Source organism: Zea mays, chromosome 7 (genome assembly GCF_902167145.1).
Source record: "Zea mays cultivar B73 chromosome 7, Zm-B73-REFERENCE-NAM-5.0, whole genome shotgun sequence".
Classification (NCBI taxonomy): domain Eukaryota; kingdom Viridiplantae; phylum Streptophyta; class Magnoliopsida; order Poales; family Poaceae; genus Zea; species Zea mays.
In genome coordinates this window covers 86622561-86694649 of record NC_050102.1, presented here as the reverse complement: position 1 = coordinate 86694649, position 72089 = coordinate 86622561, and the positions used below count along the sequence as shown (strand labels likewise).

The 72089-nt window shown below is 43.3% G+C and overlaps 2 protein-coding genes and 1 long non-coding RNA gene across 3 annotated transcripts; 2 read left to right on the top strand and 1 right to left on the bottom strand.

Moving 5' to 3' along the window:
• The first annotated feature begins 37613 nt into the window (after positions 1-37613).
• LOC100286258 (indole-3-glycerol phosphate synthase) lies at positions 37614-44044 on the top strand. Its single transcript, NM_001175398.1, has 7 exons — positions 37614-38242; positions 38340-38459; positions 38593-38757; positions 43097-43175; positions 43375-43454; positions 43572-43640; positions 43745-44044. The coding sequence occupies exons 1-7, from the start codon at positions 37670-37672 to the stop codon at positions 43826-43828; spliced, it is 1170 nt and encodes a 389-aa protein (NP_001168869.1). The 5' UTR covers positions 37614-37669; the 3' UTR covers positions 43829-44044.
• Positions 44045-44973: 929 nt separating this feature from the next.
• On the top strand, positions 44974-45753 carry LOC103632536 (uncharacterized). Its single transcript, XR_556004.4, has 2 exons — positions 44974-45108; positions 45226-45753. It is a non-coding gene; the product is annotated as an uncharacterized lncRNA (long non-coding RNA).
• Positions 45754-46317: 564 nt separating this feature from the next.
• LOC103632535 (pyrophosphate--fructose 6-phosphate 1-phosphotransferase subunit alpha) lies at positions 46318-51731 on the bottom strand. The gene is given in 19 exon segments (XM_008654305.3): positions 46318-46722; positions 46830-46995; positions 47109-47212; positions 47299-47415; positions 47490-47594; positions 47685-47741; positions 47825-47869; positions 47969-48079; positions 48189-48262; positions 48356-48449; positions 48549-48629; positions 48758-48811; positions 48909-48992; positions 49078-49145; positions 49319-49432; positions 49605-49679; positions 50237-50318; positions 50321-50527; positions 51359-51731. Coding segments are annotated over 19 exon segments (1872 nt in total). The 5' UTR covers positions 51455-51731; the 3' UTR covers positions 46318-46584.
• Between the last annotated feature and the right edge of the window lie 20358 nt (positions 51732-72089).

Sequence of the window (72089 nt, the reverse complement as noted above, 5' to 3'; positions counted from 1 at the left end):
ATCCCTTTGAATCATCGCTCGAACTTGGGTTGGAGGTGCCGGTTGCGCTTCTTCCTCCATTACTTGATCATCTTGTGCTCCCCCTTGATCACTTGCCTCCTTTTGATGAACCTGTTCATCATATTGAGTTGGGGGATGCACCATTGTTGAGGAAGAAGGTTGATCTTTCTCCTTTTGTTCCATTGGCCTCACATCTCCAATCGTCATGGTGCGCATTGCGGTCATTGGCACGTCTTCTTCATCGGTTAGTAGCTCATACGACGTCTTCTTGAGGAGATGATGAAGGTAGACCCGGTTGATGGCGTGGCAAGCCGTGTTCACGGCTTCCGACCAAAAGCACTCGGGGGTCTTGAACTCTCCAAGCATCGTCCTCGCCATGTCTATAAGCGTCCTGTTCTTCCTCTCTACCACACCATTTTGCTGTGGTGTGTAGGGAGCGGAGAACTCGTGCTTGATTCCTTCCTCCTCAAGATACTCCTCCACTTGAAGGTTCTTGAACTCGGACCCATTGTCGCTTCTTATCTTCTTCACCTTGAGTTCAAACTCGTTTTGAGCTCTCCTTAGGAAGCGCTTGAGGGTCCCTTGGGTTTCAGATTTATCCTGCAAAAAGAATACCCAAGTGAAGCGGGAAAAATCATCAACTATAACAAGACCATACTTACTTCCTCCTATGCTTAGATAGGCGACGGGTCCGAAGAGGTCCATATGAAGTAACTCCAGGGGTCTTGATGTTGTCATCACATTTTTGGCATGATGAGAGCTTCCCACCTGTTTCCCTGCTTGACAAGCTGCACAAGGTCTATCTTTTTCGAAAGTAACATTGGCTAGACCTATCACGTGTTCTCCCTTTAGAAGCTTGTGAAGGTTCTTCATCCCCACATGTGCTAAGCGGCGATGCCACAGCCAGCCCATGCTAGTCTTAGCAATTAAGCATGCATCTAGACCGGCCTCCTCTTTTGCAAAATCAACTAAATAGAGTTTGCCGTCTAATACACCCTTAAAAGCTAATGAACCATCACTTCTTCTAAAGACAGACACATCTACATTAGTGAACAGACAATTGTATCCCATATTGCATAATTGACTAACAGACAACAAGTTATATCCAAGCGACTCAACTAAAAACACATTAGAAATAGAGTGCTCGGAAGAAATAGCAATTTTTCCTAACCCTTTCACCTTGCCTTGGTTCCCATCACCGAATATGATTGAATCTTGGGGATACTTGTTCCTGACATAGGAAGAGAACATCCTCTTTTCCTCCGTCATGTGGTTTGTGCATCCGCTGTCGATAATCCAGCTTGAGCCTCCGGATGCATAAACCTGCAAGGCAAATTTAGGCTTGGGTCTTAGGTACCCAACTCATGTTGGGTCCTACAAGGTTAGTCACAATAGTCTTAGGGACCCAAATGCAAGTCTTATCACCCTTGCATTTTGCCCCTAGTTTCCTAGCAACTATCTTCCTATCTTTTCTACAAATTGCAAATGGAGTATTGTAGGCATGATAGATTGTAGAAGGTTCATTCATTACTTTCCTAGGAGCATGAACAATATTTCTTCTAGGCATAGCATTTTTCCTAGCAACATTTCTATCATACATGATAGAAGAGCTAGAAGCAACCATGGCATGAGAATCAAAATCATCATAACTTCTAAAGGTATTCCTAGAATGTCTCCTATGATAATACATGAAAGCATGGTTCTTTTTAGCACAACTAGCCATAGGGGCCTTCCCTTTCTCCTTGGCGAAGATGGGAGTCTTATGGCTTGTTAAGTTCTTGGCTTCCCTCTTGAAGCCAAGTCCATCCTTAATTGAGGGGTGTCTACCATTCGTGTAGGCATCCCTTGCAAATTTGAACTTATCAAATTCACTTTTGCTAGTCTTAAGTTGTGCATTAAGACTAGCCACTTCATCATTTAATTTAGAAATTGAAGCTAGGTGTTTGCTACAAGCATTAATATCAAAATCTTTACACCTATTGCAAGTTACAACATTTTCTACACAAGATGTTGATTTACTAGCTATTTCTAACTTAGCTTTCAAATCATCATTTATGCTCCTTAAGCTAGAAATTGTCTCATGGCAAGTAGATAGTTCACAAGCAAGCATTTCATTTCGTTTAACTTCTAAAGCATGAGATTTTTGTGCCTCTACAAATTTATCGTGTTCTTCATACAACAAATCCTCTTGCTTTTCTAATAACCTATTCTTATCATTCAAGGCATCAATTAATTCATTAATTTTATCAACCTTGGTTCTATCTAGTCCCTTGAATAAACATGAATAATCTATTTCATCATCACTAGACTCGTCATCACTTGAAGAAGCATAAGTGGTATCCCGAGTACATACCTTCTTCTCCTTCGCCATGAGGCATGTGTGATGCTCGTTTGGGAAGAGGGATGACTTGTTGAAGGCGGTGGCGGCGAGTCCTTCATTGTCGGAGTCGGAAGAGGAGCAATCTGAATCCCACTCCTTTCCAAGATGTGCCTCGCCCTTGGCCTTCTTGTAATTCTTCTTCTTTTCCCTCTTGTTCCCTTGTTCCTGGTCACTTAGCATTAGGCGAACGACGTCGTGGTCTGTCCATCGCGTGCTTCCGTAGCTCCTTATCTTGTTGATGAGGGTCTTGAGCCGGTTATATGTTTGGGTTGGCTCCTCTCCCCTTATCATTGCAAATCTCCCAAGCTCGCCCTCGACCAACTCCATCTTGGTGAGCATGGTGACGTTGTTCCCCTCATGTGAGATCCTGAGGGTGTCCCAGATCTGCTTGGCATTGTCCAAGCCGCTCACCTTATTGTACTCTTCCCTGCACAAAGATGCTAAAAGGACAGTAGTAGCTTGTGCATTTTTATGGATTTGTTCATTTATAAACATGGGACTATCTGAGCTATCAAATTTCATTCCACTCTCTATAATCTCCCATATGCTTGGATGGAGAGAGAACAAGTGACTACGCATTTTGTGACTCCAAAATCCGTAGTCCTCCCCATCAAAGTGTGGAGGTTTGCCAAGAGGAATGGAAAGCAAATGTGCATTTGAGCTATGCGGAATACGAGAATAATTGAAAGAAAAGTTTGAATTAACCGTCTTTCTTTTGTCGTAGTCATTATCGTCGTTGTCCTTTTGGGAAGAAGAGGACTCATCGCTGTCGTCGTAGTAGACGATCTCCTTGATGCGCCTCTTTTTCTTCTTCTTCCCATCTCTTCGTTTGTGGCCCGAGCCTGACTCGGTAGGCTTGTCATCTTTTGGCTCGTTGACGAAGGACTCCTTCTCCTTATCATTGATCACGATCCCCTTGCCCTTAGGATCCATCTCTTCGGGCGGTTAGTCCCTTTCTAGAAGAGAACGGCTCTGATACCAATTGAGAGCACCTAGAGGGGGGGGTGAATAGGTGATCCTGTGAAACTTGAAACTTAATCCACAAAAACTTGATTAGACGTTAGCACAATAATGCCAAGTGGCTAGAGAGGAGTCTCAACAAAACACAATAACCACGAGAGATCAATCACAGTGATGGCACAGTGGTTTATCCCGTGGTTCGGCCAAGACCAATGCTTGCCTACTCCACGTTGTGGCGTCCCAACGGACGAGGGTTGCAATCAACCCCTCTCAAGCGGTCCAAAGACCCACTTGAATACCATGGTGTTTTGCTTGCTTTACTATATCCCGTTTGCGAGGAATCTCCACACTTTGGAGCCTCTCGCCCTTACACTTGAAATTCACAAAGAAGCACAGAGTAAGGGAGGGATGAGCAACACACTCAAGACAATAAATCACAGCAACACCGCGCACACAAGTCGCAACAAGAGCTCACAACACGACTCAATGAGTTCACAACTCAACTACAGCTCTAATTGCTATCGCAAGGAATCAAAAGCGCGGAATCGATGTCTTAGTGCTTAGGAATGCTTTGAGAATGCTTGGTTGTACTCCTCTGTGACACCCCAGGTGTCAGTTTTGTGTTATGACGCGAGATTTATCCTAATCTCGAATGCTCAGTGAAAATTTCTATTTCTCGCTCGCGTATGTCTCTGACTATCCCGGATATTCATTCTCATTTCACAAATTCGGAGTTATTCAGTCTCAGAGGGCCGAATTTGGAGCCTGTTAAAATTTTTTATTCTCGGCACGAATGCAAACTCAAAATCATTCCCGAATTATAAATCTCATCTGAAGCTCATTAAATCAAACTCTCGGCGGCTGTTATTTGATCTGAGCCCGAGTCTAATTTCTCGAACCTTGATCTATGTTCGACTATTTACTCGAGTCCGTACTCTCAGACGGAATGCTCAATATGTCATCCTCTAATAAATTTTATCCGACTCGGCTAAATATCCCATGTTCGAACCGAACTCAAAACCCTGTATCGATAGCAATTTTAAAATGTCACGATCCGATTCTCCGACTAAAATCCAAGGCCAATCAAATCTCAGGGCGATTTATTTTCACATCACGCATAGAGAAATTATTTTCGAGCGAAATCAAATTAGACTCTCGGCCGAGTTAATCGCTCAAGCGTCCGTTCGCCGAAACTCTATTTCGCTCTGTTCTGTGTACAGACAAATTCCGCGGGAACATTTATTCCGGAAAATATTTAGCGCAGCCCGATTTCGCATTTTGGGTCAGCCCAAACCCAGCCCATTAGGCCCACTAAGGAAACCCTAACCCTAGCCATCTTCTATAAATAGGGGTGCTCACTTGGGAATTTTCCATTCCCACCCCTCTATTTTCCCTAGCAGCCACTTCCTTCTCCCCCTGTCTTCTTCCACCTCGCGCAGGAATCCTCCCACGGCAGCAGCAGCCAGCGCAGGGAGCTTCCTCCACCCATGGCGCCCAGATTTTTCCAGCCTCTCTCCCCTTGGCGCAGGTTCCAAACGCAGCGCCCCTGCTCCTCTTCCTCCTGCACGCACGCTAGGGCAGGGAGCCCTGCTTCCCACGGCAGCAGCAGGGAGCCACCAGCAGCCATGGCGCCCTTGCCCTCTGCTTTTCCATGGCACCCGGCAGGAGCTCCTCCCATGGCCGCCGACGCCCTACTCTCCTCCATGGCCGGCGCTCGAGCTCCACTCCTCACCATGGCGCCCTCCTCCCTGGCGCTCGCTCCCTGCAGAGAACAGGCCGGCTCCTCATCCCCTCCCCCTTTCTTCTTCCTCTGCCCAGCGCTCCCTCTTCTCCCTGGCATTCAGAGCAGGGAGCTCGACGCCCCTGTGCAGCCCCACACCTTCTTCCTCCCATGACCGAGCCCCCCCTCTATTGCAGACCGAACTCCATCTCCGACCAGCGGTCACGGCGCCCTGCACAGTGTTCCCTCGCCCCTGTTTTCCCCCTTGGTCGCACATGAGCTCCTTGGGCCGACCTCGGCGAGGTCCATGTCCATGGCGCCGAGCAGCAGCCCCCTCCCTGTCCATGGCCGCCAGCCCCTGCTCCTCTTCACCGAGCCGAGCTCATCGTCCCTGCCACTACCTCGCTCCCTCGTCGCGCAGCGAGCTCCATCGCCGACCTGCGCAGCAAGCTGCGCGCTGCAGCAGCAGCCATGAGATCCCGTCCGTGTCGCCAGCGTCGACCCGATCTGCGCAGCGGTGCCGGTCCACCGCAGCAGCCCCATGCTGCGTCGTTGATCTGCGCGGTTCAGCTGTCTCCGCGTCTCGCTTCGCCGAATCTGCGCAGCGCCGACGTGCCATCGTGGGAACCCGTGGTGAGACCCCGCTGTCCTGCGCTTTTTGTGTTCGATTAAAAGGCCGCACCAAATAAATCACATAATAAATTGTGTAATGATTGTGTATGTCGTTTAATCGCAGCCCTTGTCGACGTCACGCCTTGCGCATCGCTCGTCGGCAAAGAGCCCAAACTAATGGCATGTATGCGCGGCACGAATCGGCCAGGTTGTTCGCCTTGTATGGTTGCGATTTATTTTTACTTACGTATTCGGTCGATAATGTGCCTGCGTGTTTATATGCATGTGAAAATAAATTGTACGAATGAACACGTATATAGAAGAAAATGAAGTAGAACAAGAACTCGGATGTTTTTATATTTCGATAGGAATTTATGCGATACGTTGTTTGATGTGTGCGATTTGTAGTTTGTCTAATTACGTTTTGGTCGATATGGTGTATAGTGGTGTTTGATTAGATGTGGGTATAAAATGTTTGGATTATATGTCGTGGCAAGGTCGCATTCACGTTTTGGTGAACACGTGTGTTGTGCTTTGTTTTATGTGATGAGTAAGTTTGGAAATATATGTGATGTGAGGATTGAATTAGTACACGTATACGTGTGAGTGCCACGATGTATTGTAGTGGCGGTGGCGTAAGATATTTGTTGAGGTGTGCGGGTATATGCCGTGATATGGTTATACTCGCAACGAGAAAAGATGTACACATTGGGTAACACGACGCTTAGGTTGCTGTTGTATAATCGAATAAAGGATGTATTATTAAGTTTGAATAAAAAATGTGGGGTACTAGTGGTACGCTAGACGGGTGGTGTCCAAATAAATTAACTGGTCGATATAGTAGTTGTCGTACGTGATTTATTGTTAATGAGTAGTTGAATTACGAGTTATGCGAGAATCATGTTAGAAACTAATGTGCGGCGTGTAACTGTGCTCGGGTGGTAAACCATAGGTCGGTAGGTATTGTTGATGCCAGTAGCAAATGTAGTCTTATGGAGTTTTACGCCATGTGTAATTGCCTCTATGTTAGATCCCAAAAATGTGCCATTTTAAGTGACCTGGGTAGTAACAACTTTAAGTTGAGCAACAGTTAAGAAACACTGATTAATCGACTCCAACCCATATTTTGAGTTACGATGTCTAAAATGGTTCGCTAAGTCTTCTACTGTGATTAGCCAACTCATGTTGAATAGGAGTCGATTTCGTTAAGTGTTTGTTATATATGTGTGTCTCGGATGGCGATAATAAGAGGCAAGCCGACGTGTAGGATGTATAGCAGTCTATGTTATTGCGCTAGTTAGCCAAATTAATAGATGTGTTTGAGTAAGATCGCAGTCACGGTAAATTGCTTGTTGTAGTCTAAATACGTGTGGTTATGGTCGCGGATGAAGAGTAGTAGTGCTCATGTGAGGTCTAATTGAAAACGCGAGTCGTTGGGTGATTATCGTGAAGAATACGTTGTTAATTGGTTGTTGTAATTTTAGTGCACTAAATGATTTGGATAAAATTTGTAAGGCTACTTGCTAGCCCTCAGGTAATTAATTTAACTCTAAGAGGTGGTAAAGTGCTAGAATGATTCAAGTCTGTGGAATGCTGCAATTCTTGAATTATATAGAAACTGGGATTTATTGATTGCTGTTTTGGGCTGCACGCGCTGTTTTAGTTGTGCTGTATGTTTGATGAACTAAATTGTATTTTCTGTGGATATGTGCTATAGAAAAGTGGTAGATAACTTTATTATCTTGCTGGTGTTAAAATTTGACAGGCATAAGTCTGATCGTTTAGGAGTTATGATTTTTACAAATTCAGTGACTGAATCTGTCCAAATTCTGTACAGATTTCAGAAACTGCATTGTTTGTTCAATTTAATGTTGCAATCTGTTCATGGTCGTTATAAGAAAGTTGTAGATGCTTTTCTGATCTTTCTTGTGTTAAAAATTCATAACCACAGGCCTGATAGTTTAAGAGTTATGAGTTTTATAAACTGCTTGCTGTGTTCTGTCCACCGTCAGAACAGATTTCGAAAACTGTGTTGTTTGATTTAGATAAACATTGAATCACCTCTTGGTGATTACAAAAGTTATATAGTACTTTTTCTAAGCTTTCCAAAAAGTCTTAGATCACTCTTTTTGGTGATATGAAGCTTAAGTTATGAATGTTTCAAATATGAAGACTGAATCTGTCCAGTTCTGGACAGCAAAGTCTTTTAGTGATGTTTACCCTTAGTTAAATATTGAATCACCTTAAGATGTTTATAAATGATATGTAGACAATTTAATTACCTTTCCAGAAAGTCTAGGATCAATTTGTTTGGATGACTGAATCTTTAGTTATGGATTTTTAAAGTCACAGGTCTGAATCTGTCCAAATCTGGACAGCGCTGTTGTATTAGCACGTTTTGACCTTGCTAAGTGTTTAATCATGTTGTAATGACAATACCAAAGTTGTAGAGCACTTTCTAAACTTTCCAGAAAGTCTTAATTTGCTATTTTTGGGTTAATATTTGAAAAGTTATGATTAAAACAAGTAGCTGTTGTGCTGCTGTCCTAATTTTGTTGTGTTTTGTGGATTGCTCTACTCTGTGGCATATGTCTTGAGTTGACCATTTCCTCGTTTTGATTTTGGTTGAACACGCAGTAACGATAATATAACTAATATAAGTGAGCATAAGTATGTAGGTAACTAGTACACACCTCGCTAAATTAGGGAACTAAATTGGTTAAGGTCTAATACGTGTTCGCCTAATAAATAATTGTAAAGCCCAATTAAGTGTCTAGTTTCTTTTCAACTAAGTCTGTCTACATATCAGTCGTAGGAAACTTAAGTACTTAACTAACCTAATGTTAAGTAACCAATGAATGATTAAAGTGAATGTGATAAATGCTTGCACGTGTGATGTCGTATTGCGCTGGTTAAGTCTAGAAAGTATCGGTCGTCTTTCTAATGGTAGTAACTACGTATGCCCGACGACGTGTAGATAACTAAAACTAACATGTGGTTGTTTGCGGCGTCTTACAATTAAATATTTAGTTCGCTACCGTGTATTTGTATATCTTGTGATATTTTTCATTATATTCATACATGTGCATCTTGCATCTCATTTAGGACCGAGAGATGATGATCGAGCCAGTGATGTGGTGCCACCCACAAGATGCAGTCGGTGGACAACCCAAGGAAGGATGAACATAACCAGTGGGTGCTCGCCAAGCGAGTATCCCCCAGCAAACACTGTCTAAGTGTTAAATTAAAGGCAAGCCCCAGTTTTATGCATAACCTGTTATTTATGCTATTTTACTACACTTATTGATTGTAGGATTGAATGTGCACTTAAGTGTAGGAGTTGTGTGAAACCCTAGTTGCATGATCTCAGGAATCCTGTTGAGATGAATACTAGTATGCTAGGTCGAGTAGCTGCTTTACTAATTAGGGATCTCGGTAGAAGTCGAGTGATTTTTCTAGCACTCGTGCGAGGTCAGGACATTGATTGCACCCACTTTCATATCGTACTGATGTTGGGTGTGGGCAACAATCCATGGGGATTGGTTGTCCACGGGATAAAAATTTGAATAAGGATTAAGGTGTGGTACCGTGAGTCAAGCATTTGAACGTACTAAGCACATGCCGAGAAATATGGTAAATCGGTAAGCCTAGTACCTGATTGAACCTGGCAGTGGACTTTACCCCTCACGCGACCTGAGACGAGGTCTCCCATTCCGGTTATGGTGGGTACAAGTGCGGTCACTGCACGACGGCCAGTCGGGGTCAGTGAGGCATTGTACGCCAAGGCGGTGAGCCCTGATCTGCTGACGGGGAATCGATGGGGACGGTTGATGTGTGTGGGGACGGAGTGCCCCTGCATGTCGTGTGTTTAGGTTTACCTTGCAAGGATAAAAAAACTCGATTCGAATCGTCTGCTTCTCGCAGCTAATGAGACTGCTTGATCCATGATGCTACATTGAGTAACAAGTGGAAACATGATGAGTTGATATAAGATGTTGATTGCTAATAATGCTTGCTAACATGTATGAATAGATAGTCCACTTTTAGCCTTAAGAGAGTCACACTTAATTTTGACAAAGTTAAAAACTTGATTTAGAAACTCAGCTAGTGCTTTTGGCAACCAAACCCCACAGCCAAACAGCTGCATGTCTAGAGGTAGAGGAGTAGACTCCTCACACCGGGTAAGTCTAGCTGAGTATTAGTATACTCAGCCTTGCTTGTGGCATAATTTTTGCAGGTACTTCTTAGGATGCTTGGTTGATGGTGTGACTTGGCCTTCATCCCCGCCATCGGGATAGATGGTCGAGTGGGTTATTGCTTCCGCAGGAGAGGACCAGGAGGAGTAGCATGGCCAGGCTTCGCCATGTTACTCGGTTTTCTCCGTTAGTTATTTCCGCTGCATTAAAATTTATGGTTATTATTTCTGAAACTCCGATAATGTAATCACTAATGATACTTCTTAAATTTGTGGTATTATGTTTTATTGTATTTCTCTGTGCCTCACCTTCGTGTGAGCTAGTGGTATTCGATCCTGGTAAGTGGCTTTATCGGACTAGATCCGAGGGACTGACGGGTTATTCCTGTTTAAGTGTGTTGCTGCCCTTAAGGGTGCGACTTGGGCACTTAAGCTGGAATAATTCGGGCGGTTCCGCCACAGCTGGTATCGGAGCGAATACCATCACAGAGAAGTCAATAAGTCATGACTACCAACTTTTTCTAAAGTAAAACTTGCTTAGAAACCAAGTTGGATAGCTGTCAGGACGATAAGGATAGACCTAGGACGTGAAGCCTTAGGAAATAGATGGGTAGCTAGGTGGCTATTTATATAGGCCATAAGGGCCACTACTACTATTAGGATGCTGTAGAAGCATCCGAAAAATTAGTTAGGTCTGAGAAGACGACTAGAATGAGCATGCATCATGATTGTCGCATTATACTTGTCTTTTGTGCACCAACATGCTTCTCTCACCTTTATTCCAATAATAAAAACTTGTGAATAATGTGATGTACTGCTATGTTAGAAATGCCTTACCTCGTGTCAGATTGGTAAGTCTTGTTAGGTCGTGCCCGTTATTTCTCTTGTCTTACTATCTAAGTGGTATTGTGATTATTCAACCCTTTTTGCCAAAAAAAATTATTATTGCTTGTTTTGCCCATAAAAAGACCCCCTTTGCAAACAACCTTGTGGTTAGTAAGTAAAATCTTAAAAAAAATCCACATGCTTGTGTTGGTGTTTTTCTAACCCTTGTGTGTTTCCCCCTTGAAGTTGCACCTGCACAGCTTGTAGACACCCATAGCTTGACCCCTAAATCGACTAAAACTTCCTGGTGCACTTGTTGTGTCAAAAAAAAAATCGTTTGGTGTCTAGTTGCGCAAACTCTATCAAGGCCATGTTTCTTTCCATAAATCCTTGCCCCTAAAACTTCATAGCATTCCTGTTGATCATCCAACTGATCTTGTTGCCTACCTCTCCTTTCACCTGGATCCGGTAATCCTTTTCCTGGTGAATCATGCTGGCTGTCTCATCTGAATCTCTGGATCCTTTAATTATTCTGCCCTATTATCTGGTTATCTGCTATGACTCGTTCTCAAGTATCGAATGTTGATCTTGCCTAAATCTCTCATTTCTGGTCATTCTCATACCCCTTCTCCGAGGATCATGACGCTGTTTTATCGATTCTATCTCTAAGCAGTGTATCCATTTGGTTCAATGGATTATGATGTTGTCCTTGGTTCTCTCATGTCTCTAAAAGCTCAACAATCTATTTTGATCTCATGGTCGGTTCATCCTCATATCAAATCTCGTGCTAATATCTGATCTGATAATCTCCATGTTGATCATAAAATAGTTCTCTGAGTTAAATAAAAATTCTCATGTGATGCTCTTTTGCCAACAATCTTTGCTTCAACTTTAGTCACATATTCTGAGCCCTACTCTCATGGGCTCCATCTATCTGTGCTATGTGGATTTCTCATTGGTTGCGTTTGGTAATGGTGTTCTGACTAACGACCGATGGTGCCGCGACGAGACCGAGAGCCTACTATGGTGCACACATGGTTGAGCTACTCGGCACGCGCTGGTATCGCGGTTAATAGTCGTAATCCATTACGAGACTATACTGATGTGCTATCTTTTGTGGACCTTATCTCAAAGTGGTCGCGACATTTTGTCTCGATATGTCGCAATATTCTAACCAAATCTATCTTCAAGTATCTTGTCAGATACCCTCTCATGAATTTGCATCTATCTTCAGTCTGGGAGTTACATGCTTCTCCGCCCTTAAAGATCCTCATTCGAATCTCGGGACGAGATTCTTTTTAAGGGGGGAAGGCTGTGACACCCCAGGTGTCAGTTTTGTGTTATGACGCGAGATTTATCCTAATCTCGAATGCTCAGTGAAAATTTCTATTTCTCGCTCGCGTATGTCTCTGACTATCCCGGATATTCATTCTCATTTCACAAATTCGGAGTTATTCAGTCTCAGAGGGCCGAATTTGGAGCCTGTTAAATTTTTTTATTCTCGGCACGAATGCAAACTCAAAATCATTCCCGAATTATAAATCTCATCTGAAGCTCATTAAATCAAACTCTCGGCGGCTGTTATTTGATCTGAGCCCGAGTCTAATTTCTCGAACCTTGATCTATGTTCGACTATTTACTCGAGTCCGTACTCTCAGACGGAATGCTCAATATGTCATCCTCTAATAAATTTTATCCGACTCGGCTAAATATCCCATGTTCGAACCGAACTCAAAACCCCGTATCGATAGCAATTTTAAAATGTCACGATCCGATTCTCCGACTAAAATCCAAGGCCAATCAAATCTCAGGGCGATTTATTTTCACATCACGCATAGAGAAATTATTTTCGAGCGAAATCAAATTAGACTCTCGGCCGAGTTAATCGCTCAAGCGTCCGTTCGCCGAAACTCTATTTTGCTCTGTTCTGTGTACAGACAAATTCCGCGGGAACATTTATTCCGGAAAATATTTAGCGCAGCCCGATTTCGCATTTTGGGCCAGCCCAAACCCAGCCCATTAGGCCCACTAAGGAAACCCTAACCCTAGCCATCTTCTATAAATAGGGGTGCTCACTTGGGAATTTTCCATTCCTACCCCTCTATTTTCCCTAGCCGCCACTTCCTTCTCCCCCTGTCTTCTTCCACCTCGCGCAGGAATCCTCCCACGGCAGCAGCAGCCAGCGCAGGGAGCTTCCTCCACCCATGGCGCCCAGATTTTTCCAGCCTCTCTCCCCTTGGCGCAGGTTCCAAACGCAGCGCCCCTGCTCCTCTTCCACCTGCACGCACGCCAGGGCAGGGAGCCCTGCTTCCCACGGCAGCAGCAGGGAGCCACCAGCAGCCATGGCGCCCTTGCCCTCTGCTTTTCCATGGCGCCCGGCAGGAGCTCCTCCCATGGCCGCCGACGCCCTACTCTCCTCCATGGCCGGCGCTCGAGCTCCACTCCTCACCATGGCGCCCTCCTCCCTGCAGAGAACAGGCCGGCTCCTCATCCCCTCCCCCTTTCTTCTTCCTCTGCCCAGCGCTCCCTCTTCTCCCCGGCATTCAGAGCAGGGAGCTCGACGCCCCTGTGCAGCCCCACACCTTCTTCCTCCCATGGCCGAGCCCCCCCTCTATTGTAGACCGAACTCCATCTCCGGCCAGCGGTCACGGCGCCCTGCACAGTGTTCCCTCGCCCCTGTTTTCCCCCTTGGTCGCACATGAGCTCCTTGGGCCGACCTCGGCGAGGTCCATGTCCATGGCGCCGAGCAGCAGCCCCCTCCCTGTCCATGGCCGCCAGCCCCTGCTCCTCTTCACCGAGCCGAGCTCGTCGTCCCTGCCACTACCTCGCTCCCTCGTCGCGCAGCGAGCTCCATCGCCGACCTGCGCAGCAAGCTGCGCGCTGCAGCAGCAGCCATGAGATCCCGTCCGTGTCGCCAGCGTCGACCCGATCTGCGCAGCGGTGCCGGTCCACCGCAGCAGCCCCATGCTGCGTCGTTGATCTGCGCGGTTCAGCTGTCTCCGCGTCTCGCTTCGCCGAATCTGCGCAGCGCCGACGTGCCATCGTGGGAACGCGTGGTGAGACCCCGCTGTCCTGCGCTTTTTGTGTTCGATTAAAAGGCCGCACCAAATAAATCACATAATAAATTGTGTAATGATTGTGTATGTCGTTTAATCGCAGCCCTTGTCGACGTCACGCCTTGCGCATCGCTCGTCGGCAAAGAGCCCAAACTAATGGCATGTATGCGCGGCACGAATCGGCCAGGTTGTTCGCCTTGTATGGTTGCGATTTATTTTTACTTACGTATTCGGTCGATAATGTGCCTGTGTGTTTATATGCATGTGAAAATAAATTGTACGAATGAACACGTATATAGAAGAAAATGAAGTAGAACAAGAACTCGGATGTTTTTATATTTCGATAGGAATTTATGCGATACGTTGTTTGATGTGTGCGATTTGTAGTTTGTCTAATTACGTTTTGGTCGATATGGTGTATAGTGGTGTTTGATTAGATGTGGGTATAAAATGTTTGGATTATATGTCGTGGCAAGGTCGCATTCACGTTTTGGTGAACACGTGTGTTGTGCTTTGTTTTATGTGATGAGTAAGTTTGGAAATATATGTGATGTGAGGATTGAATTAGTACACGTATACGTGTGAGTGCCACGATGTATTGTAGTGGCGGTGGAGTAAGATATTTGTTGAGGTGTGCGGGTATATGCCGTGATATGGTTATACTTGCAACGAGAAAAGATGTACACATTGGGTAACACGACGCTTAGGTTGCTGTTGTATAATCGAATAAAGGATGTATTATTAAGCTTGAATAAAAAATGTGGGGTACTAGTGGTACGCTAGACGGGTGGTGTCCAAATAAATTAACTGGTCGATATAGTAGTTGCCGTACGTGATTTATTGTTAATGAGTAGTTGAATTACGAGTTATGCGAGAATCATGTTAGAAACTAATGTGCGGCGTGTAACTGTGCTCGGGTGGTAAACCATAGGTCGGTAGGTATTGTTGATGCCAGTAGCAAATGTAGTCTTATGGAGTTTTACGCCATGTGTAATTGCCTCTATGTTAGATCCCAAAAATGTGCCATTTTAAGTGACCTGGGTAGTAACAACTTTAAGTTGAGCAACAGTTAAAAAACACTGATTAATCGACTCCAACCCATATTTTGAGTTACGATGTCTAAAATGGTTCGCTAAGTCTTCTACTATGATTAGCCAACTCATGTTGAATAGGAGTCGATTTCGTTAAGTGTTTGTTATATATGTGTGTCTCGGATGGCGATAATAAGAGGCAAGCCGACGTGTAGGATGTACAGCAGTCTATGTTATTGCGCTAGTTAGCCAAATTAATAGATGTGTTTGAGTAAGATCACAGTCACGGTAAATTGCTTGTTGTAGTCTAAATACGTGTGGTTATGGTCGCGGATGAAGAGTAGTAGTGCTCATGTGAGGTCTAATTGAAAACGCGAGTCGTTGGGTGATTATCGTGAAGAATACGTTGTTAATTGGTTGTTGTAATTTTAGTGCACTAAATGATTTGGATAACATTTGTAAGGCTACTTGCTAGTCCTCAGGTAATTAATTTAACTCTAAGAGGTGGTAAAGTGCTAGAATGATTCAAGTCTGTGGAATGCTGCAATTCTTGAATTATATAGAAACTGGGATTTATTGATTGCTGTTTTGGGCTGCACGCGCTGTTTTAGTTGTGCTGTATGTTTGATGAACTAAATTGTATTTTCTGTGGATATGTGCTATAGAAAAGTGGTAGATAACTTTATTATCTTGCTGGTGTTAAAATTTTACAAGCATAAGTCTGATCGATTAGGAGTTATGATTTTTACAAATTCAGTGACTGAATCTGTCCAAATTCTGTACAGATTTCAGAAACTGCATTGTTTGTTCAATTTAATGTTGCAATATGTTCATGGTCGTTATAAGAAAGTTGTAGATGCTTTTCTGATCTTTCTTATGTTAAAAATTCATAACCACAGGCCTGATAGTTTAAGAGTTATGAATTTTATAAACTGCTTGCTGTGTTCTGTCCACCGTCAGAACAGATTTCGAAAACTGTGTTGTTTGATTTAGATAAACATTGAATCACCTCTTGGTGATTACAAAAGTTATATAGTACTTTTTCTAAGCTTTCTAAAAAGTCTTAGATCACTCTTTTTGGTGATATGAAGCTTAAGTTATGAATGTTTCAAATATGAAGACTGAATCTGTCCAGTTCTGGACAGCAAAGTCTTTTAGTGATGTTTACCCTTAGTTAAATATTGAATCACCTTAAGATGTTTATAAATGATATGTAGACAATTTAATTACCTTTCCAGAAAGTCTAGGATCAATTTGTTTGGATGACTGAATCTTTAGTTATGGATTTTTAAAGTCACAGGTCTGAATCTGTCCAAATCTGGACAGCGCTGTTGTATTAGCATGTTTTGACCTTGCTAAGTGTTGAATCATGTTGTAATGACAATACCAAAGTTGTAGAGCACTTTCTAAACTTTCCAGAAAGTCTTAATTTGCTATTTTTGGGTTAATATTTGAAAAGTTATGATTAAAACAAGTAGCTGCTGTGCTGCTGTCCTAATTTTGTTGTGTTTTGTGGATTGCTCTACTCTGTGGCGTATGTCTTGAGTTGACCATTTCCTCGTTTTGATTTTGGTTGAACACGCAGTAACGATAATATAACTAATATAAGTGAGCATAAGTATGTAGGTAACTAGTACACATCTCGCTAAATTAGGGAACTAAATTGGTTAAGGTCTAATACGTGTTCGCCTAATAAATAATTGTAAAGCCCAATTAAGAGTCTAGTTCCTTTTCAACTAAGTCTGTCTACATATCAGTCGTAGGAAACTTAAGTACTTAACAAACCTAATGTTAAGTAACCAATGAATGATTAAAGTGAATGTGATAAATGCTTGCACGTGTGATGTCGTATTGCGCTGGTTAAGTCTAGAAAGTATCGGTCGTCTTTCTAATGGTAGTAACTACGTATGCCCGACGACGTGTAGATAACTAAAACTAACATGTGGTTGTTTGCGGCGTCTTACAATTAAATATTTAGTTTGCTACCGTGTATTTGTATATCTTGTGATATTTTTCATTATATTCATACATGTGCATCTTGCATCTCATTTAGGACCGAGAGATGATGATCGAGCCAGTGATGTGGTGCCACCCACAAGATGCAGTCGGTGGACAACCCAAGGAAGGATGGACATAACCAGTGGGTGCTCGCCAAGCGAGTATCCCCCAGCAAACATTGTCTAAGTGTTAAATTAAAGGCAAGCCCCAGTTTTATGCATAACCTGTTATTTATGCTATTTTACTACACTTATTGATTGTAGGATTGAATGTGCACTTAAGTGTAGGAGTTGTGTGAAACCCTAGTTGCATGATCTCAGGAATCCTGTTGAGATGAATACTAGTATGCTAGGTCGAGTAGCTGCTTTACTAATTAGGGATCTCGGTAGAAGTCGAGTGATTTTTCTAGCACTCGCGCGAGGTCAGGACATTGATTGCACCCACTTTCATATCGTACTGATGTTGGGTGTGGGCAACAATCCATGGGGATTGGTTGTCCACGGGATAAAAATTTGAATAAGGATTAAGGTGTGGTACCGTGAGTCAAGCGTTTGAACGTACTAAGCACATGCCGAGAAATATGGTAAATCGGTAAGCCTAGTACCTGATTGAACCTGGCAGTGGACTTTACCCCTCACGCGACCTGAGACGAGGTCTCCCATTCCGGTTATGGTGGGTACAAGTGCGGTCACTGCACGACGGCCAGTCGGGGTCAGTGAGGCATTGTACGCCAAGGCGGTGAGCCCTGATCTGCTGACGGGGAATCGATGGGGACGGTTGATGTGTGTGGGGACGGAGTGCCCCTGCATGTCGTGTGTTTAGGTTTACCTTGCAAGGATAAAAAAACTCGATTCGAATCGTCTGCTTCTCGCAGCTAATGAGACTGCTTGATCCATGCTGCTACATTGAGTAACAAGTGGAAACATGATGAGTTGATATAAGATGTTGATTGCTAATAATGCTTGCTAACATGTATGAATAGATAGTCCACTTTTAGCCTTAAGAGAGTCACACTTAATTTTGACAAAGTTAAAAACTTGATTTAGAAACTCAGCTAGTGCTTTTGGCAACCAAACCCCACAGCCAAACAGCTGCATGTCTAGAGGTAGAGGAGTAGACTCCTCACACCGGGTAAGTCTAGCTGAGTATTAGTATACTCAGCCTTGCTTGTGGCATAATTTTTGCAGGTACTTCTTAGGATGCTTGGTTGATGGTGTGACTTGGCCTTCATCCCCGCCACCGGGATAGATGGTCGAGTGGGTTATTGCTTCCGCAGGAGAGGACCAGGAGGAGTAGCGTGGCCAGGCTTCGCCATGTTACTCGGTTTTCTCCGTTAGTTATTTCCGCTGCATTAAAATTTATGGTTATTATTTCTGAAACTCCGATAATGTAATCACTAATGATACTTCTTAAATTTGTGGTATTATGTTTTATTGTATTTCTCTGTGCCTCACCTTCGTGTGAGCTAGTGGTATTCGATCCTGGTAAGTGGCTTTATCGGACTAGATCCGAGGGACTGACGGGTTATTCCTGTTTAAGTGTGTTGCTGTCCTTAAGGGTGCGACTTGGGCACTTAAGCTGGAATAATTCGGGCGGTTCCGCCACATCCTCCATGCGCCTAGGGGTCCCTTTTATAGCCCCAAGGCTGCTAGGAGCCGTTGAGTGCATTCCAGGAAGGCATTTCTTGCCTTCTGTCGACTGGCGCACCGGACAGTCGGGTGCACCACCGGACAGTCGGGTGCACCACCGGACACTGTCCGGTGCGGATCTCTTTCCTTATTTGGTGAAGCCGACCGTTGGCGCCTTGGAGCCGTTGGCGCACCAGACACTGTCCGGTGCACCCTTCTAGCCGTTGGCTCAGCCACACGTTGCGCCCGGATTAAGCGGCCGACCGTTGGCCCGGCGACCGTTGGCTCACCGGACACTGTCCGGTGCACACCGGACAGTCCGGTGAATTATAGCCGTACGCCGTTAATTTCTTCCCGAGAACAGCAAGTTCGCCTGAGCCAGCCTGGGGCACCGGACACTGTCCGGTGCACCCAGATAGAGCTGACTTTGGCTGAACAAAGCCATCTCTCTTCCAATTCGATTTCTCATGTTTCCAGTACTTAGACACAATACATTAGTCTCTAAAACAATGTACTAAGTCTGAGAAACATACATTTATACTTGATTTGTACTTTGTCCACCATTTGACACTTAGGCACTTGTATTGGACACTAAATCACCAAAACACTTAGAAATGGCCCAAGGGCACATTTCCCTTTCACCATCCATCTTCGTTGAATAAGTCCTCTTGATGAAGCTCCCTGTGTAGGGGCCTTCGGTCTTGATCATCTTGAGCAAGATGACGCACTTCCTCAGTAGCTTCATCGATCTTCCTTTGAAGATCGGTCAGCCGGGCCATCTTATCCTTTTTCCTTTGCACCTGTTGGTGGATGATTTCCATGTCCCTGATCTCCTGGTCCAACTCCTCCTCCTGGAATGTTGGACTGGTGGCCTTTCACTTCTGGCTTCGAGCCTCTCGGAGAGAGAGAGTCTCTTGGTTTGTGTCCAGTGGCTACAGTGCAGCCCCTGGCGCTGTTATCTTCTTCGGTGGCATGACGAAGGTCTATGCTTTGCCGAAGGTTGTGGAAGTGAGTACACCGGAGGTGGGCACCAATGTTGGGGACTTGTTCTCAAATGCTATGTATTAAGAACAAGTAGGGTTGAAAACGGTTTCGGAATTTTTCAGAATTTTAGAAACCATTTCCGGATTTTTTTGACCGGATTCATCGGTTTCGGTATTTTTCGAAAACGGTATCGATTGTCGGAATTTTGATTCGGAATCAGTGCGGTGTTTTATCGACCGTTTTCATCGGTTACCGCTTTCAGTCGGAATTTTACCGGATTCAAATCTCGGAATTTCCGAAAATAAAATACAATCCAAGCCCACATATTTGCAGTTGCAGCCCAGCTGTGACTCCGTGACATCTCAGAGAGACAGGAAGCCCATGGGCCTTGTCGTGGTCGGTGCGCATGTGAGGCAGGCTTGCTGCCTTGCTGGAACCTAGACTCCTTGAGTCCTTGTCACGTGAAGCCCAGAACTTAAACCTGGAAGCCTGGAAGATGGAACGGGTACTAGCCTGCTAGGGTTCGTGTCCGGCGGCGGCGACTGTAGCTGGAACGTCGGCAGCACAGCACAGTGGACGCTCCTATCCACCATTCCCAGGTTTGGTTCTCCCTCATCCGGTCCTCCTCCATGGCTCCATGGTTGAATCACTATCGTTCTCTTCCCACGCACGTCATGTTGTCAAATCCATCGCTGGCTTTAGCTCCCGTGATCTGATCAACAGCAAAATGAACTCACTACACACTATGCCACTATGGCATGGAGTTTAATTATGAGACAATGTAAAGACTAGAGCGAGTCCACTAATCACGGGTGGCCAAAGAAATTCACCCGACCAGGCCTTCATAGTTCAGTCTTTTGCTATTATTCGTCACCACTCTGCTACATGATTACTTGTATATAAATAGAGGGCACACAACACCATCCTATAGGCTGTAGTCTTGTCCTTGGAGGTACACACAAAGACTGGTAGACACAGGACGACCTCTACCAATGGCCAGTGCCGCTGAGACGATCTAGTTTTTGTGTTCTTGTGCCATCCTGTGAAACAACATTGCCAAGGAGGTGGCACCGCTCAAATATTTTGCGCTTTGAATATGTGCACAATGACGACTCATCTTGTTTGCAAAACGGTGTGTAAACTTGTTATATTAGGAACCACGTACGTCCTTAAAAGTATGCTGCAGTTGTATGTTCTATCTTCTTAGCACGTTTTGATTGAACCTACTTTACTTCATAATTGCATGTTATAGATTATATTGCATACAAGTGACATATTAGTTTACATGTATTTTTCAGTGCTTTTTATATGTAATTTTAGAGGAGAAGACTGTTCAACCAAAATTACAATTACCATGCTCTCTTTCAACCAGCATACATGTGACAAGTTAGTTCATCTGCAGTTCTACACCTAGAAGCAATGTCCATTTAATTGAAGTCCACAAGAATTAATTGTGAAATGCATATGATGTAGTGCCACTATTTATTCAACCTATGGCTGAATTAATTTGTAATATTGTGAACTTGTGATCTTTGTGATCAACCTGTTATATGATGAACTTGTGATCTTTGTGATCAACTTGTTATACTGTGAATTGTGAACTTGTGGTCTTTGTGATATTTGTAAACTTTGTTTTATTGTGAATTTGTTATATTGAGATATTTTCATATTGATATGGTTATCGATTGTAATTAAGGTTCCGACCGGTACCGATGTATTTTTCGTACCGAACTTTCGATTCCGATGTTTCCGAAATACCGATATTGTTTCCGATTTCCATTTTAGTGTTTTCCAATCGTTTCCGACCGTTTTCACCTCTAAGAACAAGGCAACACAAAAATAGGTTAATGGTTAATACCCTTCGTCCTTCGAAGCATTATTTCCCTAAGGATATAATGATCTTCGGACGAAGGTCATAAAGGACGTACCTTCATCATCACAGCATATACCAATGAAAGACGAAGCATATGAAACATGAGAAATAACATTGATAATCATATGACACCATTGTTATACCTTTTATTATATAATCATAAATGAATAAGAACAATATTGAATTACATTTGTACCTTTGGCTTGACAGAAGGCAAAGATACAAGCGTGATTCGCGGGCGAGTATCAGTCAACGTGAACAGTACGGGGGTACTGTTCATCTATTTATTAGGCACAGGGCGCAGCCTGTGTGAAATTACATTCATGCCCTTCATGTTTACTATTGACTTAAGAACAATATGTTGGGGACTAGATAGCTTTTTCCTTCTTAAGTCGGTTCCTTTTTCTGGTACTGAGCCGAAGCTCCCTTGCGCACAGCTTCGGCGCTGGTTCAGCCTTTGTTCCGACCCTGCTTCCCATATTGTGTACAACTTCATTCTCAGTCCGAAAGTGCCTGTATATGTATCACACTTGGGAAACATTGTTAGTCATGTTTTTGAGGACCTTCGGAAGACGAAGGCCCCCAACACCTGGTAATTCCTCCAGAAATACGTCTGGGTATTCACACACTATTCTGATGTGTTACAAAGATTTTTCCTCCAAATGATTTACCATGGCTTCTGCTTCTGTTGGCATACTAACATTTACTTCGATCCTTTCTCCTTGCGGACTGGTTAACGTAACCATTCTCTTAGAACAAGATATTACTCCATCATACTTGGTTAAGTAGTCTATTCCAAGTATCACATCGATTCCACTTGATTCCAAGATTATTAGCTCTACTAGAAAGCTCATTCCTTTAATCTCAAGCTTAGTCTGAGGGCATGAGTGAGTGGCTCTAAGTTCACCTCCTGGTGATCTAATTAATAGTTTCCTCTTCAAAGGATAGTTTGATATATTATGCTTTTCCACAAACGACTTTGTTACGGAAGAGTGAGACGCTCCAGAATCAAATAAAACTGATGCAGGTATGGAGTTAATAAGGAACATACCATACACCACGTCAGCATACTCTAGAACTATTTCTGTTGTCACATGATTGATTCTCCCCTTACACTGGTTCTATGGAGTCTTGTTCTGTGCAGTACCATGAGCAGGTGTACTCTAATCAACTCTTTGACTATTGTTCCTCTGGGGTGTCTATGGGTTGCGCTTTGGGCAATTGTTGGCATAATGACCAATTTCTCCACACTTAAAGCATCCACTAGGTTGTACTAGAGTAGTTGTATATTGTTATTTTTGGCTGGTGTGTTCCCGTCGCTTCCTTAATGATTCTGCTGATAACAACTAGACCTTTGACCGGTCTGAGAGTTGTTCCTCTATTGGTTCTAGTATTGGTTGCTTCTCTGTCCTTGTTGTCTAGAGTGTTGCATTTGATAATTGTTATTTCCACTCTGATTTCTAGAGCGAAACTGAGAACCTTGAGAGTTGTTATGCGGACAAGTGTTCCTGCTAGATTGTCCCTGAAATTTCCACTTATGGTCTGACAATTCCCTTCTTTTGCTTTCTAGGCCAATGGCCTTGTTAAGCAGAGTCTGGAAATTCGGGAAACTGTGGCTTTCTGGCTGATAGTTTAAAGGTCCAATCAAACCTTCTAAGAACTGCTCTCGGCGCTTCTCATCAGTGTCAACTTCCTCCGGTGCATAGCGAGAAAGTTGGGTGAAACGATCCCGGTATTCACTAATGGACATACCTCCTTGAGTGAGGGATAAAAATTCCTTCTTCTTAAGTTTCATTATTCCCGAGGGAATATGGTGAGCATGGAAGTTCTCCTGAAATTTCTACCAGGTTATAGGGTCTGCATTCGCGTGTGCCAAAGTGAAGGCATCCCACCAGTCGAACACGTGCCTTCAAGTCTTCCAAAAGCATACAAGACCTTCTCTCGATCGTTGCATTGAGTAACGTCCAGCTTCTTTCCTATGACCTTAAGCCATTCATCGGCACCCAAGGGATCAATCGAATGAGAAAAGGCAGGGGGATGATGACTCATAAAATCTTTGTGCTTGTCTCGAGCTTGGGTGCATTCTGATGTTGGGGATTCTGTTGGTTCTGTTGGATTTGCTGTACTGAAGCAGTGAGGCCTTGGAGAAGTTGCATCTGCGTGGCAATGAACTGCTCCATTGTTGGGTTGGGTGGTGATGGTGGTGGCAACTGTTGACTAGTACATTGATTTTGTGTTTGTCTATGAACTGAGCGAGTGTTCACCATCTGGTTGGTTAGAAAGAGCATCCTTTAGAATAGTGAAGAGTAGAGAAAGATTCTAGGGGGAATAGCTTTTAACTAAAGTTAAGCTTATTTATTAATTTTAAATGTTCTTATGGCCATCATTCCATAAGACCATTGCACTCAAGCAAAAATCAAAATCAAACATTATGCAAACATCACTATCACATGGTTGTTATTATAATAATAATATCATAGAGAGTTCCATCGTCTAATCGCAAAATCCAACTTATTACAATATGACTTATAAATCTAGAGTAGTCTAGTAATAGATCCTAGGGCTCCATAGTTAATCCTCTTACGGGGCGGGACACAGCTATGGTAGGGACTTGGGCTTTGGGTGGATTTCTTCCTTCGAGCTGAGCTTCAAGCACTGCAATCCTTGCATGTGCATCTTCAAGTTCTTCATGTACCCTTGAGAGGTCCAGGATAGCACTGTCCAGATCAGTGTTAAGACCTGCCACCACACCTACAAGGGTGTTGAGGTGATCTTCTCTAGCTTCACCTAGAACAACACTTGTTTGGCTTTCTCCATGAGAACGTAGGGGAAGGTGCATGTACGTCGTGTCATGCAGCTGCTGCCGAAAGGTATGGCTGAGAGACCATAAAACTCTCCGAGCAGCATTGCTGACCGAAGCTACGTAGGTGGATAGCAGTGTCATAGACTCATGTGATGATAGAGTCCTAAAACATCTATCTCCTGCATCCAACACTTTGATATGCACACGAGTGATGTAGTAACAAGCCCGAGGATGCTCAGATACTCGTCTTGTGTCATAGAGAGGTCGAGCGTAGGTTCCCAGTGCATGCAGCACATCCTGCAGCAAGTTTGGAAAGTGTCATATCTCGAACATCGAAGTGTAATGTTCAGAGACAGGCCGTAATCCAACAAAGTTGTCTTCTTGTCCAATGTTGGCATCCTCAATGTTGTCATTATTTTCTTCTTTTTCATTGTCACCGGAATCATTTGGGTCATCACCTCCAGGAGCCAGGGCTTGAGCTACTAGTACTGGTGGTGCTGAATGTGAAACTCACGTAGCAAAGGCATCAGATTCCGACAATAGAGTGGGTGTTACCAAAATCTCTTCAGAACTATCTTCGATGATCACTCCATTCTCCACACAATGGTGGTGAAGCTCCACAGGGACTTCCTCTACTACCACTAGGTAGAAAGGAGCCTGCCGTGGCGGAGGGATATAGTTCGTGTTCACACGGGTGGTCTGGAGAGTATGCATCATCTACAAGAGAAAGTGTCACCTTAGTTGAATTTTAAAGAGGCAAGATTAATAAAATAAATTTGTAAAAGCAAAAATAAGCATATTTTGAATAGACTGGGCTTTCAATTTATAACTAGTCTAACGACCTAGAGTCAGCATAGCTTTGATACCACTTCTGTCACGACCCAGTTTTAGGGGCAAAACCGAATGCATAGCATATATGTGCCAGGATCCATTTTCCACACATATGTTGATGTCACAAGTGTAATATATCAAAAGACAATGCAATAAAGACGTAAAGAGAGTATAATAACTTTATTACATCATCCAGACATAAAAGTCTTAAATAGTATCATCATCAAAGTGCAACGGATATAACATGGGCAATCTTTCACAGGAAGATGATTGGCGCATCGCTAGACTCAGTACTCGACATCACCATCGTCACAGTCTTTTCTCATCAGTTTCTGATCAAAATATTAGCAAGGGCTGAGCTCACTTATTGTTGGGGCTCAGCAAGTGGGAGGAGTTATGCAAGGTTAACAAGGTACGCTATGGATAAGCGGTAAGCATTTTAGTTGGTCAATATTTTATTATCAACGCCTAACTTACTAATTGTAATTGTAACCCAAAATTTCCCAATTAATCATAGGCATATGATTAAATAAAAAACACTTAAGTGAAACCACTTAAGCAAACCATTTATAAATCATCGGAACGATTTATTCTCCATCTTTAAGTTCAATTATCATGTGAGGGTCCAGGTTGCTCTTAACCGTGAGCACGACTGACATATCAGTTTTACACTCTGCAGAGGTGGTACAACTTTACCCACAAGCCATGTATCCCATCTAGCCTAGGTTGTACGGACCCATAAACACTGCCGAGGTGAATGGCTAGGGATCCATTATGAGGCTTCCATAAAATATCCTTATTACAAAGCCACCTGCTAAAGTTTCCACGTCAGTATTGATAGCCCTCTAGGAGAGGTAACTTATCCAAGACTACCACCCCATGTTAACATGAGTTGCCACCAAACCACTGTCGCCCCTATCTTTCAGGTAGAGTTGCTAAGCACTAAGTCTATAAAGCTATTTACCAAAGCTAGAGCCATGATAGCACTCGTGGTTGCACTGTTATTCTGGATGGTCACTCTAGTTCCATTTAATACGAAATGATCTTGTTCAACCATCGGGTTAACATCATAATACAAATTTCATTTCCAGAACAATAGTATCATTAAAGAGTGACATCATAATTATGAAGTTGAGAAGTAGCACAAATTGCTAAGCATAGTATTTATCCCAGGGTAATCAAGAAATAGGGTTGGTATTTCTAGGAAATCCTATTTAGGCAAATCCCATCAAATTTATGCAAATATCCAAAAGTAAATATTATTATATGCATTATTTGGGTACAAACAGAAATGCAGAGGGAGAATCCACTTGCCATGCTCAAAGGTGTCCTATGGATCGTCTTCAAACGTATTTTGGTCTTGTACCACGAAATCAGCTTCTGATATAGATTCACATATCATACATACAAAATAAAACATTGACCAAATAAATAAACATACATCATTACATTAATAGCATTCACCATTTCATGAACAAGCATATACCATACAAACTATACTTATAATAGTGCCTAGAATAAAACCTAATTCATATTCATATTATTAGTCTACATGTATTGACATATATAAACTAGAAACTCTACTTTGGATGGACATTTGACTACAAAAGTATTTTACATAACATAGCTAGATGTAATGATTTAACCAATTCTACAAAAAATAAATCAATTATTAATTAATTATTTCTACTATGAACATGTCTCATTTTAGTTTTATCTTTTCTTTCTGAAAGAAAATATCATTATAATAATCAGAGGTCAAATCATTTTAATAATAAATTAAACCACTGATTACACTACAATATTTGAATTATTATGAACATTGTACTACTTATCACTTCCGTGTTAATAAAGTTTCTATTATTTATTTAGTGGGTCTAAATGAACCTATGAATATAAATTTCCAGGTTAATTCTAAAATTCATGATAAACAAAGTTAACTGTGAAATTACTTATCTAGTTTTTTCAACAATAAAACATGGTCTACCAAATTCTGTCATTCTTCTTTCTAATTCCAAATTCTAAAGTAATTGTAAACCAATATCGTGACTGATAATAATTTACTAATTCATAGCATATATACTCAAAATCAATCATTTACATACACATGAATTCCAAATCACAATATTCCCAAATTACAACAATTAATTACAAATTTCATGAACTAATTCAAAACATGATTTTGAAGATATTAATAAAAATAGTCGGGTCGTCTTCAACCTTGCGATAAATGAAGGGATTCGGTCACGGCGAGTTGGTCGACGGCGAGGTGGGGGCACGGACGGTCGGCCGGTCCAGCAGGAGCACGACGCAGTCGACGGTGGACGGTCCGGGCAGGGCACGGGCGCGGTCAACAGCGGACGATCCGAGTAGGGGCACGATGTGGCCGAGCGGACAGTCCAGCGGGCACGACGCCGTCGGGCAAGGTCACGGCGACGGATGGCGAGAGAGAGGAAGAGAGAGAGAGAGTGGACGAGGGGAGGGAGAGAGCTCTGGCAGGGGTCGGCTTTTATAGAAGAAGAGAAGGAGGGGAAGAGCCGGGGAGAGGAGAGTCCGGTGGCCATCAATGGCTATTAATGGCGGTCGTTGCTTGGAGTGAGTGAAGAGTGAGTGGGGGAGAGGAAGAGGGAGGGGTGGCCGTCGGTTTCGGGTCCGAGGGAGGCGAGGAGGCACGGGTGCGTCGGGCAACTCGACCGAGGAGCGGGGTCGGCGTGTCGGCGCGGCGCGGGCGTGGCTGGAGGTAGGGGAAGGGGAAGGGGTCGTGGGTGGGGCCCACGTGTCATAGATAGAAAGGGAGTGGGGATGGCGGCTGGGCCGGTTCGGGCGGCTAACTAGGGTTTCGTTTTTTCTTTTTCGTTTATCCTTGTATCCCATAAAAATATAAATAAATATATTTTTAAATATTTATAAAAATTCATAATAATTATACCAAAAATATTTACCATTAAAGTATTTATTTTTGGACCAAAGTTCCCATATTAATTAATTGGGTTCCACACAAAGGAAAAAAATTATGAATAAACACTACAAGAAAGCACTTAATTCCCGTCGGCCAGAAACCGACGGGAATAAACCCTAAACCGACGGGAATAAGTAATTACCGTCGGTTTAGGGCTTATTCCCGTCGGTTGTCAGCCGCCAAGCGTCCCTTGTCAGGGATAAGTTTATCCCCGTCGGCGGCTGACGGGAATAATTAATTCCCGTCGGCTAGTTAGTGGCCGACGGGAATTAAGCCTAACTCCCGTTGGTTTTGCTGGCCGACGGGCGTCATTTATTAATTCCCGTCGGCCCTACGTGGCCGACGGGAATTAACTGGGCCGACGTGCGTTATTAGTTAATTCCCGTCGGTTCGACCATAGCCGACGGGAATTAATTGGGCCGACAAGAATTACCCTATACTGCTACAAAAACAGCATTAAATTAGGTCACTATTTCTGCACACATAACATATATCACACATAACATAAATCACAGATAACAGCCACATTACAAACACATGCATTTAGAGATACGACATCCACAAACACATGCATTTAGACATAAACACATGCATTTATAATTAAAACATCCACCAACGAGTACGACATAGTATTGAAACATAACATCCACCAACGAGTACGATATAGTATTGAAATATAACATCCACCAACGAGTACGACATTTCAAACATAAGTTCAAGTGTTTAGAGATAACCACCACTTGGGTGGTTAGAGCTTTGACCGCTGCCGCCACCACCACCAGGAGGAGGGAACGCGAAGAGCGAGTCAACAAATCCAGTCCCTACTGCTGGATCAGACCCACTACCACCCGCTTCAGGCGTAACCTATGCAAGTTAGCAAATATCAACACGTTAAATGCAAATATCAAAAAGTATACAAGTGTATAAATTAATCGAGAGTTCTCAAACGTACCCTATCTCCAGGTGCAGGTATATGTGTCGGAGGGGTGTTGAACTGTGGTGGTGGAACTGGTGTGTTTGCAAATTGGCTCCATTGTGGTGGCGGTGGAAAATTTGTTGCCATGCCCTGTTGCTGCATTAACTGTTAAACACATATGTGTTACTACTGAAGATGTTGTATTGAAATATAATAATTTAGAGTTCGGATTATATGTACTCACTTGATACATCGCTTGGTTATGTGCATTGCAAGCCTCCATAAATTCGCGTTGTTGTCTCATCTCTTCACGCATCCTCATAATCTCCAACTCCTGCTCGTTCGGTCGACGAGAGCATGAGCTACGGGAAGATGAACCCGTCCTCTGAGATCTCACCGACGACGAGTCAATGAATCCGTCGAAGAGTGTGTATCTATAAGTGATTCAAAAAATGTGATTACTGCATAATCAATTTAGTGTCAACCATATAATTTCATAAGTTAGAGCTTACCGTCCATGCGCTTTGCCACCACCACTTGCGTACACCACCGAGGGATCCACCGGTTCATGGCGCCAGTCGAAGTCAGGGCCATGGCGACGAACCATCTCCTCCCCATATGCCGCCTATACATCATTCACAACCTTACAAATGTAGGAATTTATATACTTTGAACGTTTGAACTTTTGAGCCAAAACTCACCAAGCGATCCGTGGCTGTCTGGCTGCAGAGCTGGTCAGGGTTGTTTGGGTCTGGTCCTTTGTGGCCCTCCTGGTAGACCTCAATGTCACTAGGCTTTTGGCCACTCGTAGCTTCCTATATAAACAAAAAACATTCATAAGAAATCGTAATATTTGCTGATCGACATAGCTAGATCAAACTTACCATTCTTTTAGCTTTTCATATCATGTCGTCACCGCCAAACTTGTGGTTAGGATTGGTTCCTCGACATTGTCTGTGATGCGCTGACGCTTTCTGGAAGCCTTCGGAAGCCCAATATCGACACCAAGCATAGTACGCATCAGGCACGGGCGCCATCCATGGAACCATCACCTGCCCACACAATGTTACATATTATATCAATCACAACAATCAATATAAAGGGTAAAACAAATTGAATACTAACCTCACGATATTGATCCTCAGTCAAATATATCTTTGAGGACCCTTCCTTTTTATTCAAGGGGCCTGCTTTTTCCGGATGCTTTTGAAAATACAGGTTTGTAGCCTGAATTCTAGCATAGTATATGGCATCCTTCACCAGCTTCTTTGCATTGTTTTGGAAGACACGTTCAGCGTGCCCCATGTAATCCTCTCCGTCAGGCAACCGATATCGAAGCTACAACATAAAGAATACAAATACAATGGTATAAGTCATAGATTTACAATATTAAGAAACATAACAAAAATAATAAAGAATTCATACCCAAAAGTCATTACGCACAAGTCCCTGTCTGTCGGTGTGGTTTCGTTCCTTTTTAAACTTGTACTCGTCCCAGGTACTGACGAGCACATCATCCTCGGTATCACCGTTTGACACCTTCACTATACCAGGGTAGTGAAGGCGGCAAAGAGAACCCAACGTAAGGTTAACCTGAGTGTGGTGTCCCTTGTCGTCAAAGGACAGGTCCTCCCAATTCCTGCATTACACAAAAACATTAACAATAGACATAATAGTTATATGAGATAAGTTAATATATTACACTCACCGATCTCTATGTGGCATGATTAATGTCCTATCAGCCTCTCGCTCTATCGTGTGATGAGGCTTTACTGAGTGGCTTTTTCTTGAGCGACGTGTGCATGTCGCTGAAGAGCCTCCCGAGCCATCATCCATCGGGTTGTCAGCCGATTCGCCCTGTTGGCCCCACTGGTCCCACGCCTGTTGCTTCTCTCTCTGGTGGTCCCACTGGTCCCATGGCTGGTGATGCTGTGCGGCCTGGTCCCATGTCACGTGCTCCACCTCCTCATTGTGCTCCACCTCCTCATTGTGCTCCTCCTCCTCAATGTGCTGCTCCTTAGTGTGCTGCTCATCCTGGTACATACAACTCAAGATTTATTTGTAAATATGTAAACAAATTTATTTGTACAAGATATGTAACCTCATCTCCATGTACCGCGCTCAACAGCTCTCGACGTCTGCTGCTGCTAGAAGAACTGCCCTGAAAAAGGCCCAGGCCCTTGAACAGCCCCTTCACTGACTTCTTTGATTTTGGTGGCATCCTGCATAAAAAATAAGAAATTATTCATTAGTGCATCAAAAATGACATAATACTTAAAAATAGAAACAAATGAAATAACAAAACAACTTTACTTGTTAAATATCATCAAAATCAGGATCTATTTGTTCTCTTCTATGCAGAGGTCGCCATGTAACTTTTCTCCTAACAGGTTGTCTTCTCCGTCTCTCGGGAAAAGTTAAGTCATTAACGTCTGCAACTAGTGAATCTAATGTCGGTGCAGGATCAATATGAAAACTAGTTGGCAACTCTTCTTCTTGAAACACCTCATCAACCTGCTCAAGGTGACCAATTTGATATTCGTCCTCACCAGGAGTGTATAGGCGTTCACGGGGATTTACATTGTACACAACCCTCCATTTAGACAACTTTTTGCATGGATATGTCGAGAAATAAACTTGGTCTGCTTGATGGGCAAGGATATACGTGTCGTATCCTTGAAGCAATTTTTCCGGTTGGATCTATGTCATCCCAAATTTGGTCCTATAATACTTCGGGTCATACCATTACACTCAAAGAAAACTAGCGCTAAAGGCTTATTTCCAGCAAATGTAATCTCGATTATATTTTTGATTTTCTTGTAATAGCAAGCTTTGTGTCCTTCCATGTCGGTTGCCCTAGTAACGACTCCACTATTTTGAGTGGTGGCCATAGGATGACTTGATTCGAAAATGCTTGAACGAAAGCGATATCCATTGACGTCGTAACATCCATAGCTTTTGGCGGTTACGCTTCCAATAGATAACTGGCGTAAGTCATCATTCAAATTCATTTCCTCCCCAAACTGTCAATTATGCCACAAAGCATTAGCAAATTCTGTAATATTAGTTAACTGAAATTAGCTCTCGGAGCGACATAATTAAGACTTACACGGTCCCGAAGCCACATAATGAAATTAGGTCGCCCATGCATACCATCGTGTCGCAATGTGTCTATGTCTCTCGCTGTTGGCCTACCGAGACACCTCATGTTTTGTTCATCAAACTCGCTGTCAAATATTATTGTATGACATGAGATATTTGATAACATAAACTAATTCACATATGAACAGTTTAAGAAAATAAGTCTTACACAAAGTATTTCTCCACCTCAGGCATATTCGTGAACATGTACAGTAAAGCAGACTTTCGTTCTTCCATACTGAGGTGATATGCCTTGGGTGGACCAACGGCTTTGTCGTTTGTCTGAAAAATCGAAAGATCACTACACGGAGGCATCTCTCGTTCATCATCATGGTACCTTTTCTTTCGAGCAAATACATTATGTTCTTCTGCAAAGTAACAACTTGTGAAGTGTGCTACCTCCTTTAGTTTAAATTGTTTCGCAATACATCCTTCAACTCTTGCCTTATTGCCCACCATTGCTCTAAGCTTCTTTAATGCTCTTTCTATATGAAACATCCACCTATACTGAACAAGACCACCGACCTTAGCCTCATATGGAAGATGTATAAAGAGATGCTGCATAGGATTGAAGAAACCCGGTGGAAATATTTTTTCCAATTTGCACAAAAGCACCGGTGCCTCTTTCTCCAGCTGTTCCATCACATCTCTTCTGATTCTTTATCACACAACTGTCTGTAGAAATAGCTAACTTCAGCTAACGTTTTCCACACAGCTTCGGAAATGTACCCAAGAAACATTACAGGCATGAGCCTCTCCATAATTATGTGGAAGTCATGGCTCTTCAGTCCATTCATCTTCATTGTCTTCAAGTTCACAGATCTTCTAAAACCAGCGGCATAACCATCGGGGAATTTAATATCCTTCATCCACTTCATCACTTCTTTCCGTTGCTTAGATTTCAGACAATAGTCAGCTTTTGGTTTGCCTCCGTTTTCTCTAAGCACTTGGGTTGGACGATCACATATCACTGCTAAGTTTATGCGTGCCTTGTCATTGTCTTTCGTTTTATCAGGGAAATCCATGCATGTATTTATGAGGGCTTGGCAAAAGTTACTCTCTTGATGCATGACGTCGATGTTGTGCATCAAAATCAATGACTTAGCATAAGGAAGCTCCCACAAGCCACATATGTGAGTCCAGTTATGCTCCTCACCAAAACCTTGATACCTTTTCCCACTCTCGTCTAGGACAAGTTTCATATGCTCTTCTGTAATTTCTATCCCACTATGTCGCTTGGGCGGTCCCTTCGTGACAATGGTGCCCTTCCTAAATTCCTTTCTCTGCCTTCTGAAGGGGTGATTGAAGGGTAGAAAACATCTATGGCAATCAAAGTAACATATCTTGCCACCAGCACTAAGACGAAAACAATCTGTATCTTTAGCACAATAAGGACACGTCAATCTACCATGCACGCTCCATCCAGAGAAAATACCATACGCCATAAAATCATGAACCGAGAACAGATATGCAACACGAAGATTGAATTTCTGCTTCTTGAAGCAGTCATAGGCTTCCACACCTTGCCATAGCTTCTTTAACTCTTCAATCAGTGGTTGAAGCATCACATTGAGGCGTACGCCAGGATGCTCAGGCCCAGGTATAACAAGACATAGGAACATAAACTCATATTTCATGCAAAGAGCAGATGGAAGGTTGTACGGTATGGCAATGACAGGCCAACATGAATACGATGCAGCAGTCATATTGAACGGTGTGAAACCATCAGTTGCCAAGCCGATACGAACGTTTCTTGCATCGCTGGCAAAATCTAGATCAAATTTGTCAAGAGCCTTCCATGCATCACCATCTGACGGGTGCACCATTAACCCATCTTGTCTGTCCGTACAATCTTTATGCCACCTCATGTGCACAGCGGTCTTCCACGAGAGAAACAAACGTTTCACTCTAGGAGTGAGAGGCATGTACCGAAGCTGTTTATGTGCAACCTTTGTCACCACCTTCTCCCCATCTTCATTTACAAGCTCCACGTACCTCGACTTCCCACATTTTAAGCATTTCTGTTCTCTGCCATGTTCCTTCCAAAAAAGCATACAGTTATCTTGGCAAACATCAATCTTCTCATACTCCATACCAAGACCTTCAAGCAATTTCTTGGACTGGTACATGTCTTTGGGCATCTTGTGACCCGTAGGAAGAACCTCGCTAATCAAATCCACAAGCTCCTTGTAACAATTAATTGAGAATGCAAACATGGACTTGATTGACATCAGCCGGGTCACGAATTCGAGTACGGTCACGTCAGTGTGCCCGTGAAGAGGCTCTTCTGACGCTTTGAGTAGGTCGAAGAACTTCTGAACCTCCGGTGTAGGTGAATCATGATGATCTGGTGCCAGTTTAGGCTGCAGATCTTCAAGCATCTGATCCATCCTATCAACATCATCTTCACCATCATCAACTTCTACTTTTGTTGCTCGTTCAACATCTTCACCGTGGAGATATCAGACCTTATAGCCTGGCATGAAACTATGTGAGCACAGGTGTAGTGTGACCTACCTCTTGGTGTGGCTCGTCATATTTCTACATTTATTGCATGGACACCTAATATTATCTATTTGTGACAAAGCAGCTGCATGGTCTAGAAATATTTGCGTCTTGGCAAACCATTCACTAGTGTGACACCCACCCTTCTTGAAACCTTCATACATCCAATCACGTCTATCACCCATTATTGCGGCTGTGTACGAGTAAAGAGTGTGTGTGAGACAATCACGTTTCTACACGTCACACGTATATACATCTATAGGTAAGTAGTAAAACTATATATATACATAAATAATTATATATACACATAAATAACATCAAATTAATCAATATTGAAACCTTCATACATCCTAATATTATAAGTTAAATCTAATCAATAAATAACATCAAATTTAACAATTCAATAGTATAAGTTAAATCTACTATAATAATACAATTAATAATTACCTAACATGAAGCCACACATGTGATATTAAATTAACTATAATCACACTCTAATCACATGTGTTATTAAATTAATACTAATCACATGAAAGTTAACTCCCGTCGGCCATAAAAAACCGACGAAAATAAACATGTACACACATAATTAACATTCACAATCACATTCATTAACATGTACACACATAATTAACTCACGTGGGTGTCGTAGTCGGTTCGGAGATGCGGTCAGGGGCGTAGGCGGCGCTTGGGCGCGGCGGCGGCGCTCGAGGAGGCAGCGACGACACTCCGAGAGGCGGCGGCGGCGTTTGTGGGCGTGATGGGAGGCTCGGCGGCGATGTGGGCAGTGTGGGGCACGGCAGAGACGAGCGAGGGCGGGCACGACGACGGCGGACGGGCGGGCGCGCGGCGGGGAGGGGCATCCGGACGCGCGCGCGGCGGCTACGGGCGGCCGGGCGAGCAGCGGCGCCGAGGATGGGCGCGCGGCGCCGAGGACGGGCGGCGGCGGTGCTGCGCGTGGCGTGGACGGGCGGGCGCGGCCGGGATGGCACGCCGGCGGGGAGGGGCGGCGGCGCGGCGGCGGTTAGAGGCGGCGGCTAGGGGAGACAGAGAAGCGGCGACGCGGCCAGGAAGAAAGGCAGAAAATGAGCCCGTGCGGGTTTGCCCGCGTGCTCATAAAAGGCTAATCCCCGTCGACCGGCGCTCTGGCCGACGGGAGTTAAGTAATCCTCGTCGGCCCATGCTCTGGCTGACGTGAGTTAAGTTAACTCCCGTCGGCCTACGCTCTGGCCGACGGGAGTTACATTATGCACGTCGGCTACGGTCTAGCCGACGGGGGTTACATTATCCCCGTCGGCTTTTTCCCTGGCCGATGGGAATTATTTTGGCCGACGGGAATCATTAGGATTCCTGTAGTGAAAATCATCAATCAATTATGAGCAAACAAAAATCATTCTCTAAAGATAAATGAGATCAAGTACTAGATGTAAATTTTACTTTACTCTCTCCTAAGTTTTAAATGACTATTAATGTATTGTTTTAATTGGTGGATTTGAGGTGTTACACAATATATATTATAAGAACATCTTAATTCAAGAAACTCAAAATAGTAGTTCTGGCTACAATTTTCATATAAAAAGTCTCAAAAAGTACTCTCTCTATTTCAAAATAGTTGTCGTTCTTACTTTTCGAGAAATAAAATATTTTTAACTTTAAGAAAATATATAAAAATATCAATATTTATAATATATAATTAATATCATAAAATAGGTCTTCAAAACTATTTTTTATAATAAATTAATTGTAAAAGTACATATATTGCTAACATTTTTTATGATTCTAGTCAAACTTGAGAATGTTTGACCGACATAAACTATAGAGACAACTATTTTAAGACAGAGAAGATAATTTTGTTTGGCACCATACAAGAATATATGATTTTAAGATAATCTAGTACACAATTATTATGCTACTAAAACATTAGGCGTCTTTGGTAGGGCTCCGCTCCTGTATAAACAGCTTCGGCTCTGGCTTCTTTAGCTCTTTGGTTTCTCTAGAGGAGTTAGAGGCGTTTTGCAATTCGTTTGGTAAAACAGTTTCTCTTGTGTTTGTTTTAAATGGTGTGTGTAAAATGTAGGAGGAGCCGGTAGAAGCCACATTTTTGGTGTTCTGGCTCCCAACACGAAAATAGCTCTGGCTTTTGGAAGGCTCTCGATGAGAAGTTGTTTTTTTACCGTTTGATAGAGCTTCACGATGAGCCAGAACGAGAGCCGTCCAAAGAACCATGCCAAAGGAGCCCTTTATATTATTTTTGTTGAGTGTCTTAATGATCTCAATCGAAAAGGTCAAATTTATAAAGGTATCTCTAGCAGCCTTATCTATAGATGTACAGAAAGCACGAAGCACGATTTTTAGCCCAGTACGAGCACGGTCCGACCCGCTTTTATACGAGCCCGGGCCGGGCCGGCACGAATAAGCGGGTCAGGTCCAGACAGTAAACTAAGCACGATGGGCTAGCCCGGCATGACCCGTTTACCTCTAAGCCCATCAAGCCCACTTTTTGCACTAAACCGTACTAACCGGACCGTTTAATCCGTTTTTGGACCGCTTTTTTCATGCTTACCGGGCCGGGCTCGGACAGGGGACGAGCCCGTGGGCTTAGACGGCCGACCCGATTTTCTAACCGTGCCTATCGGGCTGGGCCCAAAACATGTCGGGCTTCATTAGACCCGGGCCGCGGGCGGTCCGTTTAGCATCTTTAGCCTTATATATCATACCTTCTATTTCAAACTTGATCCAGTAAACAGTGCAGTTTACAATGTTTTATAAGCTATATGTAGTGAGTATTGTCTAATATTAGAGATCTCATTCTAGTTGAGCCTTGTCATGCTATTTTCGTTAGCGCGACAAAAACGTACTGTAAAGACAACGTGAGTCACATGGCAAGGATAAAAATTTTAAGGCACAAATAGTAGCGTGATTTTGTTGTACCGAAAAAGCGTTTGTCCGGCCGAAAAGTTAGAAATAAAAATAAAATAATAGGTATGGTTATTTTGGATTAAAGATTTTAAAAAATGGTAGCTCTGAGGCCATCACGTGTGGTCTTGCATGGTCTCACTCTCACCTGCGCGAGCCGGCCCCGAGTCCAGGTGCAGCGCCGGACCTCCTCCGCCACTGATGAGTGACGTGACGCCTATAAATGGCGGCACGGCAGTCCGCAGAGCAGAGTCCATCACTCTTGTTGCTCCAATATAATTATCTTCCTCTTCGTCGCTCGCACGTCCGATCCGTCCTCACGTAACACGCCGATAGATGGAGTCGTCCATGTCCATGTCCGCCGCCGCCTCGGTCGTCGTGAGGACATGCGTTCCGGCCGCTGTCATGTTGCCCCTCTCCCCGTCCTTTACTAGGCCCGCCCCCCGCACCACCGGGCGAGGCTTCCGCTGCAGGTGCAGCAGCACCAGCAGCGCCACCAAGGACTCGGCGGTCGTGTACAGCAGGCTGCTGGACGACGCGCTGTTCCGGTCGGCGGAGGTGATCCAGTGGGAGAGCGGCAAGTCCATGAACGCCATCGCCACGGCGCAGGGCATCCAGATCCGGCGGCGCTGCCGGCCCAGGTACCCGTCCGAGGGCACCGGCGCCGAGCGCGCCGTCCCGCGCAACATCCTGGAGCAGATCATCTGGGACAAGGAGGTGGAGGTGGCCCAGCGCAAGGCCAGGACGCCGCTGTGCGAGGTGAAGGCGTCCGCCGCGCTCGCGCCGCCGCCCAGGGACTTCGTCGGCGCGCTGCGCGCCGCGTGCCGCCGCAACGCCGTCCCCGCGCTCGTCGCCGAGGTCAAGAAGGCGTCGCCCAGCAAGGGCCTCCTCAGGGACCACTTCGACCCGGTTAGTATCTCGTACGTTTTCTCTCGGAAGAGATGACATGGATTCTGCTGTGCTCCAAACCATCATCATTACGGTTGCTGTTGTTACTGGCATGCAGGTGGAGATTGCTCGCACCTACGAGAAGAACGGCGCGGCGTGCCTGAGCATCCTGACCGACGAGAAGCACTTCCAGGGGAGCTTTGAGAACCTAGAGGCCGTGCGCAGCTCCGGTGTAAACGTAAGCATGACATATATACATGCTTGCACACGTGTCACGTGTGGCCGATCCGAGCCTTTCGTTTGTTTGTCTCTCACCTGAGTTTTGCACGCACGCTTTTCGTGTGCGGCCGGTAATAAAATGCATGGTGCAGTGCCCTCTGCTCTGCAAGGAGTTCGTCATCGACGCCTGGCAGATCTACTACGCGCGCTCGAAAGGCGCGGACGCGGTCCTCCTGATCGCGGCCGTGCTGCCGGACATCGACATCACCTACTTCCTCCGCGTCTGCAAGAGCCTTGGGATGACAGCTCTCGTCGAGGTCAATTACCTTCTTCCTACGCTGTCGCCGTTCTTTCTTTCTTTCTTTCTTTTTTTACGCACGTTTTTCACGGTCAACTTGTTCTTTATATACATCCGATCCAGTGCCAACCGTTTCGTTTGGAAACAGAGGATGTAGTGGGATTTTTATACAAATCCAGTCAAACGTCGAAACATTATATATATATATATATATATATATATATATATATATATATATATATATATATATATATATATATATATATATATATATATTAACAATAAGTTATTAGTTAGCGATAAGACAGAGGATGTAGTGGGATTTTTACCTCCGTTTTATTTTCATGTTTGCACATATGCCTATCTTTTTTTAAGTGAACTTGCAGTCTATCTTTATTCCGTTATAAGCTCCTAACGATGTTGACTCAGGAGTCAGGACAAAAAAAACATCCATATCTTTACATCATTTCCCCCTCCTTTTATCTACTATATTTGCAAATTCACCCTTATACTGGGAGTAAAGTTTGGAGTATAATTGTAACATAAATTCTGAAATTCAATACTTCAAATTAGAATTTAAAAGTAGTTGGAGATTAATGAAAATAAACTAAATTGACATTAAATTTTGGTAGAATTGACCCTTTATATACATCCGATCCAGTGCCAACTGTTTCGTTTGGAAACAGGGGATGTAGTGGGATTTTTATACAAATCCAGTCAAACGTTGAAACATTATATATATTTTAACAATAAGTTATTAGTTAGCGATAAGACAGAGGATGTAGTGGGATTTTTACCTCCGTTTTATTTTCATGTTTGCACATATGCCTATCTTTTTTTAAGTGAACTTGCAGTCTATCTTTATTCCGTTATAAGCTCCTAACGATGTTGACTCAGGAGTCAGGACACAAAAAACATCCATATCTTTACATCATTTCCCCCTCCTTTTATCTACTATATTTGCAAATTCACCCTTATACTGGGAGTAAAGTTTGGAGTATAATTGTGACATAAATTCTGAAATTCAATACTTCAAATTAGAATTTAAAAGTAGTTGGAGATTAATGAAAATAAACTAAATTGACATTAAATTTTGGTAGAATTGACCCTTTATATACATCCGATCCAGTGCCAACTGTTTCGTTTGGAAACAGGGGATGTAGTGGGATTTTTATACAAATCCAGTCAAACGTTGAAACATTATATATATTTTAACAATAAGTTATTAGTTAGCGATAAGACAGAGGATGTAGTGGGATTTTTACCTCCGGTTTTTTTTCATGTTTGCACATATGCCTATCTTTTTTAAGTGAACTTGCAGTCTATCCTTATTTCGTTATCAGCTCCTAACGATGTTTGACTCAGGCCACAAAAAAACATCCATATCTTTACATCATTTCCCCCTATTTTTATCTACTATATGCAAATTCACCCTCATACTGGGAGTAAAGTTTGGAGTATAATTGTGACATAAATTCTGAAATTCAATACTTCAACTTAGAATTTAGAAATAGTTGCAGATTAATGAAAATAAACTGAATTGACATTAAATTTTGGTAGAATTGACCTTTTAATTATAATTTTGAAAATATTTTATATAAAACATGCAGATTATCATTAAAACGTGCGTTTGTTGTATATAAAATGCTCCTCGGTTTAGTTCATTCTTATATAGAATGTTTATCAAAATGCTCCTCGATTTAGTTCATTTGTATATAAAATGTTCCCAAAATTATTATCAAACTTTAATATCGAATTCACTTTTTTGTGAAGTTTGAAATATTTCCAAATTCGTTGGGATATTAATTTTTAAAAAAATCATGGATAGGTTTATGTCACAATTATATTCCTAACTTTTATATGAAAATTGAGGAAAATTTGTAACGGCGAAAAGGTGTGAACGTCTTTTTTACGGGCTGAACTAAAAATTTTAAGTGTTAATATAAGGGGATATATGGGTAAACTGCATGTTCGTTTTTTTATAAAAGAAGAGATATACGTGTGCAAACTAACTTTTAAAAACTAGGGTGAAAACATGTTTGCATCATCGAATAGTGGTGACGACCATATAACTTTTTTTCATGATACACATATACTCCCTCCGGTACAGGTTTACAGGTCGTTCTGGCCACGAAGCGTTCTGCACCAAAAGAAGTCGTGGCACACGCGCCCAAGCGATTCTTCCTATTCTTTCCTTTGATACCCCTAATTAATTGCAGCGATTAATTGCAGCGCTCTTCGTTTTCTCCTCCATCGCGCGCCAACAGGCGGTACCGCGCGTACAGGAACTCGCGAAAAACAGACGCGCGCCAACGAAACAATGAAAAACCCACGGTAAAAAGACCGAAACGATGAAAAAATGTGCGCCCAAAACTCACGGAACAAAAAAAAAGACCGCGGCAAAAACAAGCAGCCACGGAGAATCGATACTGAGACCTGCTACTTAGCAGATGCTGGCAATAGCCAATCGGCTAAAGAAGTTTTGTTGATTTCAATCCACTTGCCACCACGGTTTACAAAACCGTTCTGGATGTAAAAACCGCCCCCACCGGTAACGGTTTACCAACGGTAAACCGGTAAAAACCGGTAAAAACCGACCGGTTTGATCAATTCAAATCAATTTGAATTTGAACCGGTTTACCGGCAAAAACCGGTGAAAAACCGGCGAAAAACCGCTCTAAACCGCCGGTTAATCGCGAAACAAATCGGTTTTGCTGTTTTTTACAAAAAAATGGAAAATTTTGACAAGATTTATTTGTAGTTTGCTCAATTCACATTGCACAGTAAATATTAATTGATCCACACGACATGTGTTTACCAAAATAACATATAACATACATATGCAACCACAAACTCCAGTTCTCATGCAACAAACAATCAGTGAACTTCGCAATACTCAAATACAAGTTCTTTTACATCTCTTCAACGAGGCAACGACACGCAGGTTGACTTATTTCACAATACTCACATGTTTATCTCGAGTCATAATGATAGTACTCAGGCATGTTGGAAGGATCGTGATATTGTTCTAATCCGTTAGCGATAGTGATAGGTCTATACAAAATATATGAGATACATAGCGAGAAAACAAGATCGGTAAATAAATATTTATCCACAAAGCAAAAAAAACATATTGGTATGTGTGTTCGGTGTTTGTGTATTGCATGTGCACCTAACCAAGTGTTAGACTTTTCTCCTGATCAGCAAATCTTATGAACACATATAGAAGAACTGGAACTAAGGATTCTAGATTGAGTCTTGTCTAGATAGATAGTTATTAGAAGAACTGAAACTACTTGATTTATGGATTCCATCTTGATCAGGAAATGAAATCGAAATTGACCACTAAATGTCTAAACTGGACTTGAGCTATTGGTTTATCTTCACATATAACATATAACATCTTTACATATAACATATAACAGTAAACAACACTAATATACCTAAATTGACCACTAAATACTCAGTTTTGGTATTAAATCCGATTTTTCGGCAAAAATTGGCGGTTTACCGATCTCAAATAACGGTTTTCGGGTTTTATGATTTTTTTCAAATTTTTGAATTTAGAATGAATTTTGAAAGAAAAACCGGTGGTTTACCGAAACCGCACCCCAGCGGTTTCGGTAAACCGACCGGTTTACCGCCGGTTTCTACCGGTTTTGTAAACCTTGCTTGCCACCCTATATGAGGGTAAAAATGGAAAAATTACTCCAATTAATGACTCCTTGGTAGACTAAATCTGGTCTTAAACGACTTCTAAACCTGCACAGTAGATTCCTACCTCGCATGTGGGCCTCCTAGTAGGATGTTGGTTTGTAATAATTCTCGCTGCATGCGATCTAATCTTGTGTGCACGGGGCAAAACGACATGCTAGCTACTAGCTAGCAGTAGCAGAGGCTGCAAATGGCAAGTGGCCCAATGGCGCCTAGCTAGCATGACGAATCTATCTTGTCTGGCCTGAGAGAGAAGCAGTTTTCTGTAAATATCGGATAGAGGTAGATGGGGTCAGGTGTCCATGTGTTGCGCGTCGTGGAGCAATTAGTAGTAGGTAGAGTAATATAAAGGAAAAAAAAAAGACATGCATGAGACACTCACTTGTTATGGACACGCATGCATGCACACATAGTACATATGGACAAAGAATGAACATGCATCAGTGGCCCGAATGGATGATTGATATCATCAAGACATTCTGCCCACCCGTCATCATCATCTCGACCCGTCCTATCTTGGGTTGCTCTCTGCTAGCTGCACGTACGAGCCCTGACACACCATATATATATATATATATATATATATATATATATATATATATATATATATATATATATATGCTGAACTTTTTACCTGCACGTAGGTTCATGATGAGAGGGAGTTGGATCGCGTCCTCAAGATAGACGGTGTGGAGCTCATCGGCATCAACAACCGCAGTCTTGGTATATATAAATATATATTCTCCCTCTGTCAATTAAATATAAAATGCCCCGTTACATCGATCCTCATATTATTTTATTTTTCTCTCTGTTTTAAATTATAGGATATAAAAGGGTACTGTACTTTTATTTAGAGCTAACTAGCTAGCTGCCGCCGCGTCTATATTTTGTTTATTTACGAACCCATATATGTGTTGTGCAGGGACATTCGAAGTCGACACTGCAAACACAAACATGTTGTTAGAGAAGCGTGGCGACATCATTAACGAGAAGCGAATACAGGTACCTCCTCGCTCCACTCCATGCAAGCATCCTTTACTGCAATTCGTTTCAAAACAGCTGCTTTTTTTCCCGGTATATATATAAGTAGTTCGGAATAATTGTTGCAATTCTACACAGGTTGTGAGCGAGTCTGGGCTGTTCACTCCCGATGACGTGGCATATGTGCAAAAAGCTGGTGTTTTCGCGGTAATAAGTTTTCTGAGCCGTTATAGTTTTTACCCTAAATAAAGCAACTGTGGTGTGTGTCTTATATATCAGAGTGGTTTGTTCTCATTCGTGTGTTGTTCCAGGTTTTGGTAGGAGAGTCCCTGCTGACGCAGGAAGACCCTGGCCGAGCGATTGCTGGGCTGTTCGGGAAGGAGCTGTTACCTTAATGTATATTCTCCCGTTGTTCCGCTCGTATTGTTTAGCTAATTATTATATTGCTGTACGTATACGTAGCAATAATCCCGGCCGGGCTTTCAGAGTGAAGAAAGGCTGCAAAGCGCATATATGAACGAACAAAGCTAGCGCTGTATTTGTAAGATCGAGCAGTTGTTTGTTCACTTCTTTGCATATATAATAATCATATAATGCGCAGTGATTTGTTTAAGGCGCGCACTGGGATATCAGTTCAGATTATGTTTCAGCGTACGACGGACCTCCGGAAGCACTAGGCCACAAATGTAAAATTCCCTGAACCATGTGATACATTTCCATAGGATTTCCAATGTGGTTGCTCCTTTCAATGAATATATAGCAGGGAATTTTACATTTGTGACCTTAGTTTCGCCACGCTGCTCATTTTTTCATAGGATTTCCAATGTGAGGCTGTCTCCAGCAGCGTCCCCTAAATTTTATCCCCTAAGGAATATTCTCTGTCCTTTACAGCACACTCTAAAAAATTATGTCCTTTATATCTTCTCAGTCTCCAGCAACGTCCCCTAAATTTCATCCTCTATATCTCATATTATATATTTTCTCAACCACATTAACAGAAATTTTAGAACCCATATTTTTAAACAAAATATTGTCCATATAGCAAATCATTTTAAACATATATTAATAAATATGTCATTTTCTTATTTTCATTGGCTTTCTTTTTTATTGGTCCTTGGTGATGTGTCGTAAAAAAATCTCCTTCTCTCTCCCTGCGTTGCTTTGCTGGGCACGGAGATCGAGGATGCCATATTATATATTTTCTACGAGCGAGACAACCGTAAAAAATCTGCTACTTTTCTACGATCGAGGACGCCCTCCGGCTGCTGGGCACAGAGATCGAGGATGCCATTGCTCCCAAGTTGCAGCGCTGTGACGGATAGCGAACGTCCAGAGGAACTCTAAGTTTAGAGGGTCGAAGGACGCACGCTAAATTTACCGGAAGCTTTACCGTGCGTTGTTGGAGGGATAAAGTAGCTCGGCGTCCTCCAAATTTAACGGACAGAACAATATACCGCTCCTTGTTGTAGACAGCCTAAGGCTGTCTTTGGTCCGTCCACTATTGCTGACAGCTGGGACCCATCAGACGTATTGTGGCCCACGTTACATGCTCTTAAGTTGTTAGGGATTTCGATTGGATCTCAGCTGGCCACTCCACCCCGCCACGGCGGCCTCGATCTTGTGCACGGCTCGTTGCCGGCGCTCGGACCCGGTTGCGGCGCCCGCTCGTGCCCACGTCAGTGAGTCCGCGGCCCTGCGCCGCCGCTCCTCATCCTCAGTGAGGCGCGGCATCGTCGGCGAGGTGCGGCACCCGGTTCGCCATGGCATTCATCCAGCTCCGGCCCTTTTGCAGATCTTCGTCGATGTCTTGTTCCCGTGCTGCCAGCGTCCGAAGGATTTTCGTCGATGCCTCGTTGGATCTGCGACGCGTTTGTCCTTCTTGAGGCACGTCTGTCGTCCGTCCGTCCGCCCTCATCATCGATGGCGGCCTTTGGAGGTGACGTGGACCAACCACCCCAGGAGCCTCGTTGTATCCCCAGGCGCCCCTCGCTCTGTACCCCACCGCTGGGCGCTGGCGGTGAATCTAGCGGCCCGCGTGGCATGGGGACGAGCTCCGCTCGAAACGGCAGCAGTGGCACAGCCAGCATCGCCTCCCCGCTCGTTAGTAGTTACTAGTTAGCAACAAGCATCTCATGATTAGCCATGGTCATAATAGAACGTTCTACCAGTTTGTCTTGTTATTTGCATGTCTATTGTTTACCATGATTATAATAATAATATATTTTTTTTAAAAAAAACTCTGTTTTTGTATATCAAATATTTGAGTCTAGTTTTCCATGCATATATTTATCATGATTAATGAGAATGTGTGAGCATATAATGCATGGTTCCCATTTAACAAGTACACAAAAAGTTACCCATTCTAGCCCGTTAGGTGTTGTGTGCTGCGGGACACAAATATTTGCTACGCATGGAACATTCATTCTCCAGCTTCTATTCTACCCAAATCTTGTTGTGTTACCCTGCAAGTTGGTTTGCAGCAGATGTTGATCACCAACGTGCATAAGTTCTCTTACCCATCCGATCCATGCTTACTCCCATGTTGTAAAAATCACCAAGCTCTGCGTCAACTTGCAGAGGATAATAATCAAATAATATGGTGCAATGCGGCAACATTTTTTTGTCACTAGTATGATACGCTCTTCTAATTTGGATAATGTATGCTTTAGCAATCGCACAGCTGAAATCGCATTGCCTAGGGAATCAGATTAAAAATGTCATTCGTAGCATGATTGTTGTTAGATTGCTCTAAAGTTTATGGTGTGTGCTTTTATGTAAGTTTGGCAAAAATGCAACCGTGTTGGACATGAAAAATAACACAACGATGGATCTTGCACTTGAGAAATCTCCCAAGTGCTGGTTACACTGGATACAGGCACTAACATCCCGCACATGGATTTTGTCAGATCATATTTATTGGAGAAACATGTTACGAATTGCTCAGGTAGTTTAGGCTGTAGAAGCAAGCCATCCTATCCTACTGATCCTTATCCAGTATCTGCAATAATATTATATATCATGAATAAAAAAGAGGTTACAAAAGAAGGCACTCTGGATTCTCCACCAGATTTTCTAAACTGGACTCATGTCATATGACAACCGGATTTTCATTGGCTAGAGCAGTGTATTTGTTGTGGTTTTAAAAAAAAAATCAGCTGAAATGGTAGAGAGGAAGCTCTGTGTTGAGGGGCGCCGACATGAACTTGAGCACGTCGTTTACTGACGCGATGGAGCTTATGGATGCCTTGAGAATCTCCCGTGAGCATCCAGGCTTCAGGATGGTCCTAACCTGTGACAATATAATTATGTTTGATAAGCTTAACAGCAGGTACTGACTTTCTGTTCTTCTGAAAGTCTAAGACAATATTTTTATGTGTGTGTGTGTGTGCAGTGCACCTTGTCCAAGTAGTCCTGCAGTATCTCGATGTCACCCAGATAGTCCTGTTCTTCTATGGTCACTGTGATAGGCTTGGTGCCTGCGCCAGGTCCTTCGAACTGAATGCCTCCTGGAGTTCTGTAGAAATCATCTAGCAGAAAGCTTGAAGCTTTCTCTCTCAAGACCCTGAGTAGTAAGTAGTATATGAAACACACAAACAAACAAACAAAAAAGAAGAGTTTCTTTACACGTGTCCTGTTTCTGGTTATCATGAAAACTAAGCAAAACTGGATACTTACGCATATGACTCTGCTTTGAGATCAATAGGAGAAGGATGGATAACTGGCCTCCCAATCGGAACAGCTCCTGGACCACGCAAGTGTCTCCTCACGCTCATCATTGCCTGTTAAAGAATGGTAAGCAATCACATTCCAATCCTAATACTGGTTACTAACACAGCAGTAACAGCAGGTTAAAGGAATAACATACCGTTAGAGGAACAGCAGCGCATCGCCACTTGTTTGTGGAGTCCTTGAGATTTGTTACAGTGGCCATGTAACCATTCAATCCAGCCGCCATTATCTGCACACAGATATGGCCAAGGACCTGCATTCTTTGACATTTAGGTACCATGGTTCTGGGAGCAAAAAAAAAACAACGTGTTTAGATTTGTTTCTTACATAAGCATAGTTGCAGTCGAAGTTGGATGGCAGCGATCCTCGGGCCTGAGAACCGAAGAAGTGGCACACGGAGCTGAATTTTCTTCCCTTGCACTTCCCTTCTTTCTAGAAAAACCAGTGAAAACGTCAGAACTACAAGAATTCTGTAGAAGAAAGAAAGGAAAGAAAAAAAAAGAATAGTGTAGTGGAGCTTACTGTTCTCTTGTTCATTTCTGCTTCTACCAAATGAGCCAAGAGCTGCTCGGTATCGATCTGGAAAAGGAAATGTCGTGCCATCAGTAATTGTGCAAGATTAACTCTGATGAAGAAGAGCTAACCATAGCCATATCACATACCTGAGATAGCTGCGCTGAGTTATCAGATTCCTGATGCAGGATCAACTGAAGAACAAAATATTTTTTTTAGATCTTCAGAACAACATTTTTTTTTCACAGGCAGAATAGTATCGAGTAAATTCGATCATAGAACTCATGCACAACCTCTCTCCTAATGAACGATGGCAGGAACTTGAACAGGGCAGCGGCCCATGGAGAAAGTTGAGACGGAATGTCGGCCTCAGTGACATTGCTACTGTGGAGATTATTGATTTCCTGAAACCATATACATTTAGGACAAAAAATGGAGTGATATGAGATGGAACAGACAGAGCATGCATTGTCCATCTCATCCTTTAGGTGATATAAGAATTAAAAGATGTACCTGAATGAGCGCATACATTTCTGGTATGCTTTCTATTAGTCCCTCTGGAATTACTAGCACTCCATGGTATTTCCCTGATAATTAACCATATTATTGCAGGTTACAAATGTTTTCATGTATTATTTATTTTCCTCAGAAGTAATTAATATCCATGTGAGTGTAAATACCTTGATCCGCCCTTGCTTCTACTCCGTCACATATCTTGTTCGTAATCTCCTTCAATGTGAGCTTTGAAAACGCCACCTCCTCTCCTAATATAACCTGAACGCAGAAATTTACTAGTATTAAAGATGTACAGAGTACAGACCTACAATCAGTTTGGGTGAATTTTCTTAATCTCACTTGATCATCAAACCATACCATGTTTGGATGAGACTGAAGTGCGCACTCTAATGCAACATGAGATGCTTTGCCCCCCATCAAGCGAACAAAATAGTAGTACTGAAGGAGAGGAGAGTGTCAAACAGAGTAAGTATACCATTTAGATACAATCAGTTCAGCCTTCCTGGTTGTTAAAAATAAACTACCAGAAATTTGTACTTTCAATGCATTATGAATGAAATTTGTACCTTCCCAGCTGAGATTGCATCGAGGCAAACATTGCTTATGAGCTGAGAGTTCACCTGAAAGCAAATTAACCGAATAAACTTTCCAGGATATGGTATACTGCATTCAGAATCTTGGATTGCTGCACTGCTAGTGATTCGTCACAGGATTCACCTTGCACACTGTATCGAAACCGACAGTTGCTTCCACGAACTGATTCCTGAGATCACCACTCAGCGTTACTGGGACGCCTATGACCTGTAAAATGTTAGCGTTACTTATCGAATAAGCTTTCTTTCTTTCAGGTTGGGACGCCTATGACCTGTAAGAGTTGGCTACATACTTTTGTCTTGCAGTCATGCTCCGCAAAGAATTCTGCAAGCTGAGCAGCATCTGAATTGGAGGTCACCCCTGGAGATTAAAAACCATCGAGGATCACTGTGTTTATCATGGAAACTTGGATGTAGCATTGTACAAGCAGTACATTATTATCTTTTTCCCCCACATTTATCTGACCAAAAAGTGGAGCAAATCTCATTTGATTAAGAGGCCAAAATTTCACTGCTACCATATAGTAGGTCTACCTCCAATGATGATTAGGCCATCCAAGTTAAGATCACAGCATGCTGACTTAGCAGCATCTACTTGCTCTGTCGTGCGGATTTGATCAACAGTCCTGCCGAGCAAATCAAAACCACCTTCAAGGAGGCAAAAAAAATCCCCTATTATTAACAAATGTGATACTACATAGGCAGCAATTGAGCTTACTAAATAATAACTCCATTCTCCAATATTTGTCGTCCGTTAGTTTATTTTTAAATTAAACAGCGACAAACAAAAAAAAGAACCAAGGTAATATACGAGAGTAACCTTGATTTTTGTATGACGAAAGCATATCTTCTGTGATTTCCAACGTCTTCTTTGCGAACAGGCCTTCTGTGCCACCTATACAGTAGAAATACAAAAAAAGAAAAAACAAAGTCGCTCTCTCTTATCAATATGTCATTGCATTAAGAAAATGGTACTCTCCTCTTCCCAATTTATAATCCATTTAACTTTTTTTTGCCAAAATACCACCGTCTTGTCTTATTCTTTTTTTTTTGCAAAAAATGAAAAATTCAGAACCACACTTAAAATATATTATATGCTAAACGGTAAAAATTAATAATAATTATGATTTTTTTAATAAGACGAACCAACTAAATATCGGATAAAAAAGTAAAACGAATTATAAATTAGATCGGACGAGTATATGATTATATTTGTACTATAAACTAGTTAAACAGTGGTTTAACGGGTCCATAGAAATATCTGATATAAACAGTGAATGGATTCGTGAGGAAACAGGAAGTATGTACCCTGTAACTGTAACTGTGCCATAGACAAGAACAGAATGTGCCATAGACAAGAACCAAGAGTAGTTTAAAATTCTACTAACATGTTGTATATTGGCTGATGCAAATGCTTGAACCCTGGAAGTTGCTCCATGGAGATACGCTCACCTAGAAACCCAAGCAGAACGCTGTGCGGATTCCGAGCTTTCATAGCGTCGAAAGTACCCCATATGACATTATGCCCGCCACGCCAGGTGACTGTCTTCCAGAGAACACCACGCCCAACCTAACTGGTGGGCGTTCTTGTGCGTCAGAAGAACCAGAGACCACCGTGTCCGGGTGAGGCTCCAGAAAGCGCACCAGCCTCTGACCGAAGGTGTGCGGGAATGCCTGTGCGACGATGTCTGCGCATTTCGAATCAATGGTTGTCGTTGGGTCCCCAAACTCCACCCTCGTTCCCTGGTCATATCCCATCACAAGTTTCGGAAACGTTAGACGATGCTAAAACCATCAGCGTCAAATATCCTGTTGTGACGCCATGTGGTTGGAACACATTTTTCAAAACTTTGAATCCTGTTGAATGGAAAAAAAAGAAGGGTTTGTGACTTGTGAGAGGAAGAAGCTTCTGTCTATATTATGAATCAACAAGTCTCTGCTTCCTCTAGAACTCTAGAAGCACTGGGTCCGCCACCCCTGTGCAAGCTATTACTAGAGAAGGAAGACGAGTATAGGAGTGGAGCCTACATTTTTTTATAATGGAAACAAAAAATGTTCCAGCCTTTTATAGTTTGACATTACAGTTAAAAAATTAATAAAACATCCATTATTAAAAAAAAGTAACATTCTTAAAAAGAACTTGTTCTCGAATCAAGCGTCCTTTAATCTGGCATTAGAACTCCAACCATGTTTTGCAAGGATCTCCATTACCACCATCTCTAAGGATTGATATACCACAAGAATCTTTTGGTGAGCTTCTTGTTTTTGCAATACACCCGTTGTCTTCATTTCCTGTTCAGCGAGCTGACGAAATTTCCAGGTCTCGTGCGTCCAAAATCGAGCGGTTTCTTTCTCTCTTTTTTCGCTTTTCATATATATGGCGGTGAAAAAGGAGCATGTGTTTTTGTTACATCGACAACATCATAAGAATGGAACAACTCTTGGAAACATCCACGACACGACACAAATCGAGAAACCAAAGGTGCAGGATGCATGCATGCATGCTTGGACGGCAGATGCAGCAGGTGAAGGAGAAACTAAGAAGATGCTGGCAGGCAAAAAACGCAAATAAACCTGAAGAAGACATGGAGGCAGCTCCGGTTGGTACAGCGCCCTCCTCCGCTGCAGGCCGGTGAGTTCCCTCGGCGAGCCCAGGTCGTCGGTGTTCATCCTCTTGCCTTGCCTTTCCTTTCCTTTCCCTCAGCACAGTTCAGTTCCTGGGTTTTTGCAGGGCAGCTGTACGTTGTGCTCTTCCTAGCTACCTCGCTCCCTTTTTGTAAGGGAGGAAAGAAGTGGCTGTTTATTGTTGTTGTTGTTGGCCCCTGATGCTACCAACAGCGATTTGACCCCATTTCCCTTGTTAACCTCTTTTCTATGTGCTGGAATTCAAAGTTGTGATTGTGATTATTTTCTCATAGGTCAGCCGTAGTGACCTTCAAGGTCACAACCTGCAGCCTCCTTTTGCATATATAGAGCAGCAAGTAAAATTCAACTACAACACATGCTATAGGTGATAGATGGAACCAAGCAAAAGTGTTGTCCTCCCATCCAAAATAACTAATTGAAATGCTCCTGAGCTATCATCCGTTCGTTGGTGTGTCTGTCAGCGTCCAGTGATGAATTTATACTTGACGTCGTTGTCAGTTGTCACCCGGACGACGAAAGCAACCGTAATTTGCTTTTGTTTATTTATCTTCTGTTGTGGTGGAATAATGTTTCATTCGATTTGCCGGCCGGTACAGGAAGAGAGATAGAGATGCATGCAGTTTGGCAAGAGCCAACATTTCAGAATCTTTGTTTACCGGCACTAGGTTTCTGCTCCCATGGATTTACTAGCCAGTTTGCTAGACACCTGTAGTTTCCCATGGATTTGGACGTTCTTTCAAAATTTTCTAGGTCTTCGTAGAAAGTTAGCATCACGCTTGATTTTGTACTCACCTTCTCATGTAACTTTAGTCAAAATGACCGTGAAAAACATAGATTTTTTTAGAACGGAAACATAAATTCCGGCTTTAGCATTGAAATGCGTACAGTCAATACAAGTCAATTATTACATATGAGGTTGCTTAATAAAGAAACTAACTCAAAGAAGCAAAACGACAAGACTGTGTATAACACTAGTCATCCACAATTCTAGCATTTGAGCGCTATTCATGATTTACAAAGATTTTCATCGCCACCACTTCCAAAGTTTGACAAACGTCGAGGATTTGTTGTTGTGATTCCTCCTCTGTAGAAGTCTCTAGAATCTGAACCAGTGAGTACCTCTGAAAATGACCTGCACAATTAATGATATTGGTTTATGATTAAAAGCCACCTTATTTTGGCTGAGCCAAATAGACCAAAATAAAGCTGATACTCCATAAAGTAATATTTTTTTGTGTCCTGGACCCCTATTGCTTCCCCAAGACCTGATACTATGATTAATGCTAACTGGCATGTCTATTTTTAAGGCAAAATAAATAATTCTCCATATGCTTTTGGCCATATAGCAGTAAAAAAGAGATGTTTAATACTCTCATTACGGTTGCAAAAGCTACAAGTCAAGCAACCTTTCCAACACCTTTTGACTAAATTATCTTTAGAGGATCGCTCCCCGACATAAATTCCACAAAAAAACCTTTATTTTCAAGGGAGGCTTAACTTTCCAGAGGTTCTTATTCCGACCGTTGTTGGGTTTATTCATCAAACAATGGTATACAGATTGGGCAGAAAAGTATCATTCTTATGACCATCCCAAACAATGGTATACAGATCGAGCGATGATCTCATCCACCCCCTTAGAAGACCGACGTCCTCGTCGGTCAACATCAATTCAGTAACCTCCCCTCTTAGCCATGTATGTGTGTCTAGTGTCGTCATATGTCATGTCATGTGACCACTCTGGGCCCACATGAGCCATGCGTCATATACCCGAACCCTAACCCACACACGCTCGTGAAACCGAGAGGGTCGGCTCTGATACCACTTGTAACACCTCGTTCAATCCCTGAACCGCAGTACTTACTCCTCGCAGCTCTCTAGAATTATATATTGTCCCCACAGACCAACACAGGTCTTTTGTGCACACTTTGTCCTCACTCATGCGCACCCGAGAAAACTTCCGAGTCGGTCACCCATCCCAAATTGCTCCAAACCAAGCACGCTTAACTTGGAGGTTCTTTCGAGATAGGCTTCCGAAAAAGAAGATGCACCTTATTGGTATGGATACTCTATTAATTTTATTAAGCCTTGGGCCATGATATCACCATCTCAGGGGACCATGATATCACACACGTTGCACTACCCCTGACGCTTCTCCTATCCGATTTTCTGGGAGCACAACTGATAGTCACCTAGAGGGGGGGGGGTGAATAGGGCGAAACTGAAATTTACAAATATAAACACAACTACAAGCCGGGTTAGCGTTAGAAATTGAAAACGAGTCCGCGAGAGAGGGTGCAAAACAAATCGCAAACAAATGAAGAGTGAGACACGCGGTTTTGTTTTACCGAGGTTCGGTTCTCGCAAATCTACTCCCCGTTGAGGAGGCCACAAAGGCCGGGTCTCTTTCAACCCTTCCCTCTCTCAAACGGTCCCTCGGACCGAGTGAGCTTGTCTTCTCAAATCAAAGCCGGGAACAAAACTTTCCCGCAAGGGCCACCACACAATTGGTGCCTCTTGCCTTGATTACAATGGAGTTTTGATCACAAGAACAAGTGAGAAAGAAAAGAAGCAATCCAAGCGCAAGAGCTCGAAAGAACACAAGCAAATCTCTCTCACTAGTCACTAAAGCTTTGTGTGGAATTTGGAGAGGATTTGGTCTCTTTGGTGTGTCTAGAATTGAATGCCTAGCTCTTGTAAGTGGTTGAGAAGTGGAAAACTTGGATACCATGAATGGTGGGTGGTTGGGGGTATTTATAACCCCAACCACCAAACTAGCCGTTTGGTGAGGCTGTCTGTTCGATGGCGCACCGGACAGTCCGGTGCACACCGGACATGTCCGGTGCGACAGCCATGTCACCAAAAGCCGTTGGGGTCGACCGTTGGAACTCTGTCTTCTGGGCCCGCCTGGATGTCCGGTGGCGCACCGGACATGCACTGTAGATTGTCCGGTGCGCCAGCATGGGCGTGCCTGACCTCTGCACGCGCAGCGCGCGCATTTAATGCGTCGCAGGTAGCCGTTGGCGCCGAAATAGCCGTTACCCCGCTGTTACACCGGACAGTCCGGTGTACACCGGACAGTCCGGTGAATTATAGCGGAGCTGCTTTAACGAAATCCCGAGGCTGGCGAGTTCCGGAGGCCGCTCTTCCTTGGAGCACCGGACATGTCCGGTGTACACCGGACAGTCCGGTGAATTGTAGCGCGCCGGCTTCCGAGAATTTCCGAAGGCGAAGAGTTTGAAGTCGGAGTCCTCTGGTGCACCGGACATGTCCGGTGGCACACCGGACAGTCCGGTGCGCCAGACCAGAGGTGCCTTCGGTTGGCCCTTGCTCCTTTGTTTGAACCCAATACTTGGTCTTTTGATTGGCTAAGTGTGAACCTTTGGCACCTGTATAACTTATACACTAGATCAAACTAGTTAGTCTAAATATTTGAGTTGGGCAATTCAACCACCAAAATTAATTAGGGACTAGGTGTAAGCCTAATTCCCTTTCAATCTCCCCCTTTTTGGTGATTGATGCCAACACAAACCAAAGCAAATATAAAAGTGCATGATTGAACTAGTTTGCATAATGTAAGTGCAAAGGTTGCTTGGAATTTAGCCAATATAAATACTTATATGATGTGCATGGATTGTTTCTTTGTTTTTAACATATTGGACCACATTTGCACCACAAGTTTTGTTTTGCAAATTCTTTTGTAAATTCTTTTCAAGGACTTTTTGCAAGATAGTCAAAGGTAAATGAGTAAGATTTTTGCGAAGCATTTTCAAGATTGAAAATTTCTCCCTTTGTTTCAAATGCTTTTCCTTTGACTAAACAAAAAACTCCCCCTCAAATAAATTCTCCTCTTAGTGTTGAAGAGGGTTTTAAGGTATCAAGTTTTGAAAATACTACTTGCTCCCCCTTTAGAACACAAAGAGATACCAATTTGAAATTTACCAATTGAAAATCATTAATTCTTAAGATTAGGGTGGTGGTGCGGTCCTTTTGCTTTGGGCCATTACTTTCTCCCCCTTTGGCATGAATCGCCAAAAACGGATACTTGGAATGAAATATAGGCCCTTTGAAGTACTTTCTCCCCCTTTGGTCATAAATAAAACATATGAGTAAAGATTATACCAGAGATGGAGAGTGATGCGGAGAGACGGCGAAGGATGAGTAGTAGAGTGGAGTGGAAGCCTTTGTCTTCGCCGAAGACTCCAATTCCCTTTCAATATACCTATGACTTGGTTTGAAATACACTTGAAAACACATTAGTCATAGCATATATCAAAGAGACATGATCAAAGGTATACTTATGAGCTATGTGTGCAAGTTTAGCAAAAGAAATTCCTAGAATCAAGAATATTGAGCTCATGCCTAAGTTTGGTAAAAGATTGTTCATCAAGTGGCTTGGTAAAGATATCGGCTAATTGATCTTTAGTGTTAATGTATGAAATCTCGATATCCCCCTTTTGTTGGTGATCCCGAAGAAAATGATACCGAATGGCTATGTGTTTAGTGCGGCTATGCTCAACAAGATTATCCGCCATGCGGATTGCACTCTCATTATCACATAGAAGAGGAACTTTGGTTAGTTTGTAATCGTAGTCCCGCAGGGTTTGCCTCATCCAAAGCAATTGCGCGCAACAATGGCCTGCGGCAATATACTCGGCTTCGGCGGTAGAAAGAGCAACCGAATTTTGCTTCTTTGAAGCCCAAGACACCAAGGATCTTCCCAAGAACTGGCAAGTCCCCGATGTGCTCTTCCTATTAATCTTACACCCCGCCCAATCGGCATCTGAATAACCAATCAAATCAAACGTGGATCCCCGAGGGTACCAAAGCCCAAACTTAGGTGTGTAAGCCAAATATCTCAAGATTCGTTTTACGGCCGTAAGGTGGGATTCCTTAGGGTCGGATTGGAATCTTGCACACATGCATACGGAAAGCATAATGTCCGGTCGAGATGCACATAAATAAAGCAATGAACCAATCATCGACCGGTATACCTTTTGATCCACGGACTTACCTCCCGTGTCGAGGTCGAGATGCCCATTTGTTCCCATGGGTGTCTTGATGGGCTTGGCATCCTTCATTCCAAACTTGCTTAGAATGTCTTGAGTATACTTTGTTTGGCTAATGAAGGTGCCCTCTTGGAGTTGCTTGATTTGGAATCCTAGAAAATACTTCAACTCCCCCATCATCGACATCTCGAATTTCTTTGTCATGATCCTACTAAATTCTTCACATGTAGATTCGTTAGTAGACCCAAATATGATATCATCAACATAAATTTGGCATACAAACAAATCATTGTCAAGAGTTTTAGTGAATAAAGTAGGATCGGCCTTGCCGACTTTGAAGCCATTTGCAATAAGGAAATCTCTAAGGCATTCATACCACGCTCTTGGGGCTTGCTTGAGCCCATAAAGCGCCTTAGAGAGCCTATAAACATGGTTAGGGTACTCACTATCTTCAAAGCCGGGAGGTTGCTCAACATAGACCTCTTCCTTGATTGGTCCATTGAGGAAGGCACTTTTCACGTCCATTTGATAAAGCTTAAAGCCATGGTAAGTAGCATAGGCTAATAATATGCGAATTGACTCAAGCCTAGCTACGGGTGCATAGGTTTCACCGAAATCCAAACCTTCAACTTGGGAGTATCCCTTGGCCACAAGTCGAGCTTTGTTCCTTGTCACCACACCATGCTCATCTTGCTTGTTGCGGAAAACCCATTTGGTTCCTACAACATTTTGGTTAGGACGTGGAACTAAATGCTATACCTCATTCCTAGTGAAGTTGTTGAGCTCCTCTTGCATCGCCACCACCCAATCCGAATCTTGGAGTGCTTCCTCTACCCTGTGTGGCTCAATAGAGGAAACAAAAGAGTAATGTTCACAAAAATGTGCAACACGAGATCTAGTAGTTACCCCCTTATGAATGTCGCTGAGGATGGTGTCAATGGGGTGATTTCGTTGGATTGCTTGGTGGACTCTTGGGTGTGGCGGCCTTTGCTCTTCATCCTCCTTGTCTTGATCATTTGCATCTCCCCCTTGATCATTGCTGTCATCTTGAGGTGGCTCATTTGCTTGATCTTCTACTTCATCAACTTGAGCTTCATCCTCAATTTGAGTTGGTGGAGATGCTTGCGTGGAGGAGGATGGTTGATCTTGTGCATTTGGAGCCTCTTCGGATTCCTTAGGACACACATCCCCAATGGACATGTTCCTTAGTGTGATGCACGGAGCCTCTTCAATACCTTTCTCATCAAGATCAACTTGCTCTACTTGAGAGCCGTTAGTCTCATCAAACACAACGTCACAAGAAACTTCAACTTGTCCGGAGGACTTGTTAAAGACTCTATATGCCCTTGTGTTTGAATCATATCCTAGTAAAAAGCCTTCTACAGTCTTAGGAGCAAATTTAGATTTTCTACCTCTTTTAACAAGAATAAAGCATTTGCTACCAAAGACTCTAAAATATGAAATGTTGGGCTTTTTATCGGTTAGGAGTTCATATGATGTCTTCTTGAGGATTCGGTGAAGATATAACCGGTTGATGGCGTAGCAAGCGGTGTTGACCGCCTCGGCCCAAAACCGATCCGAAGTCTTGTACTCATCAAGCATGGTTCTTGCCATGTCCAATAGAGTTCTATTCTTCCTCTCCACTACACCATTTTGTTGTGGCGTGTAGGGAGAAGAGAACTCATGCTTGATGCCCTCCTCCTCAAGGAAGCCTTCGATTTGAGAGTTCTTGAACTTTGTTCCGTTGTCGCTTCTAATTTTCTTGATCCTTAAGTCGAACTCATTTTGAGCCCGTCTCAAGAATCCCTTTAAGGTCTCTTGGGTCTGAGATTTTTCCTGCAAAAAGAATACCCAAGTGAAGCGAGAATAATCATCCACTATTACAAGACAATACTTACTCCCACCGATGCTTATGTAAGCAATCGGGTCGAATAGATCCATGTGGAGTAGCTCAAGCGGCCTGTCGGTCGTCATGATGTTCTTGTGTGGATGATGGGCTCCAACTTGCTTTCCTGCCTAGCATGCGCTACAAACCCTGTCTTTCTCAAAATGAACATTTGTTAGTCCTAAAATGTGTTCTCCCTTTAGAAGCTTGTGAAGATTCTTCATCCCAATATGTGCTAGTCGGCGATGCCAGAGCCAGCCCATGTTAGTCTTAGCAATTAAGCAAGTGTCGAGTTCAGCTCTATCAAAATCTACCAAGTATAGCTGACCCTCTAACACTCCCTTAAATGCTATTGAATCATCACTTCTTCTAAAGACAGTGACACCTACATCAGTGAAAAGACAGTTGTAGCCCATTTTACATAATTGAGATACAGAAAGCAAATTGTAATCTAATGAATCTACAAGAAAAACATTGGAAATAGAATGGTCAGGAGATATAGCAATTTTACCAAGACCTTTGACCAAACCTTGATTTCCGTCCCCGAATGTGATAGCTCGTTGGGGATCTTGGTTTTTCTCATAGGAGGAGAACATTTTCTTCTCCCCTGTCATGTGGTTTGTGCACCCGCTGTCGAGTATCCAACTTGAGCCCCCGGATGCATAAACCTACAAAACAAGTTTAGTTCTTGACTTTAGGTACCCAAATGGTTTTGGGTCCTTTGGCATTAGACACAAGAACTTTGGGTACCCAAACACAAGTCTTTGACCCCTTGTGCTTGCCCCCAACATATTTGGCAACTACTTTGCCGGATTTGTTAGTTAAAATATATGATGCATCAAGAGTTTTAAATGAAATGTCATGATCATTTGATGCACTAGGAGTTTTCTTCTTAGGCAACTTAGCACGGGTTGGTTGCCTAGAGTTAGATGTCTCACCCTTATACATAAAAGCATAGTTAGGGCCAGAGTGAGACTTCCTAGAGTGAATTTTCCTAATTTTGTCCTCCGGATAACCAGCAAGGTATAAAATGTAACCCTCGTTATCCTGAGGCATGGGAGCCTTGCCTTTAACAAAATTAGATAATCTTTTAGGAGGGGCACTAAGTTTGACATTGTCTCCCCTTTGTAAGCCAATGTCATCCTTGATGCCAGGGCGTCCCCATTATAGAGCATACTTCTAGCAAATTTAATTTTTTTATTCTCTAAGTTATGCTCGGCAATTTTAGCGTCTAATTTAGCTATATGATCATTTTGTTGTTTAATTAAAGCCATGTGATCATGTATAGCATCAATGTTAATATCTCTACATCTAGTACAAATAGAAGTGTGCTCAATGATAGATGTAGAGGGTTTGCAAGATTTTAGTTCTACAACCTTAGCATGCAATATTTCATTTTTACTTCTAAGGTCGGAAATAGTAGCATTGCAAACATCAAAATCTTTAGCCTTAGCAATTAATTTCTCATTTTCAATTTTAAGGCTAGCAAGAGAAATGTTCAATTCATCAATCCTAGCAAGCAAATCAACATTATCATCTCTAGGATTGGGAATTGAAATATTACAAACATGAGAATCAACCTTAGCTATCAAATTAGTATTTTCATTTCTAAGGTTGTCTATTGTCTCATGGCAAGCGCTTAGCTCACTAGATAATTTTTCACATTTCTCAATTTCTAGAGCATAAGCATTTTTAACCTTAACATGTTTCTTGTTTTCCTTAATTAGGAAGTCCTCTTGAGAATCCAAAAGGTCATCCTTTTCATGAATAACACTAATCAATTCATTTAATTTTTCTTTTTGTTCCATGTTAAGGTTGGCAAAAAGGGTACGCAAATTATCTTCCTCATCACTAGCATTATCATCACTAGAGGATTCATATTTAGTGGAGGATTTAGATTTAACCTTCTTTTTGCCGTCCTTTGCCATGAGGCACTTGTGGCCGACGTTGGGGAAGAGGAGTCCCTTGGTGACGGCGATGTTGGCGGCGTCGTCGTCGTCGGAGGAGTCGCTTGAGCTTTCGTCGGAGTCCCACTCCCGACAAACATGGGCATCGCCGCCCTTCTTCTTGTAGTACCTCTTCTTCTCCTTTCTTCTTCCCTTATTGTCGTCGCCCCTGTCACTATCACTTGATAATGGACATTTAGCTATAAAGTGACCGGGCTTACCACACTTGTAGCAAACCTTCTTGGAGCGGGACTTGTAGTCTTTCCCCCTCCTTTGTTTGAGGATTTGGCGGAAGCTCTTGATGACGAGCGTCATTTCCTCATTGTCGAGCTTGGAGGCGTCGATTGGTTGTCTACTTGGTGTAGACACCTCCTTCTTTTCCTCCGTCGCCTTGAATGCGACGGGTTGAGCTTCGGATGTGGAGGGATCATCAAGCTCGTTGATCTTCCTCGAGCCTTCGATCATGCACTCAAAACTTACAAAATTCCCGATTACTTCCTCGGGGGTCATTAGTGTATATCTTGGGTTGCCACGGATTAATTGAACTTGAGTAGGTTTAAGAAAAATAAGAGATCTTAGAATAACCTTAACCACCTCGTGGTCATCCCACTTTTTGCTCCCGAGGTTGCGCACTTGATTCACCAAGGTCTTGAGCCGGTTGTACATGTTTTGTGGCTCTTCTCCTTTGCGAAGCCGGAAGCGACCGAGCTCCCCCTCGATCGTTTCCCGCTTGGTGATCTTTGTAAGCTCATCTCCTTCGTGCGCGGTTTTGAGCACATCCCAAACCTCCTTGGCGCTCTTCAACACTTGAACTTTGTTATACTCCTCTCTACTTAAAGAGGCGAGGAGTATTGTTGTTGCTTGAGAGTTGAAGTGCTCGATTTGGGCCACCTCATCCTCATCATAGTTTTTATCCCCTACGGATGGTACCTGTGCACCAAACTCAACAACATCCCATATACTTTTGTGGAGTGAGGTTAGATGAAATCGCATTAAATCACTCCACCTAGCATAATCTTCACCATCAAAAGTTGGTGGTTTGCCTAATGGGACGGAAAGTAAAGGTGCATGTTTAGAAATGCGAGGGTAGTGAAGGGGAATCTTACTATACTTCTTGCGCTCTTGGCGCTTAGAAGTGACGGATGCCGCGTCGGAGCCGGAGGTGGATGGCGATGAAGAATCGGTCTCGTAGTAGACCACTTTCCTCATCCTCTTCTTCTTGTCCCCACTCTGACGCGTCTTGTGAGAAGAGGATTTCTCCTTCTTCTCCTTTTGGTGTGAAGAAGACTTCTTCTCCTTCCCTTTGGAGGAGTTCTTCTTCTCCTTTCTCTTGGTGCGGGACTCTTCCGATGAAGTGCTCCCGTGGCTTGTAGTGGGCTTTTCGCTGGTCTCCATCTCCTTCTTGGCGTGATCTCCCGACATCACTTCGAGCGGTTAGGCTCTAATGAAGCACCGAGCTCTGATACCAATTGATAGTCGCCTAGAGGGGGGGTGAATAGGGCGAAACTAAAATTTACAAATATAAACACAACTACAAGCCGGGTTAGCGTTAGAAATTGAAAACGAGTCCGCGAGAGAGGGTGCAAAACAAATCGCAAACAAATGAAGAGTGAGACACGCGGATTTGTTTTACCGAGGTTCGGTTCTCGCAAACCTACTCCCCGTTGAGGAGGCCACAAAGACCGGGTCTCTTTCAACCCTTCCCTCTCTCAAACGGTCCCTCGGACCGAGTGAGCTTGTCTTCTCAAATCAAAACCGGGAACAAAACTTCCCCGCAAGGGCCACCACACAATTGGTGCCTCTTGCCTTGATTACAATGGAGTTTTGATCACAAGAACAAGTGAGAAAGAAAAGAAGCAATCCAAGCGCAAGAGCTCGAAAGAACACAAGCAAATCTCTCTCACTAGTCACTAAAGCTTTGTGTGGAATTTGGAGAGGATTTGGTCTCTTTGGTGTGTCTAGAATTGAATGCCTAGCTCTTGTAAGTGGTTGAGAAGTGGAAAACTTGGATACCATGAATGGTGGGTGGTTGGGGGTATTTATAACCCCAACCACCAAACTAGCCGTTTGGTGAGGCTGTCTGTTCGATGGCGCACCGGACAGTCCGGTGCACACCGGACATGTCCGGTGCGACAGCCACGTCACCAAAATCCGTTGGGGTCGACCGTTGGAGCTCTGTCTTCTGGGCCCGCCTGGATGTCCGGTGGCGCACCGGACATGCACTGTAGATTGTCCGGTGCGCCAGCATGGGCGTGCCTGACCTCTGCGCGCGCAGTGCGCGCATTTAATGCGTCGCAGGTAGCCGTTGGCGCCGAAATAGCCGTTACCCCGCTGTTACACCGGACAGTCCGGTGTACACCGGACAGTCCGGTGAATTATAGCGGAGCTGCTTCAACGAAATCCCGAGGCTGGCGAGTTCCGGAGGCCGCTCTTCCTTGGAGCACCGGACATGTCCGGTGTACACCGGACAGTCCGGTGAATTGTAGCGCGCCGGCTTCCGAGAATTTCCGAAGGCGAAGAGTTTGAAGTCGGAGTCCTCTGGTGCACCGGACATGTCCGGTGGCACACCAGACAGTCCGGTGCGCCAGACCAGAGGTGCCTTCGGTTGGCCCTTGCTCCTTTGTTTGAACCCAATACTTGGTCTTTTGATTGGCTAAGTGTGAACCTTTGGCACCTGTATAACTTATACACTAGATCAAACTAGTTAGTCTAAATATTTGAGTTGGGCAATTCAACCACCAAAATTAATTAGGGACTAGGTGTAAGCCTAATTCCCTTTCAACAACGGCGGTGAAGGCCAAGGATGGTTACGACAGCGGTAGTCGACGTCCGGCTTTGGATTCTCGATTGCACCCATGGCGTTGGCACAGGGCGGATAAGATCATCGCTCGGGTTGAGGGCATAGTGGTGTGGCACGGATGATTTTATAAGGGCAAAATACGAGATCGAGGCGCTGAGATGAACCAGCGAATAACCCCGAGAACGCGGTGTGTTTTGTTGTAGTAGCTTCGGACTCGAGCTGGAAGACGGCGCTGACCTCCCGGTCCTGCGCGATTGGCTTCAAGAAATTTGGCCTTCCAAGTACTAAGTCTCTTTTCAAACCGGTCTATAACACCCTGCCAGTCACTATTTTCCAATCTTCGATGAGTCATAGGAATCCCGAGATATTTGAAAGGTGTTGCCCCAATTCCACAACCAAATAAATGTGAGTATTGCAATTCAAAATCCTTAGCCAACCCATAGTAGAATAACTCACTTTTATGAAAATTTATTTTTACTCTAGACATTTGCTCAAAAAGGGTCAAAAGAAGTTTGATGTTCCGAGCATGCTCTAGATTATGGTCTAAGCACAAGCACACCACCGTATCATTGGCATACTGGAGGATAGACAAACCCTTCGAAATCAAATGCGGAACAATTCCTTTGAAGAAACTAACATTGTTATAGCCTGTGTTCTCTAATATATAAAACCTAGACGGTAACATATAGAGAATGAGATATAGAGGAGGTTAGAGAGGAATGATATTAGAGAAGAAACATCCAAGAACAGCCTCATTTTTTTATTCTTCTTATTTACTTTGGGCACTTGTTATTCCTCCATTTCAAACATCACATATATACAGGTCTCCCAACCAGCAAGTGAAATTCAACTACAACACATGCTATAGTAAATAGGTGACAGATGGAACCAAGCAAAAGCGTTGTCCTCTCATCCAATAATTAATTAAAATGTTCCTGAGCTATCATCCGCTCGTTGGTGTGTCTGTCAGCATCCAGTGATGAATTAATACTTGACGTCGTTGTCACCCGGACGAAAGCAGCCGTAATTTGCTTTATGTTTATTTATCTTGTGTGCTGGAATAATGTTTTCATTCGATTTGCGGATATAGAAAGGGAGCGACAAAGAGAGGGAGAGATGCATCTCGGCAAGAGCCAATATTACAGAATCTTTGTTTCCAGCACTCGGTTTCTGCTCCCAGTTTACTAGACACCTGTAGTTTCCCATGGATTTGGACGTTCTTTCAAATTTTCCTAGGTCTTCATAGAAAGTTAGCATCACCTTTTCATGTAACTTCAGTCAAAATGACCATGGAAGACATAGTTGGGTCTTGAAACTAACATGATTACAGCCTCTATTCTACAATATATGGAGAGAGAGGGAGACTATACGGGAGTTAAATTGTCGAGAGCGTATGGAAGCAGAAAGATTTGGTGGTGAGGAGCTTAGGACTTCTGAAATTGTTAAGAATTTTGGTCTAGCAATATTGTATAGAGAAAGATATTGATCTTTCAAAGGTGTTAGTCCAATCCTTGAGTCTTCCTAGAAAGTGGACTTCTGATATGTCTTTAACAAGAAAATGTTATCTTCAATGGAAGACTTTATAAAAGGAATTTGGATGCATAGGGAGTGAATTAGCATAACTATTTTTCGCATTAATCTATGTTCTCTATTTTTCTATAAAAATAAAACTGATAGGGATAACAAGTGTTCACATGTGCAACTAAGGTTGTATTTAAGTGTTGCAATCTCTACGTAAAAAGGTTTCAGACTTATCCACTAGCCAATAACTAACCTTATAAAAATAAAGTAAATAACTAAATGTAACAATATAAATCTGTAAGCTTAAACGAGATAGAGATGCAAACTCTCGTTGACGCGCTAGCATTTTTACCGATGTACCAAGAAGTTCATAAGCTTCTTACTAATTCTCGTTGGAGCCCCACGCAAGGGTAGCCCATGTGAGGATCAAGCTCCAGATCAGGTAACTCCGTAAATAGTCGTGGATCTTCTTCACATGCCAGTTGTAATACCCAAGTTGTAAATAATAAGAAGAGAATTGATATCCCTTAAATGTTTTGCCTCCATTTATTAGAACATATGCATAACCACATTTAAAGCGATTAATTGACCCATGACAACTAAAACAACATATGCATCATGCTGGAGTTTATGAGTTTGTGCATCGAACAATAGTAAAAAAATGAATTAGTGCCCAAATCTAGAAAATTGAAATAACAAAGAAAATAGGAAGAGAAAGAAAATACTATATAAAGAAAATAATTATATAAATTAATATAATCTTATTATACTGGTATTTGGAATTATACAGTTGATCTAAGAAGAAAGTTCACAACAAATTTGAATTTAAACACTACACTTTTGAAGTTAAAAAGAAATCCAAATCAGAAATTGTAAAAGAAAATAAAAAAAGAAAACAGCCTGGTGGGCCGATTTCACTAGCCGACCCAGATCGCGCCTCACCTGCGCAGCCCCCGTGTCGCTGTGGCGCGGGGCCCGCCTGTCACTCGGACTTGGCGCACGCGCGCGCAACCGTGTCTGTTTACGTCTCTGCCACTGACTCGGGGGGGGGGGGGGGGGGGGCGCTCGTCGGCCGACTCATCGTGCACAGTCGCTAGCGTCTCGCTGCTCCCGTGACCCCACCTATCATCCCAGTCGTGCGCAACAACCCGCGCGGATCATGCGGTAGACCTCCCCGGTGACTGCGGGCCGAGCCAACCCCTCCCCCTCGGCTGTTATATGGGAGCCCTGGTCGCGGTCCTATTCTCCCTTTTCGCCCCTGCACACCTCAGTAGCCACGCCATCGTGCTCGCCACCGCCGTGAGAAGAGAAAACTGAGGGAGAAGTGTGATTGTGCCGCCGCCGTGACATTTCCCTTCTACGCCACCTCTCGGTTTGAATCGTCACTGGGGCGCGATGGCGTGCCGTGTAGTGTGTTTCCGCCGGGTCGCTGCTCGGGAACCATCTCCGTGACGTCGGGATTTCGTCACCGGAGGAAGGAGATCTCGCCGCGCCGCGAACCGTGTCACGCGTCATCGCGCTCACCGGTAAGAACTTGGAACTGAGTTCACTTTGGCCTCCGCAATAATTTTCACAAGTTTCTGATAGAGCTTAGGCACTTGATCACCAACGGGCCATGGGCGGCAATGGCGCTGCCGCCGCGGGGAGCTGATCTGTCATCGCCGGCGTCCCCTTAGGCGTGGGCCTCGCGGGCCGTTGGATTACTGAGGGACGGATAGGATTAAATTAGACCACCGATTCATCAGGGTGGATGGCAACCGTAGATCGTGGGATCGGCGGCTGCGATTGGAAGATAGAATACCCACTCATCCAATACAACCTGGGCCATCCATCAGCTAACCGGTGAATGCGATTCAATCTCAGTTATTCTGGATCCGTGTCGTTGATTTGGGATCCCCCGGCTATCGTGGCGTCCTGTTTCAGTGGGGATGGGATCTAATCTTGGCGCTCCGTTTGGGATCGGACGGCTAGCTCTGCGCGATAACGTTCCGTCGTGGCGAATTCGCTAAAGAAACCCTGAGAAATGCAATAACTAACCCGCGGTCCGCGGTTGGTGTGTACCGAGTCTCGGAATTCTTGCGTAGAAAACACTGGCCTTTGGTTTAATTGTGCGCGTAGTCCAAATATTTAATAAAACAGAGAAATTAATTTAGAAATTGATTTTTAGTGTAAAAATAATTGCTGGAACTTGTTTCATTCCTAGAAAATTCATTTTAACTCCTTTTTAGTCCATTTCAGTTGCTATAATTTTGTATCAATATTGTTTATTGAAAGTCGCCTAGAGGGGGGGGGGTGAATAGGGCGAAACTGAAATTTACAAAGTTAATCACAACTACAAGCCGGGTTAGCATTAGAAATAAAAACGAGTCCGAGAGAGAGGGTGCAAAACAAATCGCAAGAGAATAAAGAGTGTGACAAGCGGATTTGTTTTACCGAGGTTCGGTTCTTGCAAACCTACTCCCCGTTGAGGTGGTCACAAAGACCGGGTCTCTTTCAACCCTTTCCCTCTCTCAAACGGTCCTTCTGATCGAGTGAGCTTCTTCTTCTCAAACAATTGGAACACAAAGTTCCCGCAAGGACCACCACACAATTGGTGTCTCTTGCCTCAATTACAAGTGAGTTTGATCTCAAGAAAGATTGAGAAAGAAAAGAAGCAATCCAAGCGCAAGAGCTCAAAAGAACACAACAAATCTCTCTCACTAGTCACTAAGGCTTTGTGCGGAATTGGGAGAGGATTTGATCACTTGAGTGTGTCTAGAATTGAATGCTAGAGCTCTTGTAAGTGGTTGGAAGGTGGAAAACTTGGATAACTTGAATGTGGGGTGGTTGGGAGTATTTATAACCCCAACCACCAAACTAGCCGTTTGGTGGAGGCTGATGTCGCATGGCGCACCGGACAGTGTCCGGTGGCACACTGGATTGTCCGGTGCGCCAGCCACGTCACCAGGCCGTTAGGTTCCGACCGTTGGAGCTCTAACGTGTGGGCCCGCCTGGTTGTCCGGTGGTGCACCGGACAAGTCCTGTAGACTGTCCGGTGTGCCACCCGCGCGTGCTCTGCTCCTCTGCGCGCGCTGGCGCGCATTTAATGCGTTGCAGACGACCGTTGGCGCGAAGTAGTCGTTGCTCCGCTGGCTCACCGGACAGTCCGGTGTGCACCGGACATGTCCAGTGAATTATAGCGGAGCGGAAATCCGAAGCTGGCGAGTTCAGAGCCGCTTTCTTCTAGAGCACCGGACACTGTCTGGTGGTACACCAGACAGTCTGGTGAATTATAGCGAAGCCCCTCTGAAAATTCCCGAAGGTGCGAAGTTTGGCTTGGAGTCCCCTGGTGCACCGGACACTGTCCGGTGGCACACCGGACAGTTCGATGCGCTAGACCAGGGAGCACTTCGGTTATCCCTTGCTCCTTTTGTTGAACCCATTTCTTGGTCTTTTTATTGGCTAAGTGTGAACCTTTGGCACCTGTATAACTCATAGACTAGATCAAACTAGTTAGTCCAATTATTTGTGTTGGGCAATTCAACCACCAAAATCATTTAGGAAATAGGTGTAAGCCTAATTCCCTTTCAATCTCCCCCTTTTTGGTGATTGATGCCAACACAAACCAAAGCAAATGTGGAAGAGCATAATTGAACTAATTTGCATAATGTAAGTGCAAAGGTTACTTAGAATTGAGCCAATATAAATACTTATAAGATATGCATGGATTGTTTCTTCTATTTTTAACATTTTGGACCACGCTTGCACCACATGTTTTGTTTTTGCAAATTCTCTTGTAAATCCTTTTCAAAGTTCTTTTGCAAATAGTCAAAGGTAAATGAATAAGATTTTGCGAAGCATTTTCAAGATTTGAAATTTTCTCCCCCTGTTTCAAATGCTTTTCCTTTGACTTAAACAAAAATTCCCCCTTGATAAATTCCTCCTCTTAGTGTTCAAGAGGGTTTTAAGATATTGATTTTGAAAATACTACTCTCTCCCCTTTTTGAACACAATGAGATATCAATTTGAAAAATCATACCAATTGAAAAACTCTTTTTTTAAAAAATTAGGTGGTGGTGCGGTCCTTTTGCTTTGGGCTAATACTCTCTCCCCCTTTGGCATGAATCGCCAAAACGGAGTCATTAGAGCCCTTGTTACTACTTTCTCCCCTTTGGCAAATAAAATACGAGTGAAGATTATACCAACGTTGGAGAAATGGCTCGGAGCGACGACGAAGGATGAGTTTTGGAGCGGAGTGGAAGCCTTTGTCTTCGCCGAAGACTCCAATTCCCTTTCAATACACCTATGACTTGTTTTGAAATTCACTTGAAAACACATTAGTCATAGCACATGAAAGAGATATGATCAAAGGTAATTTTATGATCTATGTATGCAAGACATCAAAAGAAATTCCTAGAATCAAGAATATTTAGCTCATGCCTAAGTTTGTTAAAAGTTTGTTCATCTAGTGGCTTGGTAAAGATATTGGCTAATTGATCTTTAGTGTCAATATAAGCAATCTCGATATCTCCCTTTTGTTGGTGATCCCTTAGAAAATGATACCGAATGGCTATGTGTTTAGTGCGGCTATGCTCAATGGGATTGTCCGCCATGCGGATTGCACTCTGATTATCACATAGAAGAGGAACTTTGGTTAATTTGTAACCGTAGTCCCTAAGGGTTTGCCTCATCCAAAGCAGTTGCGCGCAACAATGGCCTGTGGCAATGTACTCGGCTTCGGCGGTAGAAAGAGCTACGGAATTTTGCTTCTTTGAAGCCCAAGACACCAAGGATCTTCCCAAGAACTGGCAAGTCCCCGATGTGCTCTTTCTATTAATTTTACACCCTGCCCAATCGGCATCCGAATAACCAATTAAATCAAATGTGGATCCCCTAAGATACCAAAGCCCAAACTTAGGAGTATAAACTAAATATCTCAAGATTCGTTTTACGGCCGTAAGGTGAGCTTCCTTAGGGTCGGCTTGGAATCTTGCACACATGCATACGGAAAGCATAATATCCGGTCAAGATGCACATAAATAGAGTAAAGAACCTATCATCGTCCAGTATACCTTTTGATCCACGGACTTACCTTCCGTGTCGAGGTCAAGATGCCCATTGGTTCCCATGGGTGTCTTGATGGGTTTGGCATCCTTCATCCCAAACTTGCTTAGGATATCTTGAGTATACTTTGTTTGGCTAATGAAGGTGCCCTCTTGGAGTTGCTTTACTTGAAATCCTAAGAAATACTTCAACTCCCCCATCATAGACATCTCGAATTTTTGTGTCATGATCCTACTAAATTCTTCACATGTAGACTCGTTAGTAGATCCAAATATAATATCATCAACATAAATTTGGCATACAAACAAGTCATTTTCAAGAGTTTTAGTGAATAAAGTAGGATCGGCCGTTCCGACTTGGAAGCCATTATCTATAAGGAAATCTCTAAGGCATTCATACCATGCTCTTGGGGCTTGCTTGAGCCCATAAAGCACCTTAGAGAGTTTATAAACACGGTTAGGGTACCCACTATCTTCAAAGCCGGGAGGTTGCTCAACATAGACCTCTTCCTTGATTGGTCCGTTGAGGAAGGCACTCTTCACGTCCATTTGATAAAGCTTGAAGCCATGGTAAGTAGCATAGGCCAATAATATGCGAATTGACTCAAGCCTAGCTACGGGTGCATAGGTTTCACCGAAATCCAAACCTTCGACTTGTGAATATCCTTTGGCCACAAGTCGTGCTTTGTTCCTTGTCACCACACCATGTTCGTCTTGCTTGTTGTGGAAAACCCATTTGGTTCCTACAACATTTTGATTAGGACGTGGAACTAAATGCCATACCTCGTTCCTAGTGAAATTGTTGAGCTCCTCTTGCATCGCCACCACCCAATCCGAATCTTGAAGTGCTTCCTCTACCCTGTGTGGCTCAATAGAGGAAACAAAAGAGTAATGCTCACAAAAATGTGCAACACGAGATCTAGTGGTTACCCCCTTATGGATGTCGCCGAGGATGGTGTCGACGGGTTGATCTCGTTGGGTTGCTTGGTGGACTCTTGGGTGTGGGGGCCTTGGTTCTTCATCCTCCTTGTCTTGATCATTTGCATCTCCCCCTTGATCATTGCCGTCATCTTGAGGTGGCTCATTTGCTTGATCTTCTCCTTCATCAACTTGAGCCTCATCCTCATTTTGAGTTGGTGGAGATACTTGCGTGGAGGAGGATGGTTGATCTTGTGCACTTGGAGGCTCTTCAGATTCCTTAGGACACACATCCCCAATGGACATGTTCCTTAGGGCGATGCACAGAGCCTCTTCATCACCTATCTCATCAAGATCAACTTGCTCTACTTGAGAGCCGTTAGTCTCATCAAACACAACGTCACAAGAAACTTCAACTAGTCCCGAGGACTTGTTAAAGACTCTATATGCCCTTGTGTTTGAATCATATCCTAGTAAAAAGCCTTCTACAGTCTTAGGAGCAAATTTAGATTTTCTACCTCTTTTAACAAGAATAAAACATTTGCTACCAAAGACTCTAAAATATGAAATATTGGGCTTTTTACCGGTTAGGAGTTCGTATGATGTCTTCTTGAGGATTCGGTGTAGATATACTCGGTTGATGGCGTAGCAAGCGGTGTTGACCGCCTCGGCCCAAAACCGATCCAAAGTTTTGTACTCATCAAGCATGGTTCTTGCCATGTCCAATAGAGTTCGATTCTTCCTCTCCACTACACCATTTTGTTGTGGCGTGTAGGGAGAAGAAAACTCATGCTTGATGCCCTCCTCCTCAAGGAAGCCTTCGATTTGTGAGTTCTTGAACTCCGTCCCGTTGTCGCTTCTAATTTTCTTGATCCTTAAGCCGAACTCGTTTTGAGCTCGTCTCAAGAATCCCTTCAAAGTATCTTGGGTATGAGACTTTTCCTGTAAAAAGAATACCCAAGTGAAGCGAGAATAATCATCCACAATAACTAGACAGTACTTACTCCCGCCGATGCTTATATAAGTTATCGGGCCGAATAGATCTATGTGTAGGAGCTCCAGTGGCTTGTCAGTCGTCATGATGTTCTTATGTGGATGATGGGCACCAACTTGCTTTCCTGCTTGACATGCGCTACAAATCCTGTCTTTCTCAAAATGAACATTTGTTAGTCCTAAAATGTGCTCTCCCTTTAGAAGCTTATGAAGATTCTTCATCCCAACATGTGCTAGTCGGCGATGCCAGAGCCAGCCCATGTTAGTCTTAGCAATTAAGCAAGTGTCAAGTTCAGCTCTATCAAAATTTACTAAGTACAGCTGACCCTCTAACACTCCCTTAAATGCTATTGAATCATCACTTCTTCTAAAGACAGTGACACCTACATCAGTAAATAGACAGTTGTAGCCCATTTTGCATAATTGAGAAACGGAAAGCAAATTGTAATCTAATGAATCTACAAGAAAAACATTGGAAATAGAATGGTTAGGTGATATAGCAATTTTACCCAATCCTTTGACCAAACCTTGATTTCCATCCCCGAATG

What these genes read in the sequence shown, in the direction of transcription:
- LOC100286258 (NM_001175398.1), top strand. Translation starts at nt 37,670, where the DNA reads ATGGAGTCGTCCATGTCCATGTCCGCCGCCGCCTCGGTCGTCGTGAGG. An exon ending in CATCAACAACCGCAGTCTTG is followed by an intron (nt 43,176 to 43,374) that starts GTATATATAAAT and finishes TGTGTTGTGCAG; the next exon opens with GGACATTCGAAGTCGACACT. An exon ending in TTAACGAGAAGCGAATACAG is followed by an intron (nt 43,455 to 43,571) that starts GTACCTCCTCGC and finishes AATTCTACACAG; the next exon opens with GTTGTGAGCGAGTCTGGGCT.